General features: G+C 43.2%; 2 protein-coding genes across 3 annotated transcripts; one reads left to right on the forward strand and one right to left on the reverse strand.

Moving 5' to 3' along the window:
• Window positions 1-18,107: 18,107 nt before the first annotated feature.
• On the reverse strand, window positions 18,108-29,933 carry LOC104686531 (mitochondrial poly(A) polymerase). Its single transcript, XM_019283220.2, has 8 exons — window positions 29,764-29,933; window positions 29,084-29,317; window positions 28,536-28,760; window positions 24,554-24,765; window positions 22,136-22,362; window positions 20,834-20,926; window positions 20,662-20,735; window positions 18,108-18,995 (listed from the first exon to the last, which is right to left on the reverse strand). The coding sequence occupies exons 2-8, from the start codon at window positions 29,165-29,167 to the stop codon at window positions 18,657-18,659; spliced, it is 1,254 nt and encodes a 417-aa protein (XP_019138765.1). The 5' UTR covers window positions 29,168-29,317; window positions 29,764-29,933; the 3' UTR covers window positions 18,108-18,656.
• Window positions 29,934-35,134: 5,201 nt separating this feature from the next.
• MAP3K8 (mitogen-activated protein kinase kinase kinase 8) lies at window positions 35,135-54,669 on the forward strand. Of its 2 annotated transcripts, none has more exons than XM_039549729.1 (9): window positions 35,135-35,391; window positions 38,521-38,647; window positions 39,527-39,887; window positions 42,945-43,109; window positions 44,576-44,837; window positions 47,412-47,518; window positions 51,497-51,649; window positions 52,259-52,505; window positions 53,263-54,669. In XM_039549729.1, the coding sequence occupies exons 2-9, from the start codon at window positions 38,613-38,615 to the stop codon at window positions 53,394-53,396; spliced, it is 1,464 nt and encodes a 487-aa protein (XP_039405663.1). In that variant the 5' UTR covers window positions 35,135-35,391; window positions 38,521-38,612; the 3' UTR covers window positions 53,397-54,669. The 2 variants fall into 2 exon arrangements, with proteins under 2 accessions (XP_039405663.1, XP_039405664.1); XM_039549730.1 differs by lacking the exon at window positions 35,135-35,391 and adding an exon at window positions 35,518-35,727.
• The last annotated feature ends 16,666 nt before the right edge of the window (window positions 54,670-71,335 follow it).

Raw genomic sequence — 71,335 nt, forward strand, 5'->3', positions numbered from 1 at the left:
ATGAGAGGCTATTGCTCCAAAAGATCTCTTCCCTAAAGAGGGAGCATCTCCTGCAAACACAGTGCCTACACAGCTCTTGGCTTCAAAGACAGGGAAATGCCATCTTTTTTTCTGAAGGCTGGAATACAACCACCTTCCCGCTGGCCACGTCAAGGTGGCTGCTGCCAACTGAGACTGAGGTTCTGGAAACAGAACTCAGAGAGGTGGGGATGCTGCCTTTGTGCTGCCAGCACTGACATCCCCTGCGGTGGGTTACCTCAGCCTGGACAGCAGGGTGCTGACAGCACTGCTTGGGTGCCTCTGCTCACCTTGCAGCAGCACGTGCTGGTCTCCAGGCACCTCTCTGGTAGCAGAAGCCTGCACAGGCACACAGCCTGTCCACAGCATCCTTCACAAACTGCTCAAACACACATGGACTCTTGGATTTTGCAGCTCTTTGCAGGCTGCTATGTTTTTATTTCATTTCTGAATGGTGATGGTTTCCCACTGAGCTCCAGAAAAATGGTGTATGGTTATGGGTGCGATAATGGTTTGTGCTGTATCATTAGGTAAGTGAAGGGATTGCACAGGGAGAAGATCAGGGAGGGCAGAACCAGGGGGATGTGGATTACCAGGGGGCAGTTTGTCTCTGGTGGCATTTAAAGTGTGACACAGATCTGAAGAGAGATTTTTTCATGGAGTAAATGCATTATGACCTGGTTCCTGGTGCAGTTAGGTAAAGTGTCCACTCTGACCTTCCCTCCCCAAGGCAAATGACTGATCTTCACATCTACTTGGAGAAATACAGATAAATATACTGATATATATGTCTATAGAGCCACATAAATATTCTGCTGGTCCAGGCATCTTCCAATGCAATTCTTACTTCTCCCGTATGGCACTGAGTATCTTCAGGGGAAAAAGCCTCCCAGAACAGGGTTGCAAGAAGCAGCATGTACCATCATGTCTCTACCCTTCCATCTCCAATATCCACCATGGAAAAGGACAGCAGTTGTGCAACTGTCACTGCTTATCAGCATCCAGCACCAGAGAGACACAAAGAGCACCAGAATTTACTCTAATCATCTCTATCCATTGAGTGTGGTTGCAGAAAGTCAGATGTGATCAACCTCAGAGCACAAGCGATTGCTTCAGTGCTTCTCCTTTGTCATGTCAGAGGCAAAACAGAGGCTGCATGGATCCAGTTTTTTCCTCTGGAAGCAGTGCCACAGAGGAGCCTGGCTCATCATGGTGAGGCTCCTCCAGTAGCAAGCAGTCGCATAGTTAATTTGGTTTCTACCCCATCAGTATCCTCCACAACAGTTTCTGGTGACTCATTTAACAGGTGTTTTGCAGGGTGTACCTTGGCAGTGGGATTAACACACTGGGTTCTGTAGAAACCACTCACTGGTCATATGCAGATTAATAGAGAAGGATACCAGGTAATTAATTTTTTGTTACATGCAGAAAAAGAAAGTGCTTTATGGGATGCATCTCATTTTCTAACCAAACCTATGGGTAGGATTTCCCTCCCTTCAAGTTAAAACTGCAGGCTCTAGAATGTGGAATTGAAATATTTTCGGAAGAATCCCAAACTGGCAGGGGCATAGGCTTGCAGTCAGAGACCATCAGTTCTGTCTGTTCAGGGGTTCAGTGTGCCCACTGTGTACTTGGCTTTAGACATCTGGTTTATGGCAAATGCAGCCTGCTCTGGGCTTGCAAACACGATCTGGATGTGCAGAAACAATCTGGAGATGAAGCCTGGCTCTCCACACTCACTGTCAACAGATTTCCCAGGATGGGATTGTAAGTTGCTAAATGTTTTTTTCTTTTTTTTTGTCCTGCAGCATGGGTAATATTTTGTTGGATAGAAGATCTTCTCGGCTAGCAATGTCCAAAATCCAACTGTCACACCATGGCTGAAACTGCAGAAGGATCCAGTCTCACTGAAAGAGCTAAGAAGGAAAAAAGTGTCAGCGTGGGGAAAAGAAGCAGGTTTTGGCATCCAGACCAGGCAGGAAGATGGGGAGCAGGCTGGGGCCGAGGCAGGTTGCTGGGGTGACGTGGGCACATACAGAAAGAAATGGAGCGGGGCTCATCCGTTCCACAAGCCCGCTGAGGGGCTCTGCAGATGGACAGGCAAAGGCCAGGCCAATATTTCTGAAAAGGCTGCAGTGGTGAATTAATGCAGAGAGTGTTCTTCTGCTTGAGGAGGCAAACATAAAAGACAAACAAGCACTTTGGAAAAAAACCTGTCATTTCAGAGTACGCCTACTCTCTGGAAGGGTGAGGACCAGCACGCTTGACAGCAACCACCAGGAACTCTTCCCCAAGCCTGTCCAAGGCTTGTCAAGAGCACAGTCAACTCAGGCCAGGCTCACAGTGGCAGGTGGGCTGCCATGCCGTGCTGTGCTATTCCATGCATGGGGCAGCCAGGAGAAGGTCCCCAGGGAGCAGCTCCACAGCCTGCACCACCCCTGTGCTGGGACATACGGTGGTGCTCTCGCCTGCCATTAGCACATTTTAACATCATTAATCTTTCAGGAAAATTCTGCAGTATTCTAAAGCACACCCTGGGTAGCAAGTTAAATTTGTATGTTTAAACAGAGTCTTTTCACCTTTTCACTGTGAAGATGCAGCAACAATACCCCTTGCTGGGGATTTGATGATGTCAGTGCTGGGGACAGGATGAGGTCAATGGAAAATCTTCACCAGAGCTCGCCTCATCTGCAAAATGGAGCTGAAATTTTCAAGCATACACCCACAAGGGTTTAAGCATGCAACTCTTGTGCCCCTCAGAGCAGTCAGTGTGAGTCCATGGACATGCTGCACTGCCTGTGTTCTCTCATAGGTACTGAGGGAGGAGGAGGATTTAGAAACAGGGTGCTGGAGGTGAGTGGGAGGAAAAGGGAGAGAAGGAAGGTAGATACAGAGGTTATAATTACATGAAAACCTGCTGTTGAGGTAATTTTTTTTTTCTGGAGAATACTGTAGAACTGAACAGGGAAAAAAATCTCATCGTGCTGTGAGCACTGCAGAGAATTAAGAGAAAATTGCATCCTTACTATATGATGCTATAACTACCCTGAGATCAGAGCAAGAAAGACTTACTTTCAGTGGTCATGTTAGGGAGCATTTAAACAAACTGGACATATGCAGGCCTATGAGACTTCACAGGATGTACCCATGAGTGCTGAGGGGCTGGCCAATGTTGCTGCAAGGTCACTCTGTAATCTTGGCAATTAGGAGAGATACCTGAAGACTGGAAGAAAGAAAATACTCCTCCTCTTTCAGGAGAGCCTATAATAAGATCTGGGAAACTTTGGCAAAGAAGACCGATGGTGTCATGGGCTGCATGAGACAAAGCTTTGCAGCAGGTCCCCTCTTGCACCTGGAGTGCTGTGTCCAGTTCGGGATTCCTCACTACAAGAGGGACATGGACATACTGGAGAGAATCCAATGAAGGATCCGGAAGTTGGTTACAGGACTGGACCCATCTCTTATAGAGGGGCAAATTGAGGGAGCTGAGACTGCTCAGCCTGGAGAAGACTCAGGGAGGATCTCACCCTTAGGTATAAATACCTGACGAAAGGGTTTACAGGAGATGGAGTAAAGTTCTTTTTAGGGGTGCCCAGTGACAGGACAAGAGGCAATGAGCAGAAGCTGAAACACAAGAAATTCCCTTTAAACACAAGGAAAACATGCTCTACTATGAGCGTGGTCAAGCACTGAAGCAGGCTGCCCAGAGACGTAAATGGAAAAAATTGCAGACATTCAACATCAACAGGACATGGCCCTGGGCAGACTGTTTTAGCTGACCTGCTTTGAGCAGGAGTTTGGATGAGATGATCTCCAGAGGTCCCCATTGGTCTTATCCAGCCTTATCAGTTTGTGATTTCAATGTTACCTGGCTTCAATTTGTTATTATTTTTATCTCTTCATTCAATGATTGATCAAATGACTTTTTTAGTGAATGAGAGTTATTTGTTGGTAAGAAGCATCTGATATACCAGACTTTGTCAGCTCTCAGCCCAAACAGAAAAGTCTACAGCTCTTCACAGGGATTAAACACTGCAGCTACTACATGTACCCAACAGGTCTTGAAAGAATTACCCTGGAATAATGAGAAATTTGTAGGAAAATGTCCCAGAATAAATGGTAATATTATTCTGGTTCACGCTTACAGGACTGTGAACAAACCCTCTGGGAGGACTCTTTTTCAAATTCAGTTTTAGAGAAATCCATGGAGGGATGGGTAAGGTTTCCTAGTTCACCTGGGATGTCAGCAAAGCCCTTTCTGATCGATAGCCTCATGCTCCAGCCTCAGGAGAGAAGTCCAAGCAGGTTCAGAGGCTGCAAGGAGTGCTGTGGAGTCTTTGTTGTGTGCTCCTGCAGAAGCAGTTATTTCATGTTAAAAATATGTATTTTTAGCACAGCAGCTTGCAGCCTCATGCTGAGAGAAAGAAGCTGAGCCAAGGGAGGGAGGGCTGATGCCGCAAGGTCTGTGGCAGGCAGAACAGATGCATAATTTCATACTGAAAAAAGTCACCTCCTTATACAAACTGCCTCCTTTATCCCTCCCACCACTATTGGTGGCGTTTGTCTTTCTGGAAAGCGAGCCTACCATGTAGAAAAAGTAATTTATCTTCTCTTTTTAGGAGATGTTTTTGCTGGCACAGCCAGAGATCTTCTTTGCTTTTCATAGTTTTCCAAGCACTTGTGGTGGAACATTTCTAAACATCCTCGAGTAGAGCTCATCAGCACAGTCATTGTGTGGCTGGGAGCACATGCCTGCCAGGGAGAAGTGCTCAGCTTTGTTAGCCCCTTGCACCTCTGCTGGTGCAGGGCCATGCACCCCGAGAGCAGCACAACCTGCACCCGGTGATGCCATGTGGAACTCCACAGAGCAGCCACGAGGAGGCTCGGCTGTGGTTCAGCTAAGCAGTAAATGTTTTTTGACAAGGAACAGCAGTGTGAAATTTAGTCTTCTGTACTGCACTGAAGTCATCCAAAATTATGATCTACAGCACCACCCCACCCACTGAGTTGCTACTCCTGGGAGCAGACCACCCAAACTCTCTCTCTCTGTGCATTACAAGCTACTGCAAGGCCATGTCCACATTGCCCCTACACACTATGAGATGGAGAGCTTTCCAACAGAGTATTTGCCATCACCAAGCACTCGTTATGCTTAAACTCCATGCAGATAAAAGTTTTTTTCTATTAATGCTGGGGATAAACTCAAAATCAAAACAGGAGAGGGTGTTTTGCTGCCTTCTGGCTGTCAGGATCTGCCCTTTTCCCAGCTGTTGAAGAGAAATAACATTTATCCAGAATGTGGACTTAGCACCAGAAAGGTGTAAGTGGTGCAGCTGTCCAGCATTGACTAAGCTGACAGGTGAGAGAGAAACTATACAGAAGGCAGGAATTATTTGTCTTAATAAAGAGCCTACCCAGGGCTTTTCCCAGCACAAGGGAGCGAGGAAAGTAAATTTCAGAGGTAGGTGTGAGCAGGCCAGAAGAGGGGGAATGGCACAGCCCAGCCCCTGAATTGTGCGATTTTAACATGACAAAAAGTGTGAATCAGAAGGCAGAGAAGCACAAGAGGTCACAAGGCAGTACCTGCCCTGGGCTACGGCTGGGCACCGGAGTTCCAAGGGGAACTGCAGAGGGCTCACAGTGGGATGCTGTATCCCCAGCTGCAGAGGAAGCCGTGGATGCACCCCACCGTTTGGTGTATCCCTACCTCCCTGCCAGCCTCCCAGAAAATGAGGGGTGAGTATGCAGGAGTGGTGGGGGCTTGCAGTGGCACTGCCAGCTGAGGCTGGGTGACAAAGGGTGATGGGGGCAGCCGACTTGCTGGAGTGGGCGTTCACTCGGGCACACACCATGCAGGGTACAGATGCAGCAGCTGCTTGCAAGGGCACAGCACCTGTACATGCACATGAGGCAGAGCAGCTACAGCACAGGGAGAGAGCAAACCACTGAGGACCCCAGAGATCTCCACACAGGGGAAAATGGGGCTCCAGCTTGTAATGCACTGGTGTTTCAGATGGGTGATGGATAAAAGGCCTGTGTTTACCCAATGTGAAGCTAATTGCTTACAAATATTAAGCTTCATATTTACACACCACAGTCTCACAAACTGTCCCAAGTATCAAATATCAAAAAAAGGTGTCTCTGAAGGGTAGAGAGGGTTTCTCTTGTGGATGTTCCCATTCAAGAAACAACAATTCTCCATGACATAAAAAGCTTTCCTGTTTTGAATTGAAGTGGGTGATGAGAAAGTTTACTCACTGCCACGTGTTTTCTAATCCAGGTGCTTGTAGCAAACTGGTTCTCACCCGAAGTCCATCAGCAGTGCTTGCTCTCAGGCTTGGTGCAGTACAGAGCCACTCATGTGCTGACAGCAGCCATTTGCCTGCGTGCCTTTGCTCTCTGGTTGTAAAACAAGCGAAATTTCTTCAAGCTATGTAAATGCCTTAAAAGGGAGAAAACAGAATTAACACAGTTTTCATGCTGTCCGTGTAGAAAAGGACTTCTCCCTCCAGTGTTACATCAAGAGAAAATGTGCTGTGCATTGTATCTCTGACAGGGTTGAGTAGCACAGAAACACTCCCATGGACTTTGCAGATAAAATAGGCAAAGGAGGGAATTGGGCCCTTTCCATGTTAACAGATTTACTAACTTCCCTCAGCTGGAATTTCCATTTCCAGGAAGAAATAGAGCACTTTGCCCAAAGTTTCAGAACTGGAGCAAAACCCAGGAGTGTCACAGCAATTGGGGTTTCTTCTCTCCCTTTTTGGAAAGTTGGGGGTGATTTTCTCTGCAAACAGAAAGCAGAGCAGTCATCACTCCCATCCCTAGGGACTTCAGATGATCTGAGGAATGCAGCTTCCCAGGGAATCCCCGAGAAGGGGCAGTGGGGGAGGATGCTGAGAAGGTCCCTGTGAGACACAAATGTACCCTAAAACTTCCCCAGTCAGAGCTGGAGCTTGTTCAAGCATCGAAGCATGATTACTCCCAGCTCCAAAATCATGTTGGATGAGGATAGAGCTTTCGAGGTTACCGCTTCTACAGCTCGAGAAGCGAAAGCTGCAAGGCCCGTACTATTGCACAAGAAGGACTCCTTTACACAGGGGGGTTTCCCAAGGAGTGCAGCTCCTGAGCCCAGCGCTGCGAGCAGCTCTCTGCGTCACGGGAGGCTGCGTGGGCACGAGGCATGGTACAGCCGTGCTGGAGGTGGTTGCCTTAGGAATAAAGCCCACGTCAGTCTTTTTCTGATTAAAACATAAAGAAAACATAAGTTATTAGAAACTGGGCTGATATTTACAGCCAGCAGGCTGCACGAGCTCAAAAAAGCAGAAGAAAACCAAGTTTGTAGCTTCTGGTGTTCATTAAGGAGACGGAGGAGCAGGGAACGTGGGCTGTGTCCGGGACACTTTTACAACCCCTCTTCCAGGGACCATCACTGCACGGCTGTGCAGGAACAGGGACAAGGGGAGAGCAGCTCCCTCGGTGGCAGCCGCAGCTGAAAGCGTGCCAAGATCAAGCTAAAAGGTGCATGAGACTCAGCTAAAGAGTGTGCAAACCTCAGCTGAAAGGGTGTGCAAAGCTGCTGCCTTCGAGCAGCTGCAGCCAGAAGTCACTCATGAAGATGCAGCACAAGTTTCTCTCCAGAGGCATGGGGAAATCGAAAGTTTCCAATGTTTTCTTGTCTTAGCCTGTGCTGAGCCACCAGAGAACATATGAATTTTACTGATGACAAGTTTCACTCGAGGATGAGGTGGTATAGCCACAGTTACTCTCTGGTAGTGCTAGAATTGCATGGGGTTAGACTACATCAGAATTTAATATTTTTATTTTTTACTGATTATGGGAAAATTCCCCTACTCTACCTCCACTGATTAACTATGCAAAAAAAATATTTTCTGTAAATGTGTATAAAATGCCTCAGAACTGTTAGGGAGGAACAAGAAAACTTTGACAAGCAACTGAGAAATCCAGCTTTGAACAATGTGGGGATTTTGAGCATCTTCTCAGTTGCACCCTTAGCGCCAAAGGAGAAAACCAAGGGGGATACCATTTCTCTTAATTTTTATAGTAATCAGACCAAACCTAGCACTTCTTAAAAGTAGCTTTATTTAGATTAGTGCATTAAATAAATACATCTAAAAATAGCCTAATATAACACCAATTATTACACCATCCAAATCTAAATACAATCTTTAAGCCTGGTAGTCAAAGTGTGTGTGATAAAGATTCAGCGAAGATGTTTTTTCATCCTATTATGCTACTTCTGGTTTTAGAGATATTTAAATGGAAAGATTAGAATGTAGTATATGACCTATACTCCTTTTCTTCTACTTATTTCAGCAACAAACAGTAATTGCAGTGTTAAAGAAGGTTATAATAACTCATTTAATTAAAAATATCACCTTTAAACATTTGAAATAATCATCCTATGCTTTTAGCAGAGTAACAACTGAGCTATTTGTTGGATCAGTTGGATCAAGTTTCCAGACAACTTCCCGTTCTTCCAGATATACACTGGCTCATTTACAGAAACAAAGACCAAACTGGAACAGACAACTGGCTTGCCAGACCTACTAGCCATTCATCACAGCGTGATGCTTCAGCAGAGGACATGCTCCGTTTCCTCTTCCCAGCATAAACTACTCTGTAATTGATTTTTTTAGTGAACTTTCAAAGTTGCTAAAAAGATTTGGAACTCAACACTGGAGCCCTTTGAAAACTCAAGTTAATTTACATACAGATGTTTCTCTGTATCAGAATGTGGTGCTCTGCTCTGTGTTGGCATGCATTTCACATAAGAGTGCAGTAGCAAAAATAAAGATCCCCTCCCATAATCATTCTTTATGTCTTTCTCCACAATCAAGAACAATCAAGAACTTTAGCTAGGGACTGCTGTTGAAAGGCATTAAGCTACAGATACTTCCACAAACACTGCTGAGGGCTTTAGCCCTCCTAGAAGAGAAATCTCACCTTTGGGCAGGTAGACAGAACTTCCCTTTTGGGTTGTTTTATGGGTTGTTTTTTTGTTTTAAAATAAGCCTCGCCAGCAATAAAAAAACCAGATTCAATCAAATTCTTTTGATGAGGCTGAAATAAAAACATCAGTTACCACCCACTTCCCTTCTGAACTGTGTTGCAACTTCAAATTGTTGTACATGAATTTATTTCAAACTTATTATTACCTGACTGGGTATCTTTCCTGTATGGGACAGATTTTCATAAGATAATCAACAGAACCCCAGAGAAAGTAATTGCTATAAATTCTTAGGACTGATAGAAGGAGGAGAACAGTCTCATAAAAGTCCACACTGAGCTAATAAACATGCCAAGACAAAGTATGATCACAGGCATAATGTCCAGCCATCAGGATTTATTTCCTTTCAAGAAGAAAGAAAAAAGGTACACGGTCTGATCTCTGATCTTGGAACACTGCCTCCAACTGCTTCAAAAATCTATTCAGCTCTCAAGACATGTGACAAAGAGAGAATATTTTTCCTTGAATGTGTGTGGTGTGGAACCTAAAAAAAGTATGGTTTTAGCTGTAATGTTTGTCACAACATACATTTGAGCAATGCCGTAAGGTATTGCACATTTCTCCCACTGGTATGAGAAGAAGCTGACAGTTAATTTAAAGGAGATGCATCATTTGGGAAAGAGTCATTCTCCCCAAAATTGGAAGGTGCCTCAGCTTCTCCTTGCTATAGAGCAGAATTAGCAGTAATACTGCTGTTTATGTAGATGATGGACACAGAGGATCAGAGGACAAACCTGGAAGTGAGAACATGAGGTGTTTGCACAGACACAAGCCAGGGGACACACTTGGTCCAAAGAATGCGTGACACCATCCAAACATACCAAACAAAAGCAGTCCCAGGGTCCACCACAGGACCACTCACGTAGGGAAAGAGAGAAAAGCTCTGTTCTTCATGTTCAATTACCAGAGGGATTCCTGGAAGGAAAAGACATCAGGGGAGAGCTGGTAGACTCCCATAAAAAGACATTATCATTTTCATGCATGATGTGCAATGGGGTGTGCAGCAAAATGTTTTAATGTGTTACAAAAAATTACATTCCCAAAGCCACTTTTGACTGAGCAAGCAAAACCCAAACTGACTGCTGTACAAGCTTCTGAAGCACAGCCATTAAAATGCACAAGGCTGCAAGAAAAGTCCTGAGCTAACCAAGTTAACTGTCAACTTCCTCTGATTTTTAAGTACATCATGTACTTGTACACCAGCTACTATAAGGAACTCATACTGGAACAGCAAGACTGAGTATTTCTAAGGGCCTTCTCCTTGGCACAGAGACAGACTTTAATTGCAGAGATTGGGTAAAGAGTAAATGAGCTGTTTAATGTGAAAAATTAAACCTCCTCATATATAGACAATGTCCAGCTCTGCCAGCTAGACAGCAAGTATTTGACAGCAAACTGTTCATAGCCTACTTCCATCCAGTGGAACAATTTAAGTTATATCAGAATAGGTTTTTTGCTGTCATGCTTCCCATTCCCAGACATCTTTGTAAAGTCTGCAAACAGAGATGCCAACATATCCCATTCTGACCTACATAGCAAACAATTGGACTTGTGTTCCTGCTGTGTTATCACCAAAATGAATCATTGTCATGTCTCCTCAAAGGCCTGGCAAGATGGAGACTTTTCTGCTGGGAAGTGTCAGCTGAATCCTGCACCTACTGCTCTCATGACACCAACTGCATACTTTGTGTTTATCACAGAAAAGAAAAACATCCAGCAGAAAAAGGTTCAGCTTTGAATTTTGTTCTTTGCCAGGAAAAACATGGGAACAAGTAAAGCACAGCTCTGAAAGCTCTAGCTTATTAAACTCCAGGGACAACAAAAACAAACAAAAAATTTTCATCAGTCTTTTTTGAAAAACAGAATAAAGATGCCAGATAAAAATCTGCACGCACAAACCCAAACCCATAAATTGCACAAATCTGAGGAATAGAAATGGCCATGCTACAGCATCATTGCTCACTATTTCTGCATTTGAGAAGAAATTTAGGGATATGTCCTGCTGTTACTGGAATCAGGTGGAAAAAAGTCTTGCTAGGAATGGGGCATGAAGATAGCAAACCATTCTTTGTATTCATTCTCAGGCTTCAGAAGTCCCTAGGTCAGCTTGGCAATTAAAGGCCCCACTGACTTAGAAAGATTAACTCCAGGGGAAGTCGTCCCTACCAGGAGCGAGCAGCTGGCAGTCATTAATATTTATGGTCTTCTGCTGCAATGGTGGGTAGGATCTAAAATAGTGTAGGAGATTTGGACTAGGTGTCTTTGAATCAAGCCTGTATTAACCTATGTGTTCTGAAGCTTCTCTCTTACCAGCATTTGGAGCATAAAATCCTATCACTTATGCCTAACTGCCACACACTTGTAACCCTATACATGTGGGATAAAATTAAATCAAGACAATCAGAGATGCCTGTATTCCCCCTTTATAATTTATAAGGATAAAAAGCAAGTTTTTTGCCAGGGCAGGGTTCAGGAACTTCAGATATCTAGCTAGAAAAAAATTATTCTCTTCCTATTAAGAGATATCTCACAGAGTTTGTCAGACATCCAAAATGTTATTTCTGCTCTCTTCATTAGAAACTATGTTTTGTAAGTGACAGAGACATACTCTTCACAGACCAGCATTTACTTAAACAAAGTATTAATCATAAAGTGATTTTGGAAGGCAAGAAGCACTCCATCTCCAACCATGACTTGACAGCATTTGGTTTGACCTTTGTTCTGTTTGGAAAATCCCCAAAGTTAAAAATGTCTGTTGGGTGAGCTGAAGTGGGCTGACAATGAAATTGGCTTTTTCAGGGGTTTGTTTTCTTACTTCTTTGGTGAGCTCTGTAGATTGGGACATTTAGAGACTAACCATTCCAAAACATTGCTCTTTGAAATGCATCCTCATTTCAGTAATCTCTGCCTGCATCTGAGGAAGGAAAGCACCAGATATGTTATTCTTAATCTTATCAAAGACTTCAACAGCACAATGGAACAGTAACTTACTGAACAAATACAGAGGACATGTTTTACTTTATTATTTATCTCATAGAAGAAATATAAAATTAATTGCTGCAACACAGTTCAAAGATTGAAAATATTGTCTATAGTAAAAAGGAGGAATAAAGTCCTAACAGCCTCAGTGGCAGAAGTGTGAAAGTCTGTTGCTAACTGTAAGCATTTGCATTCTTAGAATAACTGAAAATGATAATATTCCAAATTCATAAGCCAACTGCAATCCAAACCCTCTTAAACATGGGGTTTAGAGCAGAACTGTAATCACTAAGGTCTTTAATGTCCCAACAAAACAGATCATGGTCATTTCAAATAAGACCTTACTTTGCAAGCTCAGATATCAAGCAATTACAGCAAACCCTCTTTTGATTGGTGTCCAAAGATAATTTTCAAAAGGAAGAACTAGGAATCACCTAAAGATTCACAGAAAAATTCTATATGTTTTATTTTTGGAGTAAAAAAATCTCTGAATCTCATTTCGTGATGGAGTTGGTAATGCTTCTTTTTATCTGCTGCAATGGCTAAGTACTCCCCTCCCATGTATTGGATACTGTAGTTTCCATTCAGTATGCTCTCTGAAATCTCATCCCTCTATAAAAGTAGTGCACCACCGGACTACAGAAAATTAAGGCAGTAAAACTGGTTCAAAGAGACAAGGCAGTGATGCTTGTTATTGCTGGATTGTTACACATGTTATTTTCCCTTATGTAATTACTTTTGATAATTAGTCTAAAAGTAAGTACCATTTATCTGATTACCTGAAATACGAAGCCTCTATGTATTCTCCCAGGTCTTTCTCTCATCCTGAAAATCTCTAGAAATAGCTCCTAGAGAGGGGCTTTAGAAATCCAGACTCAAGATAGAAATATTCATAATAAGTACTACAGCTCTTCACCCCAACAATCCAACTTCTAACATGTTTACCTATTCTCTGCAGGAAAGCAAGGTCTTTCCTCTGTCCAACATGAGAAAAAGCAATACAGAATTATGGAAATGTTCCATCTTGTGGAGTCAGCACCACAGATGCCTTAGTAATTTGTGGGGCTTTTACCTCCCCTGTTGGGCTGCAAGCATAATACCTACAAGACATATTCTGGGAGTTGTTCCATGCAAAATTCCTGCACAGGGCTGCACTGTTTACATTGACTACAAATCTGTATGCACAAGAGAGCTCAGCATGGGAACAAAAACCTATCTCTGAAGTAATTCTGTGAAACAAATTGAACATGGTTTTCCCCATAACAAGGGAAAACAGAAAAAATCCTGAAGGGTAGAGCACCTCACAAAAATTTGCAGGGAACTGCTTTCTGATACAACAGACTGTGTTAAACAAGTCTCTTTACTGAAGAGACTTCGCAAAAACAGATGTTCAGTAAAGGTGAGACCCATCAAATCCAGCTAATTGATCCCTCTGCGAGCCATGAGAAATGCAGTATGGAGATTCAGTCTACACAAGAAATGAAGCAGTAAAAAAAATTACATTGAAATGTGAGGACGACTTTTTGAAAACTACCTGTTTCTTGAACGTAGATGTATTTAATACTGCTTCACAAAATACTAGGGGAAGTCAAAGACTATTTTTTTACCGATCAGATCAGAAAGATACGATGAAAAGACGATGGGGAGAGTGAAAAGAAGCAGGGAGGTCCTGCAAAAGAAATCAAACCAAACCCCTGCTTAAAGAAAGTATGAGAAACAGGTCTGCAAAAGCAGTGGATCAAGACTTTCAACTAAGAGGATTTATGGAGAAGGAGATTTTATCTCCAGGCACAGGTTAGCCTCATATAAATCCTAACCCTTGTTTTAAACAAACTGACCCCAAATTACCTATAATGTTTAGAAGAATTTTGTACTAGAAGAGAACCTTGGTGGTAATTTTGTGATAAGCAAGGTGAAGCATTTGGAAGTGAGCTTTCCAGTGAACAGGATGATTTCACTTTGAAAAACTTTCTAATTGTTGATTCATCATATCTCCAAAGCAGCCCAGGCTGGAAATCTTACACTTGCTTCAGATGAATGTGGCATGGACCTTTAACTAGTTTGTTTGCAAAATTATTTAACTAGAGCTTCTTTGTCTACCTTTTCTTTTTCCAAAATTACAAAATTTTGTTAAGCAAAAACATGGCCTGTACTCTGGGGAGTATAAAAACATTGAACTTGCAAATTTGTTTCTATGAGGGAAGACTTGCTGTTCCAAGAACACAATTCCTCAACGAACAGAGACTCAGCACAAGCACAGAGCACAGCCAGATTGTGGCTGAGAGCCTGACAGCTCTAGACCCAGAAGTGACACAGCATCACAAATGTGTCAGATCCAAGTGGGACAAGTTCTGCTGGGCAGCAGCATCCTGTACCACACGACTGCACTTGTGGAAGCAACAAGGTCCCAGACACACAGCACTGTGCCCTATGGTGATTCTGCACCTGCATCACTATCTCTGCATGGTGTTGTGTTTTCTGGGGCTTTTCTGCCGGTACAATAAACCAGTCTGGTACTCACATCCTCTTATTTTCCTGCAGAGCCTTTCAGAAATTTATTTTTAGTTAGGGTTTGAATATCACGAGGACTTTGTAAGCTGGATATGCATAGTGGCCATATCAAAGCAATCATCTAGAACAGTAAGGAGGACAACCATAACCCCCAGTTATGCCAGGCAGCTTGTGGACATGGATTGAGAGAAAAAGATACAGGGAGACAGGAACAAAAGGGACCTCAAGAATAATAAAACTTTATGAACACATACCCACCTAAAATGTACAAATAAAAATGTGTGGCAGCTGTGAACAAGCAGGAGGAACTAGAACTCCTTGTGCTGTTACTACAACACTGTTGGAATAACAGCTATGGTAGGAGGGTTTGCATGTGATGGGAGCACTGTGATGGATGGATATGAGTTCCTCTGGAAAGACAGGGAAAGAAGGGAAGACTCGGGGCTTTCTATGTGAAGGAACAGCTTGAACACCTGTTGTGGACAGCAGTCTGATTGAGAGCACGTGTCAGGATCAGAAAAGAAGCCAGTAAGAGTGACAAGGATGGGGCAGCGTATTTCAGCCCAGCCCACCACAGCAATGGGGACAGTCAAGCACTAGAACAGGCTGTTCTAGAACAAGATGCAATCTCCATCCTTGGAGATTTTCAAGGCCTGACTAGATAAAAAGTCCTGGTCTAATCTCACAGCTGATACCACTTAAGAAGGCAACTGGACTAGGTTCAGAGTTCTCTCACAACCTCAAATATACTGTGATTCCAATTCTAAAGAATAGAATCCAAAACAGGAACTGTAATTTTGAAACCAAGGCAGAGGAATAGAGCATCAGCTATCAGGCAAGAAGTCTTTTTTGTGACTGTGCCTTCAAAAGCATGGCACTAGGATGCTCACCCAGTAGTCAGCTGTAGGCCAAGGCTGCAGATTCCCAGGAAGTTACAGAGGAATGATGGGACAGTGGCAGTTGCAGCAGAACGTATTCCTGCAACACTTGTGAGCATCAGACATCTAGGGAAATAAAAATAAAAATCCCTGGCAAAAAATGTTAACTTTGAAGTTAATACCCCAAAGCACATTTTCTCAGGACAAGGAACTTCCGAATGTTTTCAGTTTCCCTAACCATTTAAGAGCCAGGAAATGTGAGACTTGCACTAAAAAGTATTCCCAGCAAGGGAAAGGAGCAAAGGGGCGAAACTGTTTAATTCACTGGTGTTCCTTACCTGTGACCTTCCTAACAGCCCCACCATCCAATACAGCAGATCAGCACCAAGTTTGAGAAGTAACTAAAACCTACTGCCTCGCTCTTGCAGAGATATTGTTTACATATTTCTGGAGCATATAAATGAGCTCTCAAATCTAGATCATGTTCATAGTCCTTTCTTGACATATATCCAGCTCTTGTTTTCAGTGACAGAACCATAATGATGGTTTCTAAATATCTTCAATATAAGACTGCTGCCCTCAGGAAATTATAATCACACCATCTGTCTTGATTTGATAAATACACCCCCTCAAGTCTTGGTTCTCTTCCCACAGGTGGCTTCAGCTTCACTCAGCTCTTCTCTAGACATAGCTCATACTTTAGGGAAGCTCATGGTCAGCCCTCCACCTCCAGCTACAGCCTCCTCTAGGAAAGCTGCCTGCTGGGCTTATTTACACCAATGAGAGCTGATCCTTGAAGCCTCTGGGCTCGGCTCCCTGGTCACCAGCTCCCTCAACTTGTAGATATCTGAAAAAATAACCTGTGCATTCCACTGCTACAACACTGCTTTTGGCTTCTTTCTCCTCTTTTCAGAAACTGGCCTGCAGCCATGACAAGGGTTCCGAACTATTCCCAAAAGGGACAGGCAGTCTAAACAGAAAAGTGATGCTGAAAGGTGCTGCATGTACAGTGACCATGTTCTGCCCTGCCTTTTAAGGAATACTAAGCAGCTTGAACATCTATAACCATTTACAAATGAAGCTTGTGCTTCAGCATGGCTCAACCATATAACCAAAATACAAAATTCATTGTTACTTGTCTACAAGTGTCCTGTATCTATGCGTCAAAATTCATATAAAATCTTTCCTATGTCAGTGAATCACTCTGAATATAATGCAAGTAGGTACATGCTGCCACAGTTCTGCTGCACGCTTCTGTCCTTGGTGACCCATACTCTTATTATTACACTACTACCCATTCGGTTAACCTAAAAAAAAAAAAAAATTCAAAAGTACTTGGGTACTGCCCTAATCTTCAAAAAGCCATGTAGTCTATTCCTGGGTAAACAGCTGAAAATGTACCTCTAGGTCCTGTAAAGATTTTGGTAGCAGCAGGCTCCTTATAGCATCTGTGTCAAGCTTGCCATCAAAGTGTTTGCGTTTGCACCAATAGCAAGTTACAATAAACTTCATACCAGCCTCCAAAAAGAAGTTCTAATATCAGGATTAAGGTAGAAAATTAAGTTTCAAATTCAAGGCTCAATCTTGAAGAAGTTAATATGAGAATTAATTTCAGCAACCAAGATAATGACCATGTGAGTCATTTAAGAAAACATTTATAAATCAGAAACAGACACATGTAAGTATTATTTAAAACTCTGAATAAACTATTATGGAATTGACCTGAAGGTCTAATCCTTTAGTTTGCCAACTACGAGAAAATACTTTTCCTTGCCCAGTCTTTACAAGTACTTGGAAGTATGCATTATTGCCCACAGTATTTCCAATAAATAATATATCAGAGAAAAGAGAAAACACACTTATAAATTGTTCAGATCAAGCCATTAGAAAAATGTCTACACAAGATCGTATACCACTGCAACATTACAGAACCTAAAAGTACTGAAAATAAAACAGTAAAGTAATCACAAAGATTGATGTTGCATTTATATGATTATCTCTGAAGAGAGTAATTTCATTTACAGAATTTCTGTGAATAAAGAAAACACTCTGTGGAACTGCTAACAGTGCTACCATTTAGTCTTGATGCATGAGTGGCTCTCAAACTGGACAAGTGAAATACTCACAAATGTAGAGTTCGATATTTGCCTGCCATTTCCAATTTCCTTCCTTCCCTCCCCTCTCCCCCTTCCTCTGAAAAGACTTTTTTTGTGGCAGACGGAAAGAGCACTCAGTGTTTTAAGTCACTGAAAAGCATTGACTCTGCTGGCCCAACTGATCTGGAAGGGGACAGTCACTGTTCTGCTGAATATCTGAAAACCAAGGCAAGACTGGGAACAGGACTCCAGCATGATACGTGATTCTCTGGATCTCTGCATTGGACAGATCCCTCTGCAGGAATGCTTTGATGTCACCTAGTAGGCAGCAGCTTTGGGGAGAGTGATGAAGCAAGAAGGGCATAAAAGAACCCCTGCCTGAACCTGAAATACAGGTTTAAAGTGAAGCTGAAGGCAAAATAAGAAACAAGTGTGGGTGGGGATCAGTCCTGGGTAGAGAAAACAAAGGAGAGTTGACTAAAGACATTTGAAATCAGGTGGTAGACACAAGAGCAAACCCACTTTTCCAACACAAAACAGTGGCACTATCCTTGGAGAGCTGTGGTGGTGCAATGCTTTAAGAAACTGCACACCTTACTATCTAATTCCATTCTCTTTATTTTGTCTTGGCACTATCTACACGAATGGAAAACAATTGCAAAAAATAGATACATGCACGTCGGTTTTACTGGCTGCCAAAACATGGCCAGATTGGAAACAATGGTTCCAACACATTTATCTTCTTTCAGACTGTGGTTTCATGGAAGGGTGGTTGTTTCTTCAGCTTTTCATTAGCATATCATTTGTATGCTAGCCAAGAGAATTCCCAAAGGCTTTTTCTCATACTGCTCCTGTCAGCCTTTTTTACAGAAGAGTGCCCAACTGAAGGCTACTTCCAAAATGCATCTGTAAAACTTATTTGAATACTCTTCATTCATAAAACAGATGGAAAAGTGAGGAGTAAGGAGGAGAAAAATGTACAGAAAGAAAGCAGACCTGTACAAAAATCATCACTATGAAAAACAGAGATTGCTTGATTCTCCATTCCCCATAATAGAAACATTAAAAGTAATGTTCTTTGGACTGTGTGTTACATTCAATTCCTAAAACAGAATATTAGCTACTGCGTTTCTGTGCTTAAAGTCATTTTCCCACTGCTTTTTGTTGACTGTTTGCATTATTTAACTTTAAAGAGTCCAAGAGGCTTTTGATTGTTTCACTTCCTATTCCTTTCATCCTATTCTTCATCCTGCTGGAATTACTTTTTCCAAATGGTATCAGTAGTGCTGCCAGTCCCCAAGGTTCTTTATTGATCATTTGCTGAGTTTTATCTTCCTTCTGTAAAATCCAGGCACTTTCTCTGGCCATAGCTATAAATTTCTCCAGCTGTGGCTGATTAACATTCTTGCTGATATTAAGGTCTTGTTCAAAGGGATTCCAGATATAAAGCGGAGAGGACTCAGGCTTATTTACTTCCTTTCCCTGCAGAGAGTATAAAGAAAAAGCCGAAGTTGCATATGTGCATTATAGGCAGAGCAAATAACAAATCACTTGAGTTATTACATTAGCATTAAAAGTGTTTTGACCTACTAGAGAACATTTTGCAAAACACCCAGTCATTATTAATCAAGTTAATTTTCCTGTCAACCAGACTGTATGATTCGTGTTCTCTGAATCCTCTCAGTGGTGGTTTTCTTTGCCACATTTAACTTAGATTTCCTTCAAGGTAAACAACACACAACTACAGTTTAACCTTTTTGGCCATTCTCCCATTTGCTTTCCAACAAACCTCAGACCTCACTCACTGCAACCTCCTACTCCTAATCTCCACTTGTGTATGCCGCATCAGTGTGTCATATCAACCTGCACAGTCCAGTTTGATAAAATATTGCAAGCCCTTAAACTGTTCAAACTATTCCTCCCACAGTGCTCAGAGAGCTCACAGTGCTGGTGTAACTGAAAAAGATTGCTGCCTTGGCTGAAATTCCTCCCAGTTTGGTCTGTCTTTTAAGCACAGAGCTATTCAGGTCATAGTCCACTGTTAAGCACCTGGTACAGTACAACACAAATAGCTGACAACTGTGTAGTTTGCTATTTAAATGCACTTCCATCTCAGTGCTGATCAGTGTTTCTTAGCTGACCTGTTCTGTATAGCAGAACCTCTTCAGGCCTTTCCATCACAAGCTCTAGCAGGAATCCACCAGCGATTGCTGGTCCAGGAAGTGTCTATGTACCCGTTACATACTCCTGCCCCAGGGCCAAGAGGACTGTCAGAAAAACAGCAGCAGCACAGATACCTCCCCTGACTAGCTCAGGCTCCAAATGTGTCTTTGCTTGCCTTTTTGAGGTTTAATAGCAAACAGAAGTTCTCCACCTAAATAAATCAGTTTCTAGGATCAACCTACAAAAAGAGCTCTTATGCCAGCGATCCATAATGCCCAAAGAGCAAACAGAACACAACAGAGTGCCCACACAGCAACAGGGCACTGAAACCCCTATTCTGGAAGCAGTCCAGCAGGAACAGGTGTGAGTTATGGTAGTTACATTTTCATGTATTTCTATTGTACTGGCATGCACACACAGATCAACAGGATGACTTAAACATATAAAGCAAAGCAAAGTGATAGCACAGCACTATCTTGCTATGGCATACTTACTGAGCTGCAGTACAGTTACTGTAGGCTGATACAACCTGCAGTAGAAAACCGCAGTGCCAAAAGCATACCCAGAACTCAGCTGTAAGTTTTATTGTAGGCTCCGGTTGGGTCTGGACTCCCAACTTTAAATGCAAAGCCTGTCAGCACACAGGGTTTGTCGCAGACTTTTGCTATGACAGACATCATAACATTGTAATAGCTTTCATCACACAGAAGCAAAATAGCTTTGATTTTTTAAAACTGCCACTTTTATTACAGGGCTTTCCAGTAAAATTACACTGGCTTTGCATCACTTCCTGGTTTCCACCATATCCAAGTAATGACACTGTAAATGTTCTTAATGGTATTGTAAGTTATTGGGCTCCGAGAGGTAAACACTCCTTCACAGAAAGGACTCAGTGTGACAGAAATTGGTGCTTAGCATATGTAGTTTGTCAAATGGCAGACAGAGAGATTCAATTGATAATGATGAGCAATTAAAATCCATTTACCTTTCGAAGATTTATGGAATTCTTCCTGAAATCAAAGTTTCCAAAATATTCAAAAAACTCACCCAACAATACATCTAAGGGAAAGAAAAACAAAAGCCATCAGTAACATTAAGGAAAAGTTTATTTTCAGTACCCTCATAAAAAAAAGAAAACTCATGAAAGATCTACCTACCAAGCGTCTCTGTATTTTTTGTAGGTTTAATCTTCCTTAAATCACTAACAAATGAGCAATCATATCCTCCAATTATATGCTTGTCTTTTTCACCTGAAAGAAAAATTGTGGGCATATTTTGAAGTAATAAACAGTAAAATGCCATTGTACCTAATAAAATTCAGATAACAAACTGAAATCAATGCTACCCATATTACATAAATCAAATACAAGTGAACTTTCAGGTTAAGATTCAATTTAAGTGGTAAAAGATTTAAAAGAAAAAAGTCTATAGATGGACAAAGGAAAAGCATCATGACCAAATGGCACATTTTCAAAATCCTACAGGAACAGGATAAATGGTCGTAATCCTACAGGAATACGAGTAAGATCTTCGTATCTCTGAAAATACTTCTAATAAGTAACAAACAGGGTACCTCTGTATAGAGGGCTGTATTATACACTAAACAGCACAACTCTTCTACATGAAGGTTTCCAAAAAATGAGACTCAGAGTGTTCACTGTTCAGTGTTTCTGAAAAACTTCAGAGGATTAGGAATACTCTTGTAAAATATCAGAACGTGTTTTTTGCATAAAAATTTCTACAGGATTCTGATGGAAATGTTTAAAATTATTTTAAAGCAACTGAACACAGGCCTTTTTCTCCACTGAAAGCACTCAAAGCTTCCAAGGAAGCACGTCAATAAGCAGAAGACATCAGTGAAGAATCAAGAACTTGAGATGTCATTCTCTATGCTTTCATACAATTCACTGAAGATAACACACCCAGAATGCTGTGTATGAAACTGCCAGAACAGCTTGTTTGTGAAGATATAAGAATTATTTGCAAATGGCCTGAACAGTCTCAAGGATATTATAAACTGGGAGAAGAAAATACAGCCTTTCTTTTAAGCATTTGGTATCTATAAAACAATACACATCCTATCAGTCTGCACAAAATCCTTAACTCCAGAAACGTTCAAGACCCTGCAGGTCTTCTAAAAAACAAACAAACAAAAAAATTCAGCACAGGACCATTGAACAAGTCAATTACTTTTAATTATCTAAGGCACAGAATAAGTCTAACCCCTTTAAATTGAATTAGTATTGTATTGAAAAGGGATTTATTTTGCCTTTAAAGATGCATTATTTTCACTAAAAAATACATCTAAAACTTGTGTATTCCCTCGAACTTAACGCACACATAATAATCATTAGTATTTGAGAGCATAAAGAAATTGCTTGCATTTATTTACCACTTTAGAGAAAACAAATATGCAATAAACAATAAACTGCAATAAACACAGAAACGGCTGTGCTTACCTGCCAGTTCTTTAAGTTGGTCTAGTGTTGGAATGATAGGTGGAGATCTCTTTTGCAGAAAAAACATGACCATCATGGTCAGGGAGAAGTTTGTAATCCAGGTACCAGGAGCACTGTTTGTAAGTCCATGAACACGGGCCCAACATCGTACAGTGAACACTAATGCTCGTACACGGGAATCAAGACAGCCATAGATATACAAGAGTTCTGAACTTCTTATTGCAATGCTGAAGAAGAAATGAGAAGACATGTAAATGATGAGAGAATTATGAAGTATCAGATGCAGTGTTCATTGCTTATTATAAGAGAAGAGGACCTCCATAAAAAAAAAAAAAAAAACAACTTTGACACATTTTAAAAAATAGAAGAGAATCATAGAATAGTAGAATGGTTTGTGTTGGAATGCTTGGAGTTGTCCAGGATTAAATACCTGGTAGTTTTCCATAGCAAGAAAGATACAGTTTTGGGTAAATAATAATACTGCATTTGCACTATTTCCTGTTTCCTTGTTCCACATCACAGTGGGAGGAAAAAAACCTCAAAATAAAAAAACACCATCAAGTACTGTGGAGTCAAACTATGCAGAACCGAGGCGAAAAAACATAATTTAGCCACAATTGCCTTTGAGGTACATTAGATAATATCTCTATCCTAGTATAAAATAAAATATAGCTAGAACTTCTTTTACAGCTTTTATATAAAAAGTAATAAAATGCTGCACTGAAAAATAACCTAAGTGCAGAGACACAATGAAATCTGCAAAACAAGTCAGTTTGGTAATTTTCAAATGATTACTGCTTAGTCAAGCCAAAAAAACAACTAATCTCGAAGGATAAAGGTTTTCAGATGGATCAGTTTTTGATCTCCTTCATCACACTGTTATACAACCATTCATATATTGTACAAATGGGAGGGCAAGAAAAAGCAGGAAAAAAAAGAAAATACAGTATGAGAGTAAAACTTTGGTTCAATTTTAGCCTGAAGTGCTAAAAATTGTTCTAAAAATTCAGCATAGCCTTTTGGAGACATTTACTAGGTCAAAATTTTGTAACATCTGGGCTTCTAAAATTTCAGCTGTGAGGTGCTTTATGGTGTCCAGAGAGGTTTGTTTCTAGTAAAAATGATAACAAGACAAGAAATGCAGTCCTTACCAGCCAAACCATCAGCAGTGAATTACAAGGAACCTTGTACAGAACTACATGCTGACTTTCACTGTGGCTGCATACAGAGAAGTAATTTCATTGCAAGAAACTTGTTCAATACTGCCTTAACAACTCCTGCATATTCTGAAACAGAACTTTGGGTAATTCAGAAAACTTAGTATATCTCATCTGATCATATCTAATGTAGACAAATCACAAAACTGCACTGAAACTGGTATCACAGAACCACAAAATATTCTGAATTGGAAGGGGCCCACAAGGATCATGAAAGTCCAATTCCTGCCAGGGCAGCCCCAAGAGTCACACCCTTTGCCTGAGAGCATCATCCAAAAGCTTCTTGAACTCTGTCAGGCTGGTGCTGTGATTGCTTCCCTGGAGAGCTTGTTACAGGGCTCGACCACCCTGTGGGTGATGAACCTTTTCCTAATATCCAACCTAAACCTCCCCTGACACAACTTCAGCCCATTCCCTTGGCTCCTGTCACTGGTATCCTGAAGAATAATCACACATATGTTTATATTCCCAAACAACAATGAAAAGGGTGAGTAACTCATTTTCGGCTGCATACACTTATGCCAGGGTTGTTCACCGGAGTGAGGGGGGTATTTCTAACTAAAACACGCGATAGCACCAGCACAAGGGACAGCACAGCCGCTTCCGTGCTCGGCGGTCACCGAGGAGCCCTGAGGGGCATTTCTGGGCAGCCGGCGCCCCCTAGCGGCCACTGCTGCGAGCGGCCCCGCACGGCGGGAGCACCGCAGGCTCCCGCCCCTTCCCGACGCCGGGAATTCACTAGGCATCCAAGGGATCTTCCCAGCAAACAGGTGTATGCCGGCCCTTAAGAAGAAGGAAAGGACACCAAAATAACTAGAAGCCAAAGCACTAAAAATTAACATTCTGGAACTGCTTAATCTGAAAAGCAATCAAGAAAGGCTGTGCATATGCCAAAGGGAAGTAATGACTAATGAACACTGCCTGCCCTCTTTCCAGTTATATAATCCAACCTTATTCCATAGACTGGTTTTTGAGTCTTCAGCTTCAGCTAGCAACTATTTCTGATGCTGAAGAAAGATAACGTAAGGACATCAAATTCTAAGCCCTAGAAGTCAAAAAAATAGCCTTTTTACTTTCAGAGCCAACATTCACATTTGTTAAGAACATGGAAAGGAAAAGACTAAACGCTTGGTATTACCGGTTTTCAGAACATTTTAAGTAGATCAGAATTCTCTGCAAACTTTTTAAAGCCAGGTCTCACCTGTTGCTCACTGACAGATCACACTGGAATCCTGTCGGCTGATGGGAAAATTTCACCAGAGGGCAGCGGGCATTGAGTATCTTCTGTACATTCACACACCCAGGACCAAAATTATCAAGGCAGTCACCAATGACAGAAAGAATCCTCTGAGTTGCTAATCTTTCTGATGGTAATCTTTTCATCTGATACTCCATTTCAAAGGGACCTTTTTTCTAACACAGAATTTCAAAAGCAAGCTGTTAGCTCTCAAGCAAAAGAGACATCTAAAAATACTTCTGAAATACCACAGCAACTTGCAAAGGAGTTTGTACAACTAGAACCGAAAGACAAGAATTATTCAAAGCAGTCCACCAAACTTAAAATTCGTAAAAACATATTGCTCTCTCTTTCAGATTCTTTTTTGGTGACTCAATTTTTCCAGGTTAACAGTGATCAACTTACTATAAAGCTACATGTTCAAACAGAAGTACAATAGTACTACATATCACTACTGGCTAAAAAAGTAATTCTGGAATTACCAGGAGAGCATAAATGCTCTGACTGCAAAAGAGGAGCATACAATTACAGAGGGACAATACAACCAAACTACCACTAATTTCAAACTATTAGTAATTCCATTTCAAATCCTCAAAAAACAATGCATTATTAGTAAATCAAGCAGCAGTGTAAAGAAAAATGTCTTTTTCATTTAAAAAAGTAAAAAAAAATTAGCATGCAAATTACTTAATCCTTCAAAATTAAGATTTTCTGTAAGACTTTAAAATAATCAATTCATGTCATATATAGTTTCCCTGAAAGACAAAAACATTGTGAAGATATATTCTAACATCACAAATCAACTTCTCTGTAGGTCTTCATATTTTGATTTGTTATATTTGTAGTTTTTACCTCAGTAACATACCTGTGAAATCTCTGTTTTCTTTATAGTCTGTGTTTTTAAGACATCAGCTAATTTTGCTTGCTAATCCAATACTTGACACTGACTTATCCTCCCCCTTGGAACATGTCATGTGTGAATGCATACTACATAAGCAAAATCACAGTGATCTAACTAGTAACTGAGACACAGAGTACGTTACCTTTGTTGTCCACAAATTAGTGATCTCACGGACAGGTGAAACAATTCCAAACTTACGGACCTTGCAACATTTCCCATAAAGACACTTCAGGTGCTGAACTTCTGAGTCTCCCTGGCAATCACCGAGGTGACTGCTCCTGCTGCCCTCCTGCCAATGGCTCTCCAGTCAGCATCACGTGGTGGAACATGCCAGGACAGCGGTCCCTAATCCCATCTGGCTGTGTAGCTGCATGCTGCAATAGGGCTGGCTCTAAGTGAAAGGAGCCTGTGACTATCAACATCGAGGTAGTTAACAGGAAAGATAAAGATGGGGACTCAGCTGACCTGTGGTGGGCTGGTGTTGATATTTATATTTGTGACAAAAACCACAATGAGCCTTTCCAGACAGTACCTAACTATCTTTCAAAAAGTGAATGAAGACTTTTTTATAGCGATAAAGTAGATATTCTTAGTAATTAATAGAACCTTCATATATAGCTTTGGTCCTAGCTAGGGGGTATGAAGTACTGATACACTTGCCCAAACCCTGTGGTTCTTCTGTTCTCGCCACGTCGCCCAAAACAGCAAGTACAGGTAAACTATTACTTTTGGGAAAACTGATACAGTAACCAAGAAGCATAACTTCTTGGTTTTAACAAAAACTACTACTCTAAAAATATCACAGAGCCCTGTTTTGAGTCACTCACTAATCTCCCAAACTGCCATGGGTTAAAAATGCCCTATCTGTGGTCTAGCACTGTACTGATAAACCATTCTTGGTAAAGAATGTTCCCACTTTTGCTTCTTTTTAAAATTTACAATTAGTAAATTTTAAATTAGTAAATTAGTAAATTTATTAGTTTGCCATAAGGCTCAAGAATAGTAATTTCATGTAAATAGGTGCTGAAATGCCTGATCCTCCTCCATTGTTGGCACCTTCTGAAAGGCTACACAAGTGAAGAAATCAGAAGATACCTTCTCCGCTGCTGCTAAATCACCTTGTAACTAAGGCTACCTCCCCTTTTTCTCCCCCATAGTAATAAGTCTCTCAACCATCCACAGGTAATCACAGCTGCTAGCAAACTCATTCATCATCAAATACTCTACATTTCACAACAGAACTTCTATCTCCACAAAGGATACATATTAAAGAAAACAACTAGTTAACAAACATGATTTGAAAATAGACATTTTATACTTGAAAGGTATTCCTTCAAAATTTAAGAGGCAACTTTACTGTTTAAATGTAAAGTGCTCCTAGATTTTAACACTTCATACACATGATGATCCTTCTCTTCAGCTGACATATTTGCTTTCATTGTGTTTTATCACTGCAGTAATACTAAAAACTATATATTTGAAGGATTATTTCTTTAAAATAACTTACATGGCAATATACAAGTCGTACAGAAAAGCTGAGAGAATTTTCCATCTTCAAAAGCTTGCCCATTGTCTTTTAAGGAAAACAGAGCTCGTTTTTCCCAAACTGTCTGTCACCACACAAATAATAAGAGAAGTTTTCACAACATGAGAATCACTTACTTGATTATTCATTCAGAATCTGTGAAGAATCCCAACTTCTCCATTGGGCATTTCTGACCCAATTCACCCTTTTTCTTATCCTGATTCTCATTATCTCTCTCTCCTACTTCATTCTCCAATCTCCAATACTTACACCATTCACAGTCAAAAACCAGCAGCAAGACCTAAGATCCTTCCAAAAATGCCTGGTCTAGTCTTTTCCTATTCTCTATGCCTACATGCACAAGGCCCAAGACAGAACATACTCTAAATAACCATTACAATTTGAAGGTGCTCAAATACTAAGTGACTAAACTAAACATGTGAACTCAGATACATAGCGCAAGTTTCCAAATCACACTATGGGTAAAGATAGATTCAGATGAAATTTAGTATGTGCACTGAAAAAGGCAACACTGCTGACTGCGTATTGCTTACTGGAGGTCTTGTAACCCTGGGCTTCTCAAGGTACTGGTGTAAATTCTGTGCTTTGGTCAACAAATTCAAGACTCTATGCATGCTTAGTAATCTCTGCTTGTCTTGATGCTTACTGTTGTATTATCAATGAGGCATTTGAATAACTATGAGGTACCTTATGTAAAGTCTGACAACTGAAAGCATCTGCATTATTGATTTGGCTCAGCTCCTGTTTGCTCCTGGGCCCTGGTCCCCAAAACATCTACAGTTCACATATAAAAGCTCACACTCAAGCTCCTTTCAAGAAGTAAGCCAACTAGTTCCCCTCACAATGAAAATCAGGTGCTGTTAACACAGAAATTTTCTCTGGACTGTGTGGCACCTGTAAGTATTCACCATTACTATCCCACATCCTGAGCTTTCACACCTCCACACACTCAATGTGTGTGTATACATACAGATACACCCCAGTACATAATCCAGTAACTTTCCCGGAGCATAAAGTCATCTCTTCAAGGTAAGGAAAAAAACCTGACAACCCTCCCAAAGCGCAGATGTGCACACATGCACAACTTACTTTGCTTTAGGACATGGAGGAGCCTAAAAAACAAAGTCAAGCTTCAACAGAGCATGGCTGAAGCACAGAAGCTACAGAGAAGAAAACACAACAGTAGAATTGGAAGGTCTGACTCTGCTGAAACAATTTGGAGGATGAGGGTTTTCTTCATAGTGAAATTCACCCTAATAGTACAAAATTTACTTAAACACCAAATCATTTTCTTCCTATTGCAAAAAAGATCTCTTCCGTGTCACATTCAGCTTTTGAAAGTCTTCAAATCCAAACATTCAAATAAACTTGTTCACACTCTATAGTATGAACCCATGTAAAATCTAAATAAAATCAAACTGATTCCTGTGTGTGAAACAGCAAATGAACTGCTCTGTTGAAGAAATCCAACAAACTGAAGATGCACAGCACAATCTTACCATTTTTGTAGCATGCTTTCCTGTATCATGGAAGTCCAAAAACATGTCCACATCAGATCCCAGTTTGCCAAATGTGTTGACTGAAGAGCCAAATGGCTTTACTGTGCTGTCTGGGAAATATGCACGTGCAAAATCCCGAACCAAAGAACAGGCCAGAAATCGGAGCTTGATGTTTTCTTCTGTAAGCTGATACTCATTCAGTAGAACATACATCTGACTGCTTATCTAGTTCAGAAAATAAGCACTGTAAAGATACAATGACCCATGTTCTATCTATTAACATATATTTTCATCTATTTAATATCAATGCAATTAGGTTATTTTATAAATTTCAAAAAGTTTCTTTCATACAGAGAAATTATTTTCACAATTAAAATTAATAATTTCATTTATATATTTCAATATAGGAGAACCATTCCCACAAAATTCTAATACATTACTTTTAAAAATAAAAATAAATTCCTTTATAAGTTTCACATGACCCCTTGCAAATCTGAAATGAACATGGTTCATTTTTAATTAAGATACATCTACAAACCTCTACTTACACTGTCTGCAAGACAAAGCTTTTGAATAAGGTCTTTCACTGGAATGTGACACTGAGGAGAGAGGTGAAGTGGTGTCTCTTCCATGCGTTGACTCACTGGGTTTTTCAATGTGAAAGTAAAAAGTCTTGATTTAAATGGGACAACATGATGCTCTGAAACATCTGGGATTCCAACAGCATCCTGTAACGAGGCTATACTGCTCTTTTCTGAAAACTCTATTAAAGCACTGATGCCCTAAGATATTAAGAATGGAAATACAGGGTTAGATAAATGCATATAACACATATAGGTTAAAAGTATTTAAGATGTACTATTCTTAGCAGTAAGCACTAAATGTAAAAGTTCTGAAATATATTAATCTTCACAATTTAAATACTCAAGAAACACATAAAAAAGGAGCTATCTGTTAGAAAAATGAACGGTGCTACGTAAAATTTCAAAGATTTAGTGCAAAACAGGTTGCTGGCTATTCCTCAGAGGTGTTGCTTAGCTGATTTACAAATAAAAATCAACTGCTCAACAACTTGTGAACATTACCACAGATAAAAACTGATCCAATACGCTAATTGTAAGAATTGTATATAATTTGCTTAACTTATGTATGAAGCCTTAACCAAATTTTCATTCTAGTATTTCTTTTTATCTAAGTCTAGATTTTAGCTTACTTTGTAATTACTTACACGATTTTCAAAAAAGAAATGACTCTTAACATTTCCATGACTGGATAAGTACTGCAATAATTTTTTTTCATTAAGTTTTGATGGGCACTTAATTAAAACAGTCCGTTCAGCTTGATCCAGCCGTTCTGTTTGCACTTCAGCAAATGTCTTCTTTCTGGTACTGACTTCAGCATCTGTGAGAAGAAACAAGCATCAAAGCTTTTCTACATAAACAGAAAGATATATAGCTGGTTTTAGTACACTTCCTCTGGATCTTTGTCCCAACTGAACAAAGGTTTGTCCTGGCTCTCCAAGATCATGACAGCAAAAATGAAAAGAATGAAGAACAAATGAAAGACAATGAAAATTGAATGAAAGAAAGAAATATAAGTGTACTTCTCTCACAAATGCATACATTTGTAATAACAAGGAGTAGGAAAGGTAGGAAGAAAACAATACTGACTCCCCTTGATGCACAGGAAGCTTCATAACACAAGGAATCTTTGTTCTTTAATTTGCTGTTCACCATCAAAGAACAGCACACACAAGAGTCTGGAAATGCCAGCTAGGCTGTGAGGCAGATCTAGACCTTTGGCAAGCTTCACTGAAATGATAATCTCTCTTCACCACCACAAAACCAGCACTTCAGAACAATTCAACACTTGCTATTTTTACAACTCAGCACTTTCCTTTACAGTAAACTCCTACTCAAAATTTTCACTTAATAATACACTTTCATCTACTCCAGTACAATAAACCCACAGACCAGTCATGTCTCATCACACTACTGGCAATCTGTATTCCTGCTGACAGCCTCCAGAATTCACATGGAATCAAGACATGCTGAAGATCCAGAAACATGGAACTTTTTTTCTTCACTGCATACAAGCAAATGGGCCATCTCCCAAATCTGAAATCATGATCACTGCCCTGCATACCTTTCAAACTAATCCACTGACCACATCACATCAGCAGAGCCTGAAGCTGTTAACTGTTAATACTTCCCTTTTGTCATTCGAATTGGGATGCTGGGGAGCACTTCCCAGCAGCTACTATCTGCCACAGGAAGATTCAATAGAGAGGTCTTTATTCTATGTTTTTGTGGTTTTGGTTTTGAAGAATGCATGGCATATTGTGGCCTCAAAAAAACCTGTAAGTATCATTACGTAATTGTTAGTATTACTTGATAGTAGTTGTTTTTTAAAACTCCTTTATTTTACAAGTTAACTGAGGTGTCACAGAGGCTTGTAAATAATGAGCACAGTATCTCTTTCAACAGCTCAGTTTTATACAGCATTTTTCATCAGAAAAACTAAGGAAGCACTTTATGAAGATGATAAAGATAACAGTTTCCATAGCAACAGAGAAGGATGAAGTAACCAAGATGCAGAAAAGACAAGTCCCATGGATGGGTGATATGAACAGGAAGTATCTGCTTTGGGCCAGAACGGCTGTAATTTTTGCCTGATTTACTACCTGTACATGCTTAGTCACTACAGACATGATGTGATCTGACAACTCCTGGCTCTGCTGTCCTCCGCACAGTCTGAGCATGGCACTGATGCACAGCAGCAATGGACACCCCTCACTAGTTCTCGGTTTGTGGTAAAGACACAGCGGCAGTCTCACGTTTCCTGTGCCTTTTTGAGGGCGTCTCTCGGGACAAGCCCCGTCACTTGATTTACCTCTAGCTGGTACCTACGTTTAACAAACCGAGTCCCGCGCACTGACAGCGGACTCTGGCCTCCTGGGCTGCAGCCCGGGAAGGCACAAGCCGAACCCACTGCCCGGCCGAGCTGCCCGGGCCCTGCGGGGCTCCTCACGCCCAGGACGCGAGCATTGCCCCGGCGCCTCCGGTGGGGCCGAGCGGGACAGGCGGCCGCTCCCTCCCCACGTCGCCGGCACAGCCCACTGTGCGGCACCGAGGCTCGCGGTGAATGCAGCGCGGCCCGGCGACCCGTCCCTACCTTCCCCCGGCTCCTCGGTAGCCGGCTGCGCGGCGGCGGCGCCGGAGCGGCCGAGCCGGGCGTGCCCGCGGGCGGCGGGGCCGGGGAGGCGCAGGCGGCCCCGCAGCAGCAGCAGCGCCGGCCCTCCCGCGCGGAGCGCCATGGCCGGCAGGGCCGCGCCGTCTGTGCGCAGGCGCCGCGTTCCACGGCGGCCGGCGGGGCTCAGCCGGCTCCGTGTGCTTTGCCTTGGGGCACCGGCGCGGCGGGGAAGGGCTGGGGATGCCCGGGCCGTCTGAGCGCTCCGGCAGGAGGGAGCAAACCTACCAGCCAGCCCAGGGTGCGGGCAGCTGCCTGCTCCGGGCAGAGGGAACAAACAGCTGTCAGCAGTGTGCCCTGGCAGGCAGGAGGGCCAGCTGTGTCCTGGGGGGCATCAGGCCCAGCATCGCCCGCCGGGCAAGTGAGGGGATTGTCCCGCTCTGCTCTGCACTGGGGCGGCCTCTCCTTGAAGCCTGCGTGCAGTTTTGGGTGCCACAATGTAAGAAGCCTATAAACCTGTTAGAGAACCGCCAAAGGAGGGCAACGAAGACGATGAAGGGCCTTGAGGGGAAGCCAAATGAGGAGTGGCTGAGGTCACTTGGGCTGTTCAGCCTGGAGGAGACAGAGGAGAGACCTCATAGAAGTCAACAGCTTCCTCGTGAGAAGAGGAGGGACAGACACTGATCTCTTCTCTGCGGTGACCAGTGACAGAACCTGAGGGAATGGCCTGTTGTTGTGCCAGGGCAGGTTTAGGTTGGATATTAAAAAAAGATTCTTCACCCAGAGGGTGGCTGGGCACTGGAACAGGCTCCCCAGGGAAGTGGTCACAGCACCAAGCCTGAGAGTTCAAAAAACTTTTTGACAACCCTTTCAGGCTCACGGTGTGTTTCTTGGGGCTGTCCTGTACAGGGCCAGGAGCTGGACTTCAATGATCCCTGTTGGTTCCTTTCAACTCAGCTTATTCTGTGATTCTGTGAGCTTCCCAGGGCAGGCCTGAGGCCTGGGGTGTGAGAGCTGCCTGCCCTGTGTGAGGAAGCACCCAGCAGCCCAGGCCAGGGCTGGCCGTCAACCCTTGCATGAGCCCTGCCAGCCAAGGGCAGGAGGGTGAGAGTGGGGATGGAGGTAAACCTGAAGGGTGGGATGGCCAAGGTGGTGGGGGTGTAATGTAGGTTTTGGCAGACTGACTACTCAGGGAAGTAAAACCTTTGGCCTGTATCAGCGATGTTATCCAGCAGGACTAGGGAAGTGTATTTGGCACTGGTGAGGCCACACCTTGAGTGCACTGTCCAGTTCTGGGCCCCTCAATTCAGGGAGGACATTAAGGTGCTGGAGTGAGTCCAGAGAAGGGCAACAGAGCTGAGAAGGGGTCTGGAAAATGAGCCATATGAGGAATGGGTGAGAGAGCTGTGGTTGTTTAGCTTGAAGAAAAGGAGGTTGTAGCCCGGTGGGGGTTGGCCTCTTTTCTCAGGCAACCAGTGACAGGACAAGAGGACATAGTCTTAAAATGGGCCAGGGTAGTTTTAGATTGGGCATTAGGAAGAATTTCTTCACAGAAGAGGGGATTGGACATTGGAACGGACTGCCCAGGGAGGTGGTGGAGTCACCATCCCTGGAGTTGACATGGTAGTGTTTGGTGATAGGTAGGACTTGATGATCTCAGAGGTCCTTTCCAACCTAACTGATTTTGTGATTCTGTGTGTCTGGTCCTGGGCCAAGGCTGTGAAGGCAGAGTTACTGCAGTGAAGGCAGCATGTGAGATCAGAAATGAGGTGGTTGGGGCAGAGAGCTGCAGGGCACCCAGCAAGTAGTCATTGGTCTGCAGCATGGTTCCCCAGGCATGTACTGAAGAAAATGTCATTTTCTTTAGTATTTAAAACCAGTCATTTATGTAAAACTTGTGGGCACATCTGTAGTGTATGTTAGGGTACTTGTGTGTTAGTAGGTCTTCAGTGCAGTGCTGTATATACTCTTGGCAGTGTCCCAGTAAGTCAGGGTCTGTAAGTAATTGCTATGACCTAATTATTTTGGTTTTGTATTCTAGGATGATCATTAAGACAGAGAGTAGATTGCTTTTAAAATAGAGCATTTCAGTTTGTATCCTACTTACGCATGCCGTGGAGCAGAAACTTGTGTTTCCTCCATCTCTCCATAGCGAGTTTCCTCTGGAATCCTAAGACTTGTCCTGCCTAAATTCATTGATGTGGAGAGAGGAACTCCTCCTCTTTCCCTCTTTGAAGTTGGTCTAAAAATAGAAAAGGGTTTCATTAAAATTAATTGTAGGTTTGGGAAAACTAATAGCACAAGCAAGTTCCTGAAAGAGGATACCCAAAGTATCCTAGCGTGAGAGCTGCTGCACGTTAAGGATGTGTTACTCAGCCTCTTTAACCGCCCACTTGCAAGGTGCTGCCAATTCTGCCCTCTCCTCGGCCTGGTCTCTCCTATAGCCTAATTTATTCTTCAGTCCTTCCTCTCTTTTTTCTTTCTATAATAATCTTCAGCATTCTTGCCTTTTTTTTTTCACAGACTTTTTTTAGCAAATGCACTGGGTGGTGCAATTGAATAAGGTCAAACTCAACAAAGAAGACACCTATTTCCTTATGGAGGCTTGCCAATGTATTTAACATCTGTATAGTCTGGAAAAGAAACCATGTATGAGCAAAGGTTAACCCTGCTAGCAGATTTCCAAATACATAGTTATGATGCTAAGGAAAGGAGAATCCTGTGGTGTCTAAACCCTTGTACATTTCAGAATGTCATTTGTGACATACTTTGGACCATTTTGAATGCCCTAGGAGAGGTAGCAAACATAAAACTTTTAAACAAGGGAGTCAGGGTATCTGGATAACATAAACAGAAAAGGAGTTGTATGAACTACTAATAAACGCTGAAGCCTAAGGTGAATGTTTGTCCTGAAACTTTATAATGATGGTTTTGCCATTGACTTCAGTAAGCAAATAATCTTTACACTGCAGATAATGAATCAAAAATCCATCTTGTGTCTCTTGACACCTTGAGACAGATTCAGTTTATCAGCTCCTAGTGCTGTGGCAGCTGTTTTTACTAAAGGTGCTACTTGTCTCCTTAAAAATGAACTGACTGAAGAGGAGCTATTGGACAGTACAGTTTTGCAAGAATTACTTCCTTATGGATAAAAAATAAAAAGTAGTCCTGCCCAATTTTAGCAATTACCCAACTCACGCTACTGTGTCCCAGAGTATTTTAATACTACTGCCACTAACAAATTCTTCACATTGTTGTCCTAAATTCCACCCGAGTGTCAGCTGAAGTTTGATTCAGATAATGTTTAAACTCATATGATGCTGGTGGACGCCCTCTAGGTGCGCACGGAAACATGAGGTGGTAGCAGAGGGGTTCACCGATGCCACCACCGGGGACAAGCCACTGCCACCAGGCGATGCCACTGCTGGGACAGGAGGCGATGGCTGGCCGGGCTTGAGGCCGGGCTGGGACAGGGCAGCGCTTGCTCCTGCCGGGAAAGCGAAATAGAAACCGGAGCCGGGGCCACCCCGATCCCCCGCCCTCGGCCAGGGCGGGCGGTGCTACCTGCGCCCTTCCCCGCCCCCGGGAGTTTCCCGCGGGACCTGGCGGAGCCGCGCCGGCTGCGGGCGGACGGACGGGCGGCGCGGGCTCTCCCGGCGCCCCGCGGGTGAGCGGGGCCGGGGCCGGGGCCGGGGCCGGGGCCGGGGCCGGGGCCGGGGCCGGGGCTGGGGCTGGCAGGGGAGGGGGAGCGCCGGCAGAGCCCTGGCGGGATGGAGCGGAGCGGGACGGTGCTGCGCTGCCGGGCGGAGGCGGCTCGGGTCCCCGTGTGGGGCCGCAGCGCTGTCGCGGGCAGGTCCCCGGCTGCCCTCGGCTCCCCGAGCGGCGTCGGGAGCTGCCGGGGCTGCGGCACCTGCGCTGTCCCCGGGGCTGCAGGGCAGGAAGGGGCTGGGGCTGGGCTCTGCTGCTGCCAGCGCTGGGAGGCTCGCGGATTTTCTTATTCCAGGTGAATATGTGAAGTGGTGTGGAAATTGAAATTGTTGATATTTTTTTTCCCTTAACAGTAGAAGTTTTTTTCGGAGAGATTGTGTTTTTCAAGGTCTGTCGATAAGGTTTCTTAAAAAGTAAATAGGGACACTTTTTTTTCATTTCTAGTGGGCGGTCACTTGTCAGACCAGAAAATTATTCTCTAAAAACAGTACAAGAGATCTTTATTGTGGTGTATGATTGTGTTGAGCCAGTCCGTGCAGTTTGTGGCTAGCTTTTCTTCTGAGGGGAAGTGTTGGGGTTTTTTGTACGTGTGTTTTGGGGCTTTTAATTTTATTTTTATTGTCGATTTTGTTCCATTTTTTCCATCGTTGATCCTTGACACGCAAAAAGTCCCACAGGGGCTCAGACGTCGGGTATCCAGTTACTCTTACTTAATATGATGGATATAAGGATGGTCTCTGGCAGCACACTTCTTAGGCAAAAGGGGTTGAAAAGCTACGCAGAGAATAGAGAAATAAACCTTTGGCTTGCAAATTACTCATGTGATGATGTTGAAATATTGGCAAAACTAGAGAAAGAGTCTTGTGCTTTAGCAACTGTCTCAAGTGCTTGCATGCAGTTTTATTTTTCCACTGCAAGTAAACCCAGTTTTTTTTACCTGAGAATCTAAGTAAAGCATGCTTACTGATGTAATTTCTTGATGAACCTATATAGGATGATTTAGAATACTACATGAGTGCCCACCACTGATACTAGTACAGGATTTTAGGGATAAATAGGAAGAGTGAATTCCACATTGGAAAATGGACTTTTTTTTTTGCTTGTAGGGGAAATATAATACTAAATTGCTGCATAGTTTAAAAAATCAATTTTTGTAATCTAAACACTGCTTTTATTGTGTAAACATTTAGTGCTTAGAATTTGCTAGATACAGGGAAAAATAAAATCATTTCGGTTGGAAAAGACCTGTAAAATTAGCGAATCCAACCCAGCACTACCAAGCCCACCACTTAACCATGTCCCTAAGTGTCACATCTACATGTATGTCTTTTAAATCCCCCCTGGGATGGTTTCCCTGGGCAGCCTGTTCCAGTGCTTATCAACTCTTTCAGTGAAGTAATTTTCCTAATATCCCATGTAAACCTCTCCTGGCACGACTTGAGGCCATTTCCCCTTGTCTGATCACTTGTTATTTGAGATAAGAGACCAACTCTCACCTCACTACCTCTTCCTTTCAGGGAGTTGTAATGGTGAAGAGTTTGCAGCTTTTCTCAAGCACTAAAAGCACAGAACTGAGAATATGCAGGTTATAGTCACTTCTTCGTGTTATTCCGAGCTTTTTGGGTAGTAGTGAAACTGCCAAGAGTATTATTAGTATTGTGCTCTAGTTTGGGAATATTTTGAGGAACAGAGCAGAGCTGACACCTCCAGAAATCTACATTTGGTCTACTCTGTACAGATGCTTTGTGCATGAAAATGCTGTCAGAGAGTAAATTAGTTTAATTGTGGTACGTATTCGTCTTTATCCACAAAAGACCAGAGTATCTAGAGGCTCATGTTTTTTCTTCAGAAAGTCCCTCAGGACTAGTTTGTAACTTTACCTGACTTTACACATGAGGTCTCTCAGTTCCTTTTATGACAGCACTGTTTCATTTCTTAGGAATCCCACTAATTCAGCACCAAAAAAAAGCAACAAATAGAAGTCCTGCTCTGGGGAAAAATAGAAATCTCATTTATATTTAAAAGTAACCACGTTCAGGCTTTGTTAACAGCCTATGGCTTGGTCATGGAGCAGGAAGTTGGGGTGATAGGGGCTAGAAAACACCCACAGCATCTTTTCCTTTTTGTGACCTCTGAGCACCCAGGATACAAAGCCTGCAGCCTCCCCGATCGAGTAGTGCTAGTGACCACAAAGTTTCCAACCTGGCTGCCCTCATGCTGGGGGTGTGGGTTGACTAGGGCTGGGTGAACTGGTGTAGAGTGCTGGTGAAAGTCACTGTGCCTGTCTTGGGGGAACAGGGGGCACAGTACTGCTCTGCCACCGTCACAGGATTTGGGTCTGAATTTGAAAAGGAACAGGCACTCTGTTTGCTTTTTCTGATGCTGCATCTGCTGTCCTGTCCTGCCTTTTTAATTTTCAGCACATGGTCTGACTTCTTTGCCAACTCAGACACGTCATTTTACTTGGTTTTTTTCACATTAGAGCTGACGTAAATACGCTAACCCATGAGAAATATGTGCCACAGAACTTCTACGTCCTTGTGGTGAGGGTAAGAAAGATAGTGATCATAACCAGAAACTACCTGGGTAAACGCATTGCTCTATGGCCTCAGGGAGCCGAGTCTGCTGCTTGTCCTTGAGATAAGGTTTTGTTTGCTGCTTTTCTTTTTTCTTTTTAATTTTTTTAAGTGTATTTTTGCTTGGTTGTTATTTTTTGCCCCAAAATAGATGGTGTAGTGGATTATGAAAAAGGGAAATGAGAGCTCTCTAAAGAGGGCATGCTCTAGTCAGTTCTGCTAAACGAAAGGAGGTCCTACTCTTTGCTTAAGCAAGCATGAGACAGAGAGAATAAAACTCGGGACCTAACCATGGAAAAACTGTTTTTCACTACTACTTGGAAATCTGGATGATACAGTAGCTTGATTCTTTATTGAGTTGTCATCTTTTTCTGCAGAAAAATCCCCTGTTATCTCAGCCTTGTGATTACTAGCTCTTCTTTCCGTGAAGCAAGTGACCTATCTGAGTACAAACCAGTCCTTCTGCTTGAGCTGGTATGCAATGGCTTTATTTGTTTTGCCTTTTTTAATAGATTGCCACAGAACACTGCAGAATTATCATCAGTGGTAAATACGGGTTCCGAAAAACGTGATGACTTCAGGGATTCTATTGAGATGTTTTTAAATGGTTTTGAGTGATGTAATCAGGTTAAATACAAGGTAAGTGCTCTAGACATTTATGTGTTGGAAACTATTTGTGTCAGTATTTTAATGACTGACCATGCATATGTTTTTAACTTGAATATGTAACTCTCTGGAATAGAAAGGGACTTTTTGGGAAGTTGAACCCAGCTTGCTGTAAATGCATTCCAGCAAAATAGTTGCAATAACCTGGAAAGTTATTGTTAGGATTAGTGGGGGCAGAACAAACTGCTGGAAACCACTTCAAAAGCTCATTGATTTTATGATAGCTCAGTTTCTTACTTTCTTCTGAAAGTCCGGATGAAAATTTCAGTTCAGGTCTAGTTCTGACTAGTTATTTGCAAAAAAAATAGGGATTTTGTATCTCAGGTGGTGACAATTGTGCTTTGTTCAATGAAACTAACAGATTCCTATTACTATTACAAGGAATGACCTTGCTTTGTGACCTTTCCTTCTTTGTGGATACACCATATAAATTGTCAATAAAAACTTAGACATAAACTAATTGAGAATGTTAATATCTCTGTCATTCTTTTCCAAACAATGAATTCCTTTGTTTGTATTGAGGGTGCTCCTTCATTTTTGCATATCTATCACAGTGGTGTATTCTTACTGTACCTGTTCCTCTAAGGAAATGCTTTATCGTAATAAATTCCAAGAATGAATGACAGGGGAGGTTAACTAATAACTTCTAAATAAATTTCACTAGCAAATATTTCTCCATTTGGTCTTCACCCAGGATACTAATTATGATTTTCTTCATAATACAAGTTATTAATTTTAAATCCAACTGTGTAATGATGAGCTATTGATCACTCTGATAACTCCTTTTCATTCTTACTTTGCTAAAACAAATTTAGGTGAAAAGTGTTTTCAAGTTTGCTTCTTTTTTTCCAGGAGTGATTTTGCAAAGTGGACAGTGATGGAGTATATGAGCACGGGTAGTGATAGCAAAGAAGAGATTGACTTGTTGCTAGCTGATCTAAATATGTCTGAGGTGATAGCCATCATGGAAAACCATTATCCAGGTGAAGACATTGCAGTCTATGAAGACAGCTTAATTACAATGTGTGAAGAGGCAAATCAAAATGATGAAAGTGCAGAATCATTACTGTTTTGTGAAAGGGAGGTCTCTTTTATGTCCTCCGTCAAATACGGGACTGTGGAAGACCTGCTTGCTTTTGCAAATCAGGTGTCTAACACTGCAAAACAATTTAAAGGATGCAGACAACAGGAATCTGGAATCCTCTTAAATATGGTACGTTGGTTTTCCTTTTACTTGGCATTTCATAGACCTTAGGAATTAGAAGTTTTTAATGATTCTAAATAAAGATCAGTCCCAGGAGTAACAGGCTGTGGTTTCCTGTGCATTCCTGGGGCTGGAAGGCTCTGAGCCTATCAAGTCTAGCCCCTGCAGCCTCAGGCTGCTATGGAGGAAGGTCTGTTGTTCAGAAGGATCCATTCTGTTATCTCCTGGTATCTCTGGAGATTAGAAAACATTTCCCAGTATTGAATACAAACTTGAGACAAGCAGTCGAAAAGCAAAATCTACATCTCATTTTGTCCTTTCAGTACTTAAATGGGGCTTACAAAATCCACAACTTGTATAAAAAAAAAGAGTGACTTTTTAGAAGGGCGTGCAGTGATAGAACAGCGAGGAACAATTTTAAACTAAAGCAGTAGAGGTTTCTTTACTCTGAGGGTAGTAAGGCACTGGAACAGACTACACAGAGAAATTGTGGATGCCCCATCCCTGGAAGTGTTCAAGGCCAGGTTGGGTGGGGCCCTGAGCAACCTGACCTGGGGGTGACATCCCTTCCCATAGTAGGGGAATTGCACCTAGATGATCCTTAAGATCCCTTCCAACCAAAGCCTATCTATGATTCTATGAATTCTGGTGGTGTACAGGTCTGGGAGACAGTAAGAGTCTTCCAGTGCCTTGTGTTCATGCAGTAAAATGTTCCCAAAAATAAAGAACTGGGATCTAAAGATATAGTTCTTAAATTCGCTCTATATGCACAAAATGTCAATAGTAGTAACGTAAGGAGAAAAAGCACATACTATAAAGTGTGATTTTAAGAGTTACAATATTATGTAATATCTCACACTGCTAAATTCAAGTATAGCTGTCTTGTTTTGAGATGTTCATTTTTTTCCCTAAAATTGTTTGTGTTCTACAAGCATCTCTGGATATTAGTGTCATTTGACTTCTGTTTGAGATCAGTTGCTCTGGAAACAGTGTTGCAATGGAATTCTATTCATATATGTTGGTGCTGCTGCTGGTTTTTTTAAGATGCTCTACATCTATCATCTTAAATATCTTGTATGTTAGTGTATTTTGTATGTGAACACTGGTTGCTTGAGGCTTACTGGTTACTCAGGTGTGAAATACCCTAGGGTATTGCTTTATTCTGATTTGGAGGGAGTGTTTTATAATTCACAGTATTGCAAAACAATCACTTTTCAACTCTGTGACATTAAAATGACACTTAGTAATATTGAATGTTTCCTATACTTAGGGTAGACACTGTTCTACATACTCGTGGTTGTTTTGCTTGCATATTGTTTCTATAGATGCATACAACTGGTATGAACCAAGTCCTATTAGGTGCACGTGATCCCATTATGCAACTGAGGGTTGGAGGCATTACCTGTGCACACGTTTCAGCAGGGGCATCTGCTCTGTAAATATCTACAGCATTTTGGTTAGGATCAGGAGTGTTTCTGATTGCCTAGTGACCCTCACTGACTGCATTGTGGCTTGCATCGGAAACGGTCTTGAACTGAACAAGCTGGATTTCTTTCAGTTGAAACTGAACTGAAGATCCATTGTAGCCACAGACAAACGTTCACAGGGTCAAGCTAGGAACTAGTCCTAAAAGCCTCCTGAAAACATGAATAGTATGGTGGTCATTGCTCTCTTGCTCTGTAAATCAACTCTTCTCAGCCTCTCTTCCTTTCCAGGATAAGGTGTAACACATGTGGATTAGTCTCAACTCTTTGGAATGCAGTAGGCAAGCAAGAGGTATAGATTTTTAGACATGTACGGATTGCTTTACCCTGGCTCTAATCAGTAGAGGGAAGGCTTGTTCTCTCTATCCTAAGCAGAATACTTTTTATTAAAGGACAGTCCCTCATGCCCCCTTGGTCAAAGGTTAAGAACTTCTCCTCCCCAGATTTAGGAATTTGGAAGAATTAATTTATTTCATGTAGGTACAAATCACAAATGACAATTTTAGCAGTCAAGAAGGTACTTTCCTGTTTGAAAAACATGAGGGTAGATTAAAAATGAAAGATTATATGTTACATCTTAAATAGAAATCTAAACCAAATAATCTTCCTGATGTGCTGTTATCTTAAAAAGCGTAGCTGAAGAGCTGAGTATTTGAGGTCCTATGACAGGCATGAAATAATAAAAATCCTTGATGTGATTTTACATCTCTTCAAGAATCTTGATAAAGTAGCAGTAAGGAGATTAATGATATTCCAAATATTGGCTGAAATAATTAGAAGCATATTCATGGGAAATACTATGAATTTTGTAGCTGAGAGACTGAAGAAGCAACATCAGAGATCAAGCAGTACTCACATGGCTGTAGTTAGGTGTTTGGTCTCTCTCTCTGTCACGTGCAGAGGGAGGGAGCTGTTTCAGAGAAAGATTTAGGACATGATACTGACTTAGGTGCCCTGAATCCCCTCCTTGCCTAGTTGGTGATACAGAAGAACCAAAGCTCCCAACATTGCCCACCTAGAGCAGACAATGTTATTCCCACTCTTCTTTTTTAAACTATGGTGTAAAACTAGAGGAAAGTGGCTGGTAGAATCATGGCAGATTTCTTTGACCTTTTACTAAGCAGCAGAAACTCCAATACAAGATGGAAAATCAAACCCCTAGCAGTACATGTGATATTAGGAAATGCTGAAACTCTTGCTCATAGATAACCTGAGTAACAGGTATGTGGCATAACAAGTTAACAGATTACAGGAAGGACAAACATGTGCAGGTGAATCTAATAACAAGAGGTGGGTAATTTCATTAACCCAGCTGCTGTTGTTGTTGTTTCAAGACAATTAATTGCAACTTACACTTCGTAAATTAGTCACTGGAGAGAAACGTGGATGCCTGGGCTGTGAATGAATGCCACACCTCACATGCTGTTCCCATTTGATGTTTCTAAATAAAGACTGCTAAGCAGATCATGCGCATCATACACATAAGTGATATATTTTTATTCCACTATATGTATAAAGTTAATTAGATTTGAAGTAGTTTTAACTTCACTGTGATTTTTTTATTATTTATTTAACTCCACAGATCACACCCAAGAATGGGCGCTATCAAATTGACTCAGATGTACTCCTGTTTCCATGGAAGTTGACTTACAGGAACATTGGTTCTGATTTTATTCCTCGGGGAGCTTTTGGGAAAGTGTACTTAGCCCAAGACAGAGAAACCAAGAAACGAATGGCATGCAAACTGGTATGTTAGTTCAGTAGTTTTATCTCTGAGCAAATATTGTATGACATACTCCTTACAGTATATTTTCAAATATGTCTGCATCAAGTTCTGCTGTTGGCTGATGATCATCTTGGTTTTGTTTGCCTAAACAAGGTGGGAAAAATGCACACTTCTGTTCGCTTGTTTAAATTTTTTGGCTGTGAAGCTGCAAATATCTCAGCATCTTGAAAGTATCTGGAAGTGTGTGTAACTGGCACATGGGCTGTGGTGCAGAGTGGATTTTCTACTTGTTCTGCTGTTATCACTGTGGTAAAATATCAGTGGGAGGCCACATCCCTGTTGAAAGTGGTAGCAAAATCCTGCAGCTGCAGACGGTTTTACACTCTTGTCCTTTAACTGAGGTGCTCAGACTTTAGTTTTCTTTACTCCAGTACCATTAATGTCCCTGAGAACTCAGTATGTGCAACTCTTAATGTGTTTTGGGCACTTACAGAGTTGTGAGATGTCTCAAGAGAACTGCTGAGCACTGCCCTACTTTTATGCAAGCCAACATTTTCTTTCAGCTATGCCTTTTAACATACTATTCAGAGTTGAGCAGTAAATATTCAGGGCCAGTAACGGCTCAGCTGGGACATTGCTCTAGATCCCCCAGCTTATGAATAAGTACCTGTATTAATTCTGTATGCAAAAGAGTTGGGAAGCTGTATGTCCTTCCCTTGCAGCCAGCCTTGTGTCCTCATGGGGACAGATTTAGTTAGCTGCTTCTGCATAACCCACTGCAGAATTAAAAGTATCTACTGTTTCTGAAAATGCAAACAGTATTTCTCACTGAAATAAAAATACCAGCCTCTTATTTGGTTCACAGGCACGAGTCCAAGGGAAGAAAACTAAAAAGAGCAGTAGTAGCTTTCCTGTGTGTAAGCAAACACTGTTTTTATTGTCTCTGCAATCTGTTGTCAGTACTTTTTAAAGAAATACGGTGCTGCTGGCGCTCCCTTCAAAGCAGGTTTCATTTCTTGTAAGCTATAAACCAGTGCTGATAAGGACTGAATTGAGGTCAGTAATGGTCCTGAGCACTGCAAGCACTGATCCACCTGTCAGGTGGGTGTGTAGTCCTGGTAGTGCAGATGAGTGCACAAAGCTAATGGAAAAAGCAGTGGGAATTTTATCTCCTTCACCAGGAAGTTTGCATAAAGCTTTTGCGTAATCACTGGATTTTGACGGGAATAACTCTTGCTACATTGCTTTTTCTGGAAGATTGCACTTTTTATTTGGGCATGATTCCAGAATATCTCTCAACTTTTAACAGGATGTCTCTCAACTGCCAAGGAAGAAAAGTTGCAGGAGCAAAGTAAAGCTCAGTATTTTAACAAGTGTATACAAGTGCTTTACTTCCTTCTTTTATGTTAATCTATAGGATAATTAGTGTCCATATGGATAACTTGTTTATTGAGCTGCTTTTCTTTGATTTTGTTTCAATGTCATAGGTGCCAGTGGATCAGTTCAAACCATCAGATGTTGAAATACAGGCATGTTTCCGTCACGAAAACATTGCTGAATTATACGGTGCTATTTTGTGGGATGAGACGATCCATCTCTTTATGGAAGCTGGAGAGGGAGGATCTGTCATGGAAAAGCTGGAGAGTTGTGGTCCTATGAGAGAGTTTGAAATAATTTGGGTGACAAAGCATATTCTGAAAGGACTTGACTTTCTCCACTCCAAGAGGATTATCCACCATGATATCAAACGTATGTTTGTGTGGTTCCTTGGGGTACTTTCTGGTCCAGGTTGGGCTGGGGCCCTGGTGGAGTGCCTGGGACTGAGCTGGGGCATGTAGCCTTACATATCTGAGTGGGAACGATGCATAATGCTTAACAAATGGCAAGGTCAGGTTCTGGAGATAATAGTTACTTACACTATTTATTAATTCACCCCAGCAAAGAGGATAATTAGAAAGTCATAGATCCTATGCCATTCATGAGCAACTCAATTTAAACAAAAACCTAAAGAGTGAAATTATCAGTCTGTGTTCAGCCAGAAGTTTCCTGCTTTCAATATAAATTCATCCTGAATGTTTCCATGCTCACCTTCAACATGCACCTTTTAAGTTTTACATTTCTACACAGCTGTTCCTCAGTTTGAGACACTTTGGAAGTAAACACATAATTTGTGTTGGTTTTTTTACTTTCAACAATTACAGAAAATTTTAATATATATTTGCTTTCAAAAAACTCTGGATATTAACATGTATAAACAAACATACTGATTTTAAGTTTAAATTAAATATGCTAGTATTAAATTACTTCAAAATTCAATTTTAATGTGTTGCATTTAAATCAGTGTTAAATGTTGTTTCTCCCGGTACCACCTTGGCCCACAGATAGATGCATTTCTGTGAGTTTATTTAGCTAAACTTGAGGGTTTAAAATAGAAATATTCAGACTGAAGCATTACAATAGTTCACAGAAGATGATTATTAGGAATTGTTAAATTTTTATCTCAGTTCTGCATTTTTGTATTTTTGGGTTTTTTTAAATTTAGTATGGGTCAGTACTTTAGATGTAAGCTTTTGAGATTCTGATGACTACAAAGCTGCTTATTTTTTCCCTTAATTGTTTTTTTCACTTGTAGTAAGGGTCTTTCCTATGGGTTTATTTTAATTGGCAGTAACAATGACGTTAATTAAACGATCTAAAAACCAAATCAGCCCAAAGCCTACTACATCTAGATAGTGACTAGGAGAACCAGCCCATTGTGAATGTGGTGGATATGAGTGTTTTTCCAGCCTTTTCCTGTGTTAGTGGATGCAGGGCAGGTGATGAGGCAGACGTTGCCTGGGACAGATGTGGTTGCCCAGAGGTGCCTGGGGTGAGCCCTGACCACGCTCCTGCCTGTTTGGCACCAGGAGTGAGCTGGGTAGTCCAGGCCCGAGATAGAGCCATGCCCACTGCCTGGAAAGGCAGCCTCCATGCAGGGAGCAGTGTGTGTTTTCTCTCCCCAGGTGGAATCGATAGAAAAGGCTGTTTCCCAACACCTCTGATATCTTCCTCACTCGGTCTGCTGCTGTTGAGCTGCAACTGAGTCTGTCCTGCTGAAGGAGATGAGGATTTTATTGAGATGAAAAGGGGAGGAGGACATTCTGGTTCTTGGGAGGTGTTCAGTGCTGCCACTCATTTTAACCCTTGGTTGGAGAGCAGTTAAACCATGAGGCTGTTTGGTGGGAGCTTCAGTCTAAAATCAGCTGCAGCTGGGGCTGAGTACAATCCCAGGCAGGCAGCAGATCCTGCTGCACTGTGGCAAGTGTGGCCCCTTGCACCATCCATTACGGGGTGTTTAAAATTCATATCTTCAAAGTTATCCCTAAAATTACAGATTTACATAGTATATAGTACTATATACTATGGTAAGGAAGCAGCTGTGTGAAGCATTGCTTCAGGAATCAGTACTGCTGAAATCAAATCTGCCCTCCCACTGGATGATCATGGTAGGCACTGTTAAGATGGAAAATGGCCCACAATTTCCTGTAAGAGAAAATGTGTTTCTGTTGTGTAACTTGGAGACTTCATTTTACCACATCTTCTGAAACACCAAACAAGAATTTCTCAAGGCTCACACCAAGCACTACATTCATAAATACTTGAGCAGAAGTGAAGCCTCTGAGTACAAAGTTGTGCCTTAGGCAGAGATTTATGAAGGAAAGTAAATTAAGCTCCTAGATTCTGCTGCAGTTCAGAGGGAGTTTGAAATGCTCAGTCTTCTATTACTTTTGCAGCCCTTGTCTGTCCTGTTGTGCTGTCCTCACTGACCAGTGCAGGAGACCTGTGTGGCTGCTGTGGAGGGGCCCTGGTTACTCTTCTGTTTCTGTCTTCACTTAAACTGTTACTCTAGAAAAACCTCTTGGTAAGCAACAGTTGTGCTGCTTATAGCCAGAGCTGCACAGCATGATCTGCGCCTTGGAGACCATTAAACATCTTCAGAGCACTGTGCTGAAGTGCCTGCCAGTCTTCTACTTTCCTCATCTACCCTTAGCCTTTTTCCCTCTCTCTCTCTCTGTCTTTTTTTTTTTTTTTTTTTTAAAGCTAAGAATATGACCAAAAATTGATTCTTTGACATAAACCAGTCCAGTTTGATTTTTAAGATATGATTTAAAATTGAACCAAAGAATTACCAGAGCTATTTTGGCTAGAAGGATATTGGCTGTAGAGAGTGGTTGTGCTAATCTCTCCCTTTTCAGGCTAGCATCTGAATGAAACAGGAGTGTTGTAAAATAAATCCCAGGCATGCCAGAAATTTAAATGTTGTCACTTTTGCTTTTCTTTTAGCAAGCAACATCGTCTTTATGTCAACTAAGGCTGTTTTGGTGGATTTTGGCCTGAGTGTTCAAATGACTGAAGACATTTACTATCCCAAAGACCTTAGAGGAACAGAGGTAAGAAGCTGAAGGGACGAAAGCCCTTATATTGCATTAGTCCTATGGTTGTGGTGCTTAGGCTCAAATTTGAAGCTGGAGGGCTAGAAGCCTGGCTAAAATAGTTACTATAAAACCTATAAAAAAGTTACAAACATTAATACTGTCTCAATTATATTTTTATTTTCAACTTGCTGAGTGGAATGCTTTGAAAGCCATGTCACTTTCTCTGCAGTCCCATTTGTTAGCAATTATTCACTGAAGTCAAACAGTACTCTGAGGAAGGTTGTTTGCAATGTATCAGCTGCTGGTCAGAGACATTTCAAACAGGAATTTGTTCTTTGCTCTAGCAAATATTTCTTCTGAGATACTCGCTATGGACTGGGGTGACCTGCTCAACACCATACTTTGACTCCTCCTCCAAAACCACAGAAATTATAGATGTCTGGGTTTCATCCCTTAGCACTTCTAAGCTTTGTTCCCCAGCTACATGTAACCCTTTGGTTTTTCAGAGGTTGTGCATGGCACGGTTGATGATTATCTGTTAAAATTGCTGAGACATTACTGTGATGGAGGTGGGGTCCTTTTAAATGTTCTCAGTGACTTTAGATCCTGCACACCACTTGGGCTGCATTCCTGCCGAGGTGCTTCCAGGGCTGAAGATTTAGCAAACAACCAAGCAGCAACAATTAGCTTGGATAGCTGCTGCAGATGTGGCATTTGTGCTCTCTGTTGCTTGAGGAGATTGTTTACAGGAAATGCTTTGTTTGAAATGTTGGCACTTACCCTTTTAGTAGTCTGCCACATGTGTAAAGAGGAGATACTTGTGTAATGGACAAAAAACATTTCACTTTTTAGAAGAGTAGGATAAACAAAGATTTCACAGAAGGTCAGGCTTGTTTGTTTATTTTTTTCAGGACAATTGAGAAAACACTTGAATGTTTGTTTTCAATGTCTGTAGTCAGGGGAGTTAAAATGCTTGCTGAACTGGAAGCAGCATGCTTTCTGGCATTTCATGTATGAGCTTTGCGGGGTTTTTACTTTGGTTTGGGGTTTTTTGTTTGTTCAAGGGGGTTTTGTGTGCTGTTAATGAGAATAAGAACAGTGGTGGGTATGAGTTGGTAGGGTATTTCCCAAGGATGGAGATGTATGTAAACAGGAAATTTCCATCATTGTGGAGCAGACTGGTGAGGATCCACTTCTGGGTCTTGGAGGATAGGTCAAGTTCATGTTGGTAAGAACAAGTGAAAAGTGAAAACACTTCCGTGTTTTCACTTTGTTGAGTGAAAAACACTTAGTTCTTCATTTAATAGGAGGAAAATGATTCCACAGAGTTTAATAACTGCAGTCCTATCCTCAGAAAGCTGATAATGCCCCGCACCCTGAAATATGGCCATGTTTGGTGTTTGCTCTCTCAGGGGAGCAGCAATCCTGCTGCAGCATCGCAGCCAGAAGTGAGGTTGGAGAGAGAGCACTGGGAAAGGAGATTTTCAGATACCAGTGAAAGACTTACACACTAATGTTCCTGATGCTCCTATAGGTTTTTCTCCCTTCAGTTCCTCCCACAGTCTTCATTCTAGGCATCTTCTCCACGGTGCCTAATCCTGTTGCCCACAAATGCCCTCTGTAGTCTGGCTTTCTTGATTTTTTTTTTTTCCCCCAAATTAAGATCTTAAGTCTCCAAAGTCCTCTTGAGTTTTGCATCCTGGGTTATGCAGCCTTAAAAAGTGGTGCAGTTGTCCTGCTGTTTCTGCATGCAATTGTGCAGCCCCTGGTTAGGGCTCTGTCACTGCCATGCAGCATCGTGCCTGTGAGCTGGCTGGTTTCTCTTACATCTGGTATTGGCAGGGACTTGTGTCCTTGAGGGAAGTGACAGGTGGAGTAACCTTTGTCCTATGCATGTTTTCCTCTGGGAGTTAGGATTTTTATTCGCTTCTATAGCACAGAAAGTCTGAATGTAGTAAATCTTCTTTGTGTTTATAAAAACAACATGATTGAAAGATAGTTAAATTTTGTTCAGCTGGTGTAGTGTGAAAAACCTGGTGTTCCTCCTTTTGTGTACAAGTCATGCAGAACATTAAACTGTGGTTGTTATGAAACTGCTCTGCAGGAAATACTTTTTTCTAGGCAGTTGCTATGCTTTCTGTTATGCTTCTGTCACTTGGTTAAAATATGTAAGCTTCAGTTACAACCATTTGAGGGTAAAAGTTTTCTGTTAAAGTCTATTGAGTGTGGAAGGTATGATTCATTTTCAGGAATGCTAAACTAAAACTAGCTCAGCATGAAGAAAGGACTGGTTTTTAGCTGGGCTGTTACACTGGTCTGACTGGCAGGCAAGTGCCAGCCCACCAGTCAGAAGGAATGAGAATGGGAAGGTATCCATGGCTTGTCTGCTTTGGTGACAACAGACTCTTGGACCAGTCTGGAATCAGAGCATTTTTGATTTTTGTCCCTGTGCAGTCAAGGTGCATCTTGACCATTTTCTCACCTTAACTGCAAGACAGGATCTTGTGCCAGCATTCTTTTTTGAAGGCAGCTGCTTTTTGCTTATGTAGATTTCACTCAAGTTGCACTGCATTTTCCAAAGACTTCTTTTTACAAAATTAGAAATTATGTTCTTTGCACTTTATGAGACTTAAAGGTGGAGGGTGCAGATGCACTGATTCTTGCTTAGGCCTGAAGAAAGCAACGGATAGGAGTCAGCAGCAGCTGCAGACACACTTCCAATTTCAAGTTCTGTTTGCAGATATGGAATGTAATTTACTGGGAAATACTCCTTGGAATTTGTGTGAGCCCAACAGCCGTTCTCAATCTGTGGTAATAAGTCAAACCATGTGGTGATGACTTAACTTCCTGCCCTCATGTCAGTTAATGGCTTTTAATGTGATTCTTTGTGTCAAGATGACTTGAACTAATTAAAGTTTGTTTGAATCCTTTAGAGGGAAATTGGGTGAGGGAAAAGTAGAAACCAGAAGCAAATATGGTAGCTTGCTGACCTGGTGTGCTGTGGGCTGTGCCCATGTGGTGTTGAAACCTGCTCTCTGGGCCAGTGGCGGTGGCAGAGCTGTGCAGGGTGTGCCTCCTGCATCCTGCCTGTCTGGTTCTCCTCCAGCTGCACTCTGAGTTGCCTGTAGCTGGCAGGAGCTTCCAAGATCCTTATTCAGACTCTTGGCAAATTCAAATGTTTCAGTGAAATGTTTGGATGGAAGCTATTTTGGTTTCCATCAAGAAAGATTAGAATTCCTGGTTTGAAAAAAGGTTAGAAGAGGGATTCTTGTCTTCATAGCTGCTCTGGGGGTAACCTGGTGGAAAGGGCACCTAACTTTTAATTTATCCATTGCCGAGACCTGGCATGTTCCTCATCATCCCGTTTGTCAGGATAATGCGCCAAAATGCAGGTTACTGGACAAGAGGGAGGAGGTAGGAAGAGCAAGGAAGACAGGAAGGTGTCTCTCTGTCAGTTCTGCTCAGAGGGGCTGTGTAGTATTCTGTGTAACAGGGATCTGAGGAGTGGATTCCACCCCCACCTGGGTGGCTGTCAGTGCAGGTCACCCCCTCTCTTTAGTTCATGCACAGCCACTGTTCAAGCAGAATGGAGCAGTCCCAGCAGTGCCCCACAAAACAAACTGGCAATTCAGGCACCTCCTTTTGCTGTAGAGGGATGAGGTTTCTGCTACTCATCTGAATGAGGCAGAGCCATGGCTTGAACCTCAGCCTCTCACAGCTCAGCTAAGGCCCATAGCCACTGAGCTGTGGCCTGTCTGAGGAGGGCAAATCTGGAATATGAGTTTGTCCAGGTACTGTCTCTTTGGTTGTACTCATATGCAGAACAGAAAAATCTTATTTCCCAAATGGTGCTTGGTCTTTATGATGCAGGTACTAGTGGGATGCATCTCTTCAGAAGGGGGTTTCCAGGATCACAAAATGTCATTAAGTCATCTTTGGTTGTTGTTTTCTGCTGTTGAGTAATCTTTTTTTTTTTTAAACTATTTGTCACAGATTTACATGAGCCCTGAAGTTATCCTTTGCAGAGGCCACACAACAAAAGCAGACATCTACAGCATGGGAGCTACTATCATTCATATGCAAACAGGCATCCCGCCCTGGGTGAACAGATACCCTCGTTCTGCATATCCATCCTACCTCTATATTGTAAGTGTCCTTAGGAAAGCCAGCTCAGTATCAGTTGAAGGGTTTCCTGTACTCTTGTTGGGAAAGCTCCAGTCATATAAAAACGATCAAAATATTTGTCAGAGGTGATATCATCCTTTTTGCTTCAGGGGAGGGAGGGAGGGAAGAAGTGGGTTTTGATCATTTAGGGGAAAACAGAGACTGAGCTGGAGTTGTCTCTGTGATTTGCGTTTCAATTTACAAACCTGGAGTTTACTGAAAGGACAGGGTTAGATCAGTGTGAGACCCATCTGTCTTCTAGTTGTCTATTTTCCTTAGAAGTTGCAGATAAAAACTGGAGCCTGGCAGATTTGATTCTCTGGTTCCTCCAGTGTGGTACAGAAATCTGGTGAATTTGCATTACACTGGATTTTACTGAAGTTTCTTTGAGTTTTAAAATTTGTTACGAAATCTGATTTTTAAGAAGTGGATTTTGTGTACTTGCCTGTTCTGTTCTAGTTGATCACCCCTACTTAGGGAGGTGATGAATCCTAATTGGGGGATTCCCAGACCATTCGTGTGGTTATCTGTGACTTCCTCTTCCATTGTTTTTGGAATAACTGTTTCCATGGTCTTTTTTCTTTCCAACAGATACACAAGCAAGCTCCCCCCTTAGAGGATATTGCTGAGGACTGCAGCACTTCCATGAGAGAATTGCTAGAAGCAGCTCTGGAAAGGAATCCTAATCACAGGCTGTCTGCAGCAGACTTACTGAAACACGAAGCCTTACACCCACCCCCAGAAGAGCAGCCGCGGTGCCAGAGTCTGGACTCGGCGTTGTTTGAAAGGAAAAGACTGCTTGCGAGGAAGGATCTGCAGCTGCCAGAAAACATTACAGGTAATGGTATCAGGTTGCCTTGTACTTAGTAGACTTCACTTCGTGTCAAATCTTGATTTGAAGGAGTGGTAAGGAACCAGCGAAACTCAAAACACATCTGGAAAGCGACCGGTGAAAATCCCACTCAGATGAGATCAGGCTCAGAGGCCATTAAGTGATCTGTAAAACGCCCATTGACTTCAATGGGGAGGAATTTAGCCTGATGTCTGCGGGGCTCCGGAAAGACTGGCTCTTGGAAAAGCCATGGCAGTCATTCAGGGCACTTCATGAAGTGTAAATTGTTGTCCCAAATGGCCTCAATTTGCCAGGGTACCAGAGATGTTTTATACTCTTGATTTGTAAACAAAGTCCAACAACCACCAGCAAATCCAACACTTTTTGCCTTTTTAAGGAAGAACACGCACAAAACCGTAACTAATGTTGTTGAGTGTCAGCAGTACAAGCCCTTTGTTTTAAAACCAAAAATGACTGTGGGATAGAATGCACTTGCCCTTGTGCATTAGTAAGTGCTTAATGAAGGATAATACAGAGCCAGGTAGGAAATAGCCCTTTTAAGCCCAAGCAAGATTTGGTGCCAACAACCTGCCAACGGGCTTCAAAATGCTTTTCTTCTACTTACCAAATACATTAGGAGGGTTCTGACAAAAGGCGTTGAAAGACTCTTCCCAGACAAATGGTTTATTTAATTGGGATAAATATTTTTAAAGATATACCCTATTTGTGCACTAATGACATGGTTTCTCTATTTTCTTACTAGATTCCTCCTTGTGTAATGGGAGCATGGAAGAGTCAGACCTGCTAAAGAGACAAAGATCACTCTACATAGACCTTGGAGCTCTAGCTGGTTACTTCAATATTGTTAGGGGACCACCAGCCTTAGAATATGACTGACTCAGTAACATTTTATGTTGATGGGTCAGAAATGGACCTCTACCTCTTAAAACTTGATTTTAAGACTTGATTTTCCAATTTGTACATAAAACTGCTGCCATTATAGGCTGTCAAATGTGAATAGTGTTTAATTGCACAGATGATTAAGCTAAACCCTTAGGGGCTCTGATAAGCTGATCCCAAGCAGTGATGCTTGTGTGTCTGTTGCTTGACAACAAGATGATGTTTAAAAGAACACTGCTGGGAATGTCTTAATCCAGGATATCTTCCTGAGCTGGGCCTTGCACTTTTATAAAACTTGTAATATATGCTTGCAAGTAATGTCAGGAAAAAGTATAATATAATTGAGCATGTGGATTGTAAGATTCAAGTCTCTCTGAGCTGTCCTTAGAGAAAACCTTCCTGCCAACCCCCCACCCCCCCCACTACCCCCCCCAAAAAAAGTCCTTGATTTAACCAAAGACTGGTTCAGTCTTGTTCTGTCTTTAAGACTTGGTCAGTCTCTAGTCATTCTTAAAGAAAATCAGGGCCTCTGAGCTAATTTCTATCAGCTGTCTTTGGAGTCAGATTATCTCTTGTTTACAGATGTGTTTTAGATTTGCGTCTTCCCTGGGCAGTGGGAGCTAAGCAGGAGGCTGTCCCCCTTCTCTGTGGGTCTCGGGAGCCCTTCACTGGTGGTATCAGTTAGCTTTGGGATTAGCACAGCAAGTTGGCCCTGACAAAGAATGACAGTGACTCCAACTCCTTCTGATGTTACAACTACTGCAAGGTAGGATAGTTTTCAAGGGTAGATCAAATGTTATTCCCTATTGGTAATAGTGGGCAGGCTCCAAATTCTTGCTTTTTAATACTTTAAAATTGTACACATGTATAATTGGTGTGAGTGCTATGGTTTGGAAAGCGTGTCATTAGTGACAAGCAGTGTTTATGTTCCTATGGAAATGGAATTATATTGTTCTTGCTGTCCCTCATACATTTGAAACATGATGTTTTGGATGATAGTAAAACTATGTAAACTGCATAGTTCTGTACATCCCATTGGATGAGAACGTAAACTTTTATAAAATTCTCTTTGATGCTTAGAATGACTCTTTATAAGCATTTGTGTTAAATGGCATACTGTGTATGTTGTACTCTGAATCTTTTCTGAAGCAGAGTCTCTTTTTCGTGTCTGTTATTTAATGCTGCTCTTCTCTAACACATGATCTTAAACAGATGATTTCTAGTTTGATACTGATATGGTCAAATGAATAAATCCAGCTCAGTGCCTTGAGACGTGGTCATTCTTTCTTCATCTTCAAAAACAGCATGGGGCTGCAGCTGCATTTGGGCCAACACCCCCACCATAGCCCAGGTACACTACAGGCACCATTCCATTTATTGGGATGTTGGGTGAAGGTGATTGTTGATGGATTTTGGACTCTGGTAATAGATGGTAAGTATTTCTGGCAGCTCTCCTTCTCACACCCCAACATTCCTTATGGACTGCCTGCATGTTGCACAGCAGTTGTGTACAACATGGAGCACTTCAGTCCTGATGTTAATTGCTGCAAAGAATCCTGTTGGAATAATCCACTGCTCTAGTGCTTTGTGCAAAATCTCTAGATGATTAGTTGCTTGGAGGAGAGCTGTGTGAGGGAGCCCTCTTAGTATTTATGCTGACTGATCAAGATATTCAGGGATCAGACTTTGAGTGTGACTGACTTAAAGAAAACATGACCAAATGGTTTGGATGGTCACCTTTGGTTTCAGAGACCTGTGTTCAATTTTATGATCTTTTGCTGATAGCTTTTGATCTTTAAGGAGATTAATAGAATTAGTTGGAAGCAGCTTTTCAGGTAACTGGAGGTGGGTTTATAATCTCTCCCCCAGTTTCCCTTCTATAAAATTAAGGTGTTTATTCTCACAAGACAATGGCTAAGGGTTATGCAAATGCTTATCGAGTGCTTGTATACTTCAACAATGAGATCCATGTCAAAATTGGAGGCTGTTAGGGGTCTTTTACCTTTGCTTTAAAAATGTTACACTGTCTTTTCTTCTTTTATTTTTTTCTGCAATGCCATTCTCCTTTCCCCCACCCAGTTAGATGTTTTAGCATGGAAATCTGCATATGGAGACACTATTTAATATAGGCTCACTATGTAATATTTGGGTTTAGTTATGGCTGTTATATATCTTCTTACTAAGAAAGTACTAAGTGACCAGGTTATCCCAAATAATTACAGTGTTATGTATTGGCAGACATAAGTGATAAGGTTTGGCTGAGTGAACCAATAGCTCTTTATAGACACATCCACATGTCTAAACAGTATGAGGGCTTCAGGATAAATATTGCTTCAGAGGGCTGGTACACAATCAACAAGCAGCTGCTCAGGTATGCTGAACACCAATCATTGCTTCCAGCTCTGTCAGCTTTCTAATAGCTGAGGACTATTTCTCAGGTGACCCTTAGGCTGCAGCATAGCAGGAATTTCTCTCTGGAGCAATATCCCAAACATACCACTTCACTCAAGCATATCCCACAGTAGTGATCCCTGCTGCATTGTGTAGGTCCACCTGTTTACACCAGCACCTGGGGAATGAGGTCAGGGAAATGAGCTGGGTTAGAAATATCCTGGGAGGGGGAAGACTACTCCTCTAATCTGGTTGCCTGAGCCCCTGTGTACTCAGAGCAACCGAGGCTGGAGGTGAGGGGGAGGGAATGAAAATGGATGGTGGGGAAAACCTGACGAGAACCAGCCCCAGGGTTTGGCTGGTCAGCACTGAGCCATGGGATTTTGCAAGTTATTTGCCTCTGTGTTGATTTCTGGGGTGTAGTTTCATTTTCTCTTGAGGAAATACTGAGACTCATGCCAAACTGCAAAGGAAAACAAGTGCATGGGAAAACCCACTGCTCAAAATAACTGATTGTGCTGGTTTTGGCTGGGGTAGAGCTAATTTTCTCCACAGTAGCCAGTGCAGGGCTGGGTTTCAGCTTTGTGCTGAGAACAGTGTTGGTAACAAGGGATGTTTCTGTTACTGCTGAGTGGGGCTTACACCCTGTCAAGGCCTTTTCTGCATCTTGCCAGGGAGGAAGCTGGGGGTGCACCAGGAGCTGGGAGGGGACACACAGGAGCGGGCCCCTCCTGACCCAAGGGATATTCCAGGCCATATGATGTCATGCTCAATGTATAAAGCTATGGGAGGAAGGTGGAACATTCTGAGTGATGGGGTTTGCCTTCCCAAGTCATTGTTATGCGTGATGGAGCCCTGCTGTCCTGGAGATGGCTAAACACCTTTCAGCCCATGGAAAGTGGTACATTAATTCCTTGTTTTGCTTTGCTTGTGTGCAAAGCAGTTTGTTTCACCCTTTAGACTGTGTTTATCTCATACCATGAGTTTTCTCACTTGTACCATTTCAGTCCTCTCCCTCATCCCACCAGAGGGGAATGAGCAAGTGGCTGCACAGGGATTGGTTGCCTGCTGAGAGTAAATCACAACACTGATGAAATTAGGGAGCCAAATGTGCCTTTTATTCTCCTGGGTTTAGGAGGTTTCTTAGATCAGCCTGTGCCCCTGGGACTGAGATCACCACCATGCTCCTCAGCAGGGCTTCCTGATGTTTGGAAGCTTGAGAGAAGCTGCAGTAGAAGTACAGAGCAGTTTGCCAGCCCTCCCTGTGTGCAGAGCTGACAGGAATGGGGAAGGAGGCCCTTGGCCAAGCATTAGTCTGTTTGTTAGGACCTTGAGGAAAACAGTGTGTTGCTCTGGCTAATGGGCAGAAGCAAAGAAGCAGCTGGGGAAGAGTCACTGGAGGTGTGATCCTGCCACAGCTGGGAAGGCCAAGTTGGGTTGTCTGGGAAGGACTGGGATGTAGGGATATGGCTGGTGTTGTGCATGGCCAAAACTGGGAATATTTTCGTGGCTGGGTTCAGCTTCCCTTGGGGCTGTGCTAGCTCCTTCTGAGGCAGGCTCAGACATCATGGATGAAGGCTTTCTTTGCTTCCTTTTCTTTGCATCCCATGTCCAGGGACTTTGTAAATTCCTGGCATAAGACCACCAAAGCACTGTTTGGAGACCAAGCAGCCTTCCTTTCCTCATAGGAAAGGCCCAGCAAAGTCCATTTCTAAAACTGTTACCATCCAAAGCTAACAATCTGGGCAAGGTGAAAACAAGTCCTTTATAAATTGTGTGCTGACCAAACTCAGCAACGCCCAAAAAAAATCCAGCCAGACTTTGGGAGTGGCTCATTATAATCCCATGGGTGCACTCGTGCTGCTTCAGGCTGGTCACCAGACGCAGCCATGCTGACAGATACTGGGGCATGGTGACTCACCAGGAAGGAGGCGAGCTGCTTCGACAGCTTTGCTCACCTGCACCCACACCTCCTGGCGAGGCAGCAGCACGTGGCACCTGAGCAGGGAGGTAGCATGGCCACAGGGGCAGCCTGAACATGTCCAGGGGCAGGTGGGTTTGTCCAGAGAGAGGCTGCCAGAAGGAGGATGCTCGCAGAGTGAGGTGTGCAAGAGAAAATGGCTGTATCTGATCCTCATCAAAGCTACATGCAATGACAGCCTCATGCTCACCCACAAATCTGGTCTCGAGTGTGAACCCTGTTCCTGCAGGAGCCATTGTCAGAGGAGGGATGCTACCATGGTGCCCATGCACAGAGAGACCATGCCCCACTTGCAAGCAATGACACTGAGCATAGCTTTGTCAATATGTAAAAGTCAAATAATTAGTGATGTTTGCAAAGTTTAAATCCTTCCTGGTGCTGATAGCAAGTCACACGCTGAAATCATGCAGCCGAAGAAGGGCGAGAGATGGAAATGAGCGAAGGCAGGGAGGGACTCCACGAGGTGTATGTGTAGCCCAAGAGGACAGGGTGGCAGGAAGGTGTCCATCGAACCTCCAGAGGTGAAGTGCCACAGCCAGTGATGAGCCTGGGGGCTTATCAAGGCTGCTGGCCAAGCAAAGGGTTGCCCTGTTCTCTAACGCTCACTTACAGTAAGCCAAGGTCAACTTTTCTCCCCCTTCTGTTACAATTTAACCACAGCTGGCACCCAAGTACTGTGCAGCTGCTTGCTCACCCCCTCCCCATCCCTGGAGGGAAAGAAAGAACACAAGGGACTCAGGGAAAAAAAAGGAAAAGAAAACAAAACTTGTGGGTTGAGACAAGAACAGTTTAATAATTGAAACAAAGTTAAATGTGATAATGATAATAATAATAATAGATATTGTAATTTAAAAGAAGAAAAAATAAAGCTGAATAAAAAATGAGTGATGTACAGTTCAATTGCTGACCACACACTGACCAATGCCCAGCCCATCCCTGAGCAGCAATTGACTCCCTCTGACCAGCTCCCCCCAGTTTATATACTAAGCATGATTTTCTGTGGTGGGGAACATGCTTTGGCCCAGTCAGGGGCAGGTCTCCTGGCTGTGCTCCCTCCCAGATTTTTGTGCTCCTCCTCACTGGCAGAGCATGAGACACTGGAAAGTCCTTGTCTTAGTCTAAGCACTACTTAACAACAACCAAAACATCAGTGTGTTATCAACACGAGTTTTGTTCTAAATCCAAAACACAGCACTGTACCAGCTACTAAGGAGAAAAATAATTCTATTCCAGCTGAAACAAGAACACATTCCCCCTCCAAAAAAAAAAAAAAAAAAAAAAAAAGGAAAGAAAAACACAGTTTGCCCAAAGAGGAAGTCTGCAAAACTCGTGTGAATTTCCAGTGTAGGTCAAAGTCTTCCCTTTGTCAACTGCTTGTTCAAATTGCAAGTGAACGGGAGCTGCTGCGTGTGGTCCTGGTGCAGGTAAGCTCATGGCAGAGCTGACCCTGAGCAGAGCCTGTGTCTGTAACCCACCATCTCTGCAGATGCTCCTTCAGTAGCCTTTATTCACCAGTGGTACAGAGATCCCCTCCGAAATCTGAACTGTTTCTCCTTATTTTTGTGTGTAATGACAGTAGTTTCCAAGCCTGACCTGGTGTCCCCACCACCCATGCAGCTTCCCTCCCATCTCACAGTGCTTGCTCTCCCTCTGCAGCTCTGTCTGGTCCTCAGGAGCCACTGTCTGCACTGCACATCCTGCAGCGTGGTGGCCCTCTGATACAGGTGTAGAGGGACTTAGTGGGAGGCTGGCACATGGATCCAGTACACTCTCTGCACTGGGTCCCCAGCCCCTCGGATGGCATCTGCCAGTAGTGGCACGGGTGGAGGTGTTTAGGGACCCCTGCCTCCTTCTCCCACTGAGCTCCTGCCATGGTGCCTGGAGGTGTCTGGTTCCAACTGCTGTCCTGAGCAGAGCCAGAAGCATGGCTGTGCCCCAGGGATGACAGCAGCCCGGTGACACTGTGCTCCCATCCCCCAGATACTGGTGGCCCAAAGACAATCTGGACCCCTGGGAGCACTGGGACACTGGGGCTGGGTACTATGAGGACCACAGCTGTACTTTCTGGCATACAGAGATGGCAATAAGCCAGCAAAGGCTTCCACTAAGGGACGTGTTTGAAAAGTGGTCTAAAAACCCCATGTGATGACTGGGCTAACTGGCTCCCTGCCCACCCTGCAGACCCTCTGAGGAGGGACACGTATACTGCATCCTTGTGGGTTTGAGTGTAGGTGGTTTTGAAAGAACAGGAGACCAGATTTCACTGTCTCAGGCAGAGCTGGCCAAACACCATGGCATTTCCAAGTACGCACTGAGTTGTCTTCAGGGAAAATCAGACCATTTTCTGCATAAGAAAGAATATTTTAAAGCAAGCAACAAGTACCCTGTGACGTTAAGTTGGCTCTTTCTTAGAAATATGAAAACATCTTTGGCTACAACCTATCGATAATTCATTTTGCCAAAAGAGCAACATTTCCAGGAAGAGAAATAAGCCAAATAATGTTAAAAATGTTCGGGAAGATCTGTCTCCCTTTCTGCACTGTTTTATGCAAGTAGTACCCCAGCTAGGCTGTACTTCCCAGCCTTGCAGCAAGACTCCGGTATTAACTGCAGCATCTTCTCTTGGCCTTCTCTGTACTATGTGTGGGTAAGTGCAGATTTGATAAGAAGTCAGAAATTACCTGGAAGGAGGAGGCCTCAAGGTGAGTCTCTGAGTACACATATCTCAAAGAGAGATGTGGTATTTCTTCCTGCACCCCATGAAATTTGTAAATGGGGCTGAAGCATTCCCTGTTCCATGGTGAAGGGGAATGACTTCCAAAGCGAATTTGCACATTCAGACACCTGAAGTCAGAATTAGTGCACGTGCCTGTCCCTGCACACCCCTTGTTCTGGCGTACCAAAGGACAGGAGGGGCCACCCAGAAAACCCCTCCATAGGCAGGTCTCGGGTAAGAGCCACTTTTTTTTGCCTCCAGACCACTTGTTAGGACACATGGGAAACCAAACCAGCATGGTAGGAAGGCTGCTGGAGATGGGCAGCAATAGAGACCTTCCATCACTCAGCTGCATGGGGAAAGGAGGAAAATTCTGTATTTATACAAGGAAATACAGTGCTCCTTCCAAACTTTAGGTCCTTGCAAACTTCAGCTAACTCCAGCTGTTGTATGCTGGAATTCTGCCTTTCCTTAGACTCTAATGTTTTGCATGCCCAGCCTTTGCATGTCAGTTGATACGATTCTAGATTTTGCAATACTGCTGGTTACAGGACTTCATAGTGCCTTTTTGATTGGAAAGGCTCTTATTTATATTTAGGAAGTGTTTTAGTGAACTGGATAGGGCTGCTATAAGAAAAGTCATCATGTCAGAGTCAAGCTTCTCATAGACGTAATTAGTACGAGAAGCCATGAAGATAGATCATCTTCTCTGAAATGATACTGTTGGTGTTGTATTAGTAAATGTTGTTCCAGCACGATCACCTCTGTCCCTGAAAGATTAAGAAATGAGGCAGAGTTAGACACCAGGGAAACATGTCCAGCTATTAAATATGGGCCTGCTGAGGATGACTCGTGTCTGCAACATTCCTGGCCGGGTGCTCCTCTCCCAGGTCCCTTGAGGGATTATTCAACTGAAGTCATGCACTGACAGTGACATAACAGTTTCAGACCCACGGCTTGAAAATACAAACAAACAACTCGGTGCATAAGATTGCAGACACAATTTCAAGTTTAATTTATAAGGCCACTTTAAGTTTGGAAATTTTTATTTTTACAGACATGGGGATATATTTTCAAAGCTTGAATGGGATAGCCCAAATAACTGAGTGTGACCTTGCAGTCTGCTCCATGTGGAGCAGGGGTTGGACTAGAGATACTTCCTGATCCATGGGCACCCAACTTTGAGGGGAAGCAGGAGAAAGCTGGGCCACCCTGCACACTGTTGCCCACTGACCCATGTTGTGGAGAGAGAGTAGAGACCGATACACAAAAATACAGGCACAAAAAGGCAAACCTTGTCTCCCTTCAGCATTTGCCTGGACCCTTGCCTCTGTCTGATGTCCCAGAGCATTGGGATCCTTCCTCTTCTGTGCTTGATTACCTCAGCCTCCTACCCAATCTCACAAGATCTCAGGAATGGATTTTATAAATTTCACCTTCTCAAGACACAGTGTTTTTCATTCCCTCTCCCTGCAATTCTCCCAGGTTATTCCTTGTGCCTGGATGAAGCTACAGGAGGAGACTTGTTTTCCCCATTCAGGCAACTTTTAACATGCTGTGGGGCAATGTCCCCCCATGCTTTCCTCCTGCCTGCCTCTGTCACCTTCTGTCCCCTCTCCCCTGCAGTCACCGAGAGAGGGACAACCAGGACCTCAGTGCTTTCCTGAGTGGTATGCTGGGCTGGCTTGGATGTCATGTATTTTGGGAAGCCACTGGTTATGGGATCAGGTCGTGTGCTACCCACCAGCTGGTGCTGAGTGTGGCTCCCAGCACACTGCTGTAATACAGAGTCCAATGATTAAGGATTATTTCCACTTTCCAAGCAATGTCAATGTCTCCACCTCATTTCCTCTCAGGACACGAGACAGTACATCCAAAGCTGTTCCAGTGCCAATGTGTGAGTCAAAGCCATTGGGTGATGCATGCACCAAAAGGAAATGGGGATGCAGAAGCTGTCCAGAGACACAGGATGTAGTCTGTTTATATGCCTGGTGCATTTACATAACATCCACATATAATTTCAAATAAGACCTTTACTGGCCTTTAACTAGCACTGCACACTTTTCAGGACACTAACTAGCAACTCTCTGTGCCATGATGAGCAGGCTGGTGTTTCTCACTTTAAATCCCTCCTCTAAGAAAAGGAACGGTGCACTTTGTGTTACCCTGCCCTCAAGTACCCTAAGACATTTACACCTTTGCTAGGGTGATTCTTTCATGCCCCTTGCCTTGCATCTGCCCATATCCCACTAGTCTGTATGGAGCTATCTAGGCAGCAAAATAGGCAAGCTGCCTGCTTTCAGTGAGCCTGTTCCTGCCCCAGCCAAGCCATGGCAGCTGAGCTGCCCCCTGTCACTCAGCCACTTGAGCCCTGAGCCACTCATTTACAGCAGTATCCTTACAATTATCTCCTCCCCAGCAGCTGGCAGCATAGTCCTGGGCACGCACCTCAGAAACCCCACACAGAGCCCACCTCTTTCACTTCTGCTGGGTCAACAGGCAGCCACATGTACTTAAAGAGATGTGTTGCTGCTAGTGATGAGCTTCCCACAGCTTTCCATCCCCGGGTAGTGCACGCAGGATTATTCACAACCTCCACAGCTCCCATGGGCTCACTCCTGGTGCGTCGCTGACTCCCTGTGTCACGCCACTGACTGTACAGGCCTGCTGCCAGCAGCAGGAGATCTTCTGTGCTTGTCCTGCTTGGTAAATGGTCTCCCTCACTGAAAGGAAAGCTGTGGCCCTCAGGACTGCAGGGGGAATGTAGCTCCCCCCAGTTTGGGCTGGGCATTTCAGCAATGGCATATTTCCTGTCTTGTGCCTCCCTCCAAAGTGGTTCCCCAGCCTCTGAGGTGCTTTCCACAGCAAGGTTTTGGGGAGTCCCTGAGGGTTGGTGGAGATGCCCAGGGGACCAGGCCTTGCTGCAGACCAGCTTGGACAGAGGAGAAACCTCTAGTGTGGGGCAAAATTAACAGAGCAGATGTGTGAGATAGAGACAAGAAATGGTTGAGAACCCTAAAATATGAAAGGAATAATTATCATTTTGTCTAACCTGTTGCATAAGACAAGCCAAATGACTCCTCACAGAAACTCCTTCAGCTCCTCTGCCCTGCCCTGCCCCCAGTGCAGAAGGAATAGAGAGCAGTGGATGAAGTACTTCAGAAATACAAGAAGACCCAAATGCCACTGCTGAGGGATCCCAGCTGTAAAAACTGGCCTCATGGACATGAGCTACGCGGATTTCTGCTGCACACAGAAATGCAGGAGGACCTGCACTGAGCCGGGCTGGGCAGTGTGGGCACTGTGAGCACCCCTGCACTGGGGCAGGAGCAGCAGAGGGTCCTCTCATGCCTCTGCTGATGGCAGTGCAAAGTGCTATGTTGGAAGGACACCGGAGCTGGCTATGGTCTCAGGTCCATTCCGTGCTCCCAGCATTGTGCATGCCACTCCAGGAGTCACACCCCTGTCTATGGCTTCATCTGTCTCATGTCTCCATGTTTTTTGAGTCCCTAATCCTTTCTGCTCTCATCCTTCTCCTTTATGGAGCAACAAGACCCAGGCTTTGCCTTCTCTCCCAGGCTGTTGCTCGATGCCCCAATGGTTTTAGTGTACTTCCAGCAGATGGAGTGAGCACTCATGGGCTCCAAAGTGTTAGCATTCCCCTGCCCACCTCCCCTGTGACTTGCCCACCCTGCCCACCCACCTTTCTTGGACAATGTGAGCCCACATGGAGGGAGAAAGGGAGGTGACCCCTCAGCAAGGGGCTGCTTCCATTTTGCACCTTCTTACAATTTTCTTGGAAAAGTCTGTCTCAGGCTGATGTTTTCTTATGCGTGAGATGAATGCAGAAATGAGGTGGCAGTGAGGAAAGTTTGCTCTAAAACCCACTTTCGTACTTAGCTGAATGCAGAGAAAAGGGTTTTTTTCCTGTTATATTTTCAAGTGCCTCTCCATACTCCTGTAAATCTAGGCTAGTTTTATTTTCAGCCCTTCTAGCTTGGGGATTTCCTGAGAGCTCAAATGAGGAAGGTGTCTGCAGCCAGATCCTAAAAAGGACATAGGAACCGATGTCCAGCACCCGATCAGCTGATGCCAACCCTTGATCATGTCTAAAGGCTGTCTATTTTTTCTTTATGCCCAGACTTCCCTAGAAACTGGAGGAAATCTAGAACTACAGAGAAACTAAGAGGATGTAGTAAAAAATACTGTCAGGGAAAATGTCTGTACAGTAGTGCTGGGTTTGTGCAACACCCCCAGCACTGCTGCATCACACAGCAGCCTTTGCACAAAAGAGGAAGAGTTCCCACCAGGGAGTTCTTTCTCCACTTCATTTAACCCATACTTTGCTGTTTGTTTTAACATCCTTTGGCTGATTTTACATGCCTCATGACCACTCTCACTTTCCCCTTGCACTGAGGTGCCCAAGGCATGAACTCGTCTGCTCAGAGCCTTTCCTTGCCCCTGTAGGTTCCCACTTACACCTGAAACCCTCCCTCTGCTACCAACTCATTCTGTTAGGGTTGGAGCCTTTCCATACCTTCTTATTTCTCTCAAGAGGTGTTTCTCCAAACATCTGCATCTTGTTCCTGCTGGAGGTTTGGATAGTGTATAGCCTGTAAGCTTGTCAACACTTAACACCTGGATAGGGAATTGCCCTGCCAGCCCACGGCCCATTTTCTGCTGCTCTGGCTATCAAGGGCTCTGTGTTTTTTCTCTCCTACCTGATCTGTGAGCGCCTGTCATTAAACCAAAGAGACAGCTCTTGGGCATGCAACAGCGTCCCCCTGGAAGAAGGGGGGAAATGCGGCAGGGACATGTCTGGTTCTGCAGCAGGGATTCACACACTGGCCCTGCACCTCAGCACATCCAGTCCACAAGGGAAAAAAAAACCTCCTGGCCTCCAAAATTGTCCCTTCTCAGGAGAATGCTATCACAAATTTTACCTTAAGAAATTTATAACAGATTCCTAACACTGCCATGCTAGAACTTCTTTATGACCAGTTCAACAAATTGAATTTTGCACACATCAAAATTACTTTCTTTCCCATTCCCAAAGTGAGGAAATCTGTCCATCCCCTCCCCTCTACTATTCTCTTCCCTGCTCAATATTGACCCTACAACTTCAACTGAGATTTCTGCTGCTATCTCTGTACTAGCTGATTTCATGTTTTTCACTGGAAAATCAAGATACTCCTCCATTTTATTACCTTTATTATTTATTTATGGCTGCATTTATGCATGATCCTTTTTCTTTTTCTTTTTCTGTTTTTCTTTTTCTTTTTCTTTTTCTTTTTCTTTTTCTTTTCTCTTCCTCTCTTTCTCTCCTTCCTCTCTTTCTCTTCTTCTCTCTTTGTCTCTCTGTCTCTTTGTCTTTCTCTCTTTCTCTCTTTCTCTCTTTCCTTCTTTCTTTCATCACCATATTTCTTAATGGAAACAGGCACAATTCTCTCATTTACTGTTACATTTCCTTAGTAGCTGTCCTTATCAGCATGACTACTTCCTTTCTCCTTGATGCACATTCTCTTGCCCACTAGACTTCTTGTATATCCTATTCTATCTTACTATTCTCTTCCTGTCTAGTGAGAGCAGGCACAGCAAACAAAGATTTTCAGCAATTGAAACTTGGAGCTGAATGGGAAGTCCCTCTGATGACATGTCAGAGGCTGCAAGAATAATTCCCTCTCCAGATCTAAGTTTCAAGGGTTTTTTTTGAACTTGAAGTATCAACTAGGATCAGCCAGGACAGATCCAGCCCCTAAAGTTTAGTCTTTCAGCTACATAGATTTCATGTTGTGCATGTCTTTTAGGTTGTCACATTGCCAAAATGTCATTACTGCGTGAAGTCTTGAAATATCTCTTTGTTTTCACTTTGCAGTCAGAGGGCTTCACTCTCCTTTCTGTGGCCAGAAAACTCCACTGGACATCACCTAAACTTCTTTGCCATGAGCCTGCTGCTGACCTACTCCAGTATGAACAGTCATTTGGTCTAACAAAGAAAACCTGCAGGCTTTCACTACTCTCAGATGATCTTTGCACTTTCAGATCTTCACTTTGCACTTTCAGATCTTCACTTGGTGTCATTCCTCTTGGCAAGCACATTTGCTCTGCACAGAAACTTGTGATCCTCCCTCATAAAAAGTGTACAGGCAGATAAATGGATCTGGATCTCACCTCTCCATCCTGACCTGTTGTTCTTTTGTTTTTTTCCTGAAATCTCTTTGTCCATCTTTGGTTTCTGGGTCCAGGCCATCTTCACTACATGGCAGCATTGTACACAGGGCTGATTTAGAGCAACATAAAAATCAGAGCCTTTCTGTTGGATCTATTCCAACACTTCTCATGATATTTGAGTGACTGAAGTTATCAGAGGCTGTCTCAAGACTTGATCCCCCCATGCATCCTTGGTCCGTAGTAGGAGGACAGCTGGGAGGACAGCTGGGTGAGCTACTGAAGCACAGCTGTGCCTCTAGCTAAGGCACTCCAGCATTGTTCTAATCTCTGCCACTGCATCTCTGGGTGGCTAACACCAAACCTGTACAAAAGAGTTACTTTGTTGTTACTCAGCTCTAACTTTGGCAAAATTTTAATTTTGCAGTTCTTTTGAGACCTTCGGACGGGAATTCCAACTGGACAGCAGAATATTATTATTCATAAACACCTTCTGCTAGGCAAAACTGGGACTAATCTGTGGATGCTGATACCGAGCAGGTATTCAAGAGGGAGGAGAATTTGTGGCTGGTTCACAGGGTAGGCAAGTGTCAAAGTTTGATTTGCTTTTAGCTAAGCACAAACCAAATTATCTCATAGTGTCCCTGTTTTGTTTCTAAAACCTCCTGACTCTGCTTGAACATAAAATACCCTGAGAGAAGCTTTTCTTTCTGTTTTCACTTCTGCTTTCAGTGGTAACTGGAAACCAGAAGCTCCAGCACACACGAAAACGGTAGTGACGGGAGAAGGAGAATGACGTTCACTCCTTTGTACTACCAGTGGAAAAAAAAGCTAAAACTTCCCGGATTGGCCTGAGCTTTCGGTGGAGCCTAAGGGAGGAGGCTGGCGTCACTGCAGTTGTTTCTGCCAGTGTATGGGGTGAGAGCCAGGTTATTTGCCTCCAGTCTGTCTGGGGAGTGCCCACCCAGATGCAGGGATTATCTGAATCACTGACATTGACTGTGAATGGCAAAAATGCAGCTTTGGAGCTTGAGGGAGTTTCTTTTTCCCTTTTTCCCAGGTACGCATGTCCTTCAGGGAGGAATTCCCAGGATCTTGCCTTGGCACCAGGCAGGGGGCACTTGATCCCAAGCCCCTGGTTCTGACAGAACACTGCTTGCTAGGTCAGCCTGAGTCCTGCCAGGGTGAGCAGGGGTTTGTGAGCAGTTTCCACTGGTATGAAAAGCAGGTGGTGCAATTCCAACCTTCCCTCATACAACCCTCTAGAACCATGGGAAGCACCCAGCAGCATCCTTGGCCCTGGCAGGAACCCATCCCAGACAGTGGGTGAGTTTTTGGTGTACCAGCCCCTGCCTTTCGAGGTAACCTTCTGCCCTTGCAGCCCCACCAGATGCACCCTGAGGGTTTTGTCCTCTGCCTCCTCAATGCTCCCCACCAGGGGCTCCTCCACTGCACCCAGCCCTGGCACCATTGGGCTGTGCCTCTTCTTGCTCCCCTCTCGGGTTGCTCTTGCCTTTTAGCTCCCACTACCAGTTTGAAGAGCAGGTCGGGAAGGACACAACATGGTTTCATTCTCTTTTCATAAACCACCTCAGAAACATAGAAATGTGCTTTTCATGGCTTCTGTGATGTTCCAGGGTTTCCAGCACTTAACCATGTCACAGTTAGATGCTTGGTGGGTATTAACACACCTGGATTACCACAAGAGGTGAGAAACAGCACCAGAAAAACTCATAAAATTCTCTCAAACAGTCCAACAGCATGTTTTCTAAAAAAACCCACCTGGCTTATAAACAGTGACTGAGGGTGGGGGAGTATGTGGTTTGGGTTTCCACTTCTGGGGAAAAACAAAGCAACTAATCGTGCTGTCAGCTGTGAGCACCATCCTGATAAAAAAAGCCATGCTGATACCAACCTGGTAATAAGGGCACATGTCAGGCTGTCTGCCCCAGCACAGCAGATGCTCACCAATGTGTTACCCCCTAAGTCCTGCAGGGCAGTGTCCTGCCCACCGGGCCTTGCAGTGGTTGAGCCACTTTTGCAGGAGTGATTAATATTCTCTATTTTCAGTGCCACTGAAAGACTTATTCTCCTGAAAATGACCCAGCCATGGCTGAAAGGGTGGTTCAACAGCTGGTGCAACTCCCTCCTCTGCAGCAGGTTCTCAGGATGCTGGTGGGTCACTCCTGCTCCTGATGCCTTGGTGCATCTGCACTTCCCTGCTCATACAGCCATTGAGAAGATAAAAACTTTGAGGTCTATGCAGATAGACTCTCTGACTGAGACTTGGCCCTTAGAAACCAAAAGACTGTCATCTAGACCACGATCGGTTCTTTCTATCTAGCTCACTGGGTCCAATTTCATCCAGACCCTCCTGTATGATGTGGGGTGTATAAAACAGACAGGGCACTTAGAGGGTGCTGCTAGAATTTGAAGCCCCTGGGAAATTGCTTTTGTCCTTGTTTTCACACTGGAATGGAAAAGACTCCTTTTCACGCTGCAGAGAGGCCACCAGACCCTGCCTGTCCCTACATTTGACATTGACTCCCAGGAAGAGACAATCTGCTCTTAGGGTAGTCTGTTATTTCCTGAGTTTCCTTAGGGAAATGTGGTACAAGGGCACATAGAAAGGCTGTCAAAATATATCCCTGCAAGTCTGTGAATATCATGTTGAAGCTGATGTACTATGGGGACTGGAGGAGCAGGAGTCAAGTGTCAGTGCCTCAACAGGTCCTGTTGTCCTTGCTGTGAGGTGGTGACCTGTCATCACTTACAGATGCCACCTCTGCTCCCCTAGCAGAGCACAGCAAGGAGAGGTAATATAATAACTTCAGTAATATTCCAAAGTCTTTTCAATAATTAACCCTTTTGTGACTTTACAGCTTTGCCTCATGGGCCAGAAAACACCAACAATTTGCTCAAACCATTTTTTATAAATTCAATTGGAACTGAAACTCTCTGCAGGCTGTCTGACAGCAATGAATCACAGGGTTCTTTTATACAGAAAAGCAAGTTAATCATGTTTACAGCATATAATAAGGAGATATACTTCCCACAACTCCCTCAGAAGCTAGACTAACACCCAGGATGGCAAGAGACTTCCTTGAAGATGACTTTTATTTTATACAAAGTTAAATTTAATTTTTCTTGGTTTCTCCTCTTTTGACCATTTTTTTTCTCTTTTTTTTTTCTTTTTCTCTCTCTCTTTTTTTCATTTCCCCTCCCCCCCCCCCCCCCCCCTCTTTTTGCATGGAATTAAAATAACCCTAAGCCTGAGTGCAGGCCAGGGCTGTGGGGATGGCTGACTGGTGAGAAGGCAGCGTACTGCAGCCTAGGAGTGAGTCTAAAGACTGATATTCCCAAATGATGTGGCAAATGCCACTCTGGGCACCTCAGCGTTATTATTCTGGCCCGCTGACCAAGCTCAGGTTACTCAGCCACGTTCAGGAGCAGCAGCAGGTGTAACGGGACGTGATTGCTTGCTTTGCCTCGCTGGCACACGAGACGCCCTCCAGCTACCTCTGTACCTCCAGCCCGGCGTGCTGGATTCTTGCCTTGGAACAGAAGTATAGCAGAACGTGGCGTTTTGGCTCTCTGTGAGGGAAGGGGGCGGTGGCCGGAGCTAAAGAGACCCCTCAGCCTCCCAAGCTGCAGGTCCTGCCCCTTTAGGCTTCGGCTCCAGCCTGAACCGCAGCCTTGGCAAACCCTCAGGGGACTTCGACTCGGTTTTAAAACTTCTATCGCCATCTAGTGATGTCCCTGCGAGAGCCACATGTTCGGGAGTGGCACGGCTGGGAGCACAGAGTCCCGCCCCCGGAGCCCGGGATTTCGCGCGGGGAGACGGAAGCGCAGCTGGGAGCGGCGCGGGCGGGCTGGCTCCCCTTGCGCCAGCTCCCTGCTTTCCCCTGGGAATGCTGTGGGTCCAAAGTGTGTCTGAGCCTGCATAGGTGAAGGGGAGGACACGCAGGTTACGTGCTGCCTGTGGGTATCTGTGGTTGCCACCTTGTCATGCCCTGCTCTGCTGGCGGCCATCGGCTGACCTGTGGCTGTGGCAGCCCAGGGACACGAACCAGTGTCCTGCTAAGGGGTACCGAGTGCTTTGTTTAAACTCCAGCGCAGCATGATCTCCCTTGTGTTTCATGGATTAAATTAGGAATATAAATATCTTGGCAATTTGGTGTTACAAGCATTTTATGTGCATTACTGCCACAAAATATAGAACAAACGTCCGATGCAAGAATTAATGTGACTCAAAGAAAAGATGAACCACAAAGCACATAAATATCCTCTATGCAAAGATAAACTCTTTAAACTGTTCATTAGAAAACGGCAAACACTTCTCAACTTACCAGTAACGTAAATTTAATCCACTACAACTGAACTTTATTAAACAGAAAAATCTTAAGAGATGACCCAAGATATTTGTGCAGTAGGAGCAGGAGGATCTCGATTCACAAGATGAAAACATAAATACACAAAAACTTCAATAAAAGCATAATTATTATGTCCTTCCATGCTACCTCGCCTGGTGCAGTTCACACAGGTGGAGTCCTGTGAGCACATCCCTGCTACAAAGCTTGAACAAGGAGTTCCTGGCCCTGCTCCTGGCTCCTGTTCCCATCCCCACGCAGAGAGTGTCTCCCTCCTGCCTGGGACTAGATCTGATTTTAAAATGACATC

The sequence above is a fragment of the Corvus cornix genome, chromosome 2 (genome assembly GCF_000738735.6).
Source record: "Corvus cornix cornix isolate S_Up_H32 chromosome 2, ASM73873v5, whole genome shotgun sequence".
NCBI lineage: Eukaryota > Metazoa > Chordata > Aves > Passeriformes > Corvidae > Corvus > Corvus cornix.

Bases quoted from the DNA above. Each gene is read 5' to 3' on its own strand.
- MAP3K8 (XM_039549729.1), top strand. From the start codon at position 38,613: ATGGTTTTGAGTGATGTAATCAGGTTAAATACAAG. The intron at 38,648-39,526 runs GTAAGTGCTCTA...CTTTTTTTCCAG, and splicing joins GTAATCAGGTTAAATACAAG to GAGTGATTTTGCAAAGTGGA. The intron at 52,506-53,262 runs GTAATGGTATCA...TTTTCTTACTAG, and splicing joins GCTGCCAGAAAACATTACAG to ATTCCTCCTTGTGTAATGGG.
- LOC104686531 (XM_019283220.2), bottom strand. From the start codon at position 29,167: ATGGAAGAGACACCACTTCACCTCTCTCCTCAGTGTCACATTCCAGTG. The intron at 24,766-28,535 runs GTAAGATTGTGC...ATTCTGTGTTAG, and splicing joins GAAAGCATGCTACAAAAATG to AAAAAAGGTCCCTTTGAAAT. The intron at 22,363-24,553 runs GTGAGACCTGGC...TTTCTTCTTCAG, and splicing joins GATCTGTCAGTGAGCAACAG to CATTGCAATAAGAAGTTCAG.